The following is a 72,089-nucleotide window of genomic DNA, read 5'->3' on the forward strand; positions in this document are numbered from 1 at the left end:
CGGACAATTCAAACTACAGTCGCAAGTGGTAAAATACGGACGCTTGGTCAGTGGCTCTCAGCGTCAGATACAACGCAAAAATCACCCTCCAGCGTATGCATGGAACGCACTGGGCGTTCTAGTATTAAGAGCGACAACGGTAGCGAGTAGTATGGCGTGGGTAAGGAGGTTGATGGATGGGTCCAACAACACAGCACTTTCACCCAGGAGGCTGGGGTTCGTGTCCCGTTCTTGTCCCACGTGTCACAGAAACATACATTTTATAACCCCAACCACGATCTTTTCCTAAACCTAACCTAAAGATCTTGTGCTGCATGTCAGTCAGTACATCCCGACCCAGAGCGTCAAAAGTGACGTCAAGAGTGCCGACGCTAAAGGAGACTTTTAGCGTGAATAACAAACGCTAAAGGCACATGACCAAGCGTCCGTATTTTACGCGATGGGAGAGTGAGTGTGTTGGACTGAGTGGGGGCGGTGCTGCGCGGAGAGTGAGAGGAGAACAAACACAGGCACGAAACATTACGCAACATTAACCCATATCGATATAAACGGTATTGTCTAATCTCATGTCTCGTCTAAAATTATCACCTATCGTTTAAGGTAAAACACCGATATATTGCCCAGCCCTAATCTGAAGTATGATAACTTTAAAACCCTGTTTCAGCTTCAACATGCTCCCTTCACAAATTCAAACATCTCCCTTCACAAATTCAAAAAACACATTCAAACCCTGAAACTCCCACAGAAGCTGTAAAAAGAAGGCACATTTCTATCCCACTTTTCACTCTACACAGCCTGCAGCATTTTCGGTAATGATTAAAAATTCTCATTTGTAATTCAGGATTCAGATATTTTAGGGTTATAAAATACAAGCTTTTGATTTAGATAATTAACTGCTGCTGTGATAAAACAAGCAGGGGAGCAGACTCAGGAGTGAGTGTAATAGAGTGATTTGATATATAATTTTGAAATTGTTGAGTCAAAGATCAAAGAGATCATAATTTAATTCATGAGTAAAGTAAATTCATAAAAGTAAATGTACACATCTATTAAAAGCTTGTTAAACTGTCCTTTCAAGAAGGTAAAAAAACGTTTCTAAAATGTTTAACAGTAAATACTGTTTGAGAACATTTGTATATGTAGGCTATAGCTACCTGTTAAAGACTTCGGATCTGTGATCTGTTAGTTTAACCTTTTTGAGAAAACTGATCCATGATTGATTAGTTATGTCTGCACGGTCAAAAGCAGGAGCTCTCAGCGCGATGCTTCATTCTCGGTGGAGCTACCGTGGAGAGAAAACATCGTTGTATTGTCTTGTATTTCCAGGTATGAAAATGAATGTTATGTGCTTAAACTGTAAGAAATATGCATTTTGGTTTTGTTTTAAATGTGTTAGAAGCTGTATATTCATATTAAGTGCTTAGTGAAATATTACCAGTCTAACGTGACTCCTAGCGGCCATTACAGATTGGTGCAGGTGGGACATGAAAGGTACACGTGGTGTATGTATGCACAGACTCTAAACTACTGGTGCACACAGAGCCTGAAAGTTTAAATGGATGTGTGTAGTAAAAATGACCGTATATTTTGTTGCTATTTTTGTAAACTGTTCATTGTAAGTAAGAAAGACTTTACAGAGAAATTAATGTTTAAATAATGTTTTGTTTATTTAAAGCATATTTAAGAGTGTATATGTAAGCTTTTGTTTTTACTATTTTTACTATTTCTGAAAGCGAGTAATTGTTGTAATTTTAAATACAACAATTCTCGGTGGAGCTACCGGAGAGAAAACATCGTTGTCTGAGTGATCATTTCTATCTCGCATTTCCAGGCTGTTACATGAGTAGTTGCATTTTGATGTGAAAGCCACTGGAGTTTCTCGTTGATAATGTGACATTCCGAGAGGCTTTATAACCATCCGCTCTGGGAGCTGACCATTTCTCTCCAGCCAGTCATCATGCTGTCCAATGTTTCCTCTCTCTCTCTCTCTCTCTCTCTCTCTCTCTCTCTCTCTCTCTCTCTCTCTCTCTCTCTCTCCACAGCTCACTGACTGTCTGTCTTTGCTTACGGCTTCTGAAGTATGGACTCCACTCGTGAAATCAAGCTAAGCACATTTAGAAGAGCAGGAAACTAGCTTCTAATTCTTCTGTCTGTCAAAAGAAAGGGGTGTAGTCCTTTCAGATTGTCCTTTGACATATCTCTAGAGACACAGTCCACGATCTGGTACAAAAATGGTAAAGTTGGATTTATAATGATCACTGCAATTCAAAGCAATATGACTAAATCTAGCTGTGGTTTTAGATTAAGTTCACATTCAGTATGATTGTATATACATTTCTAGCTTCTGTGTAGTGGTGAGGGTTTGCATTACATCAATTTCGTTATATGTTAATGTCCATAAAGGTCCGTGCAGACAGCTGTATGGACAAATGTGTGCTGCCCAGAATGTATGACCATGCATACTGTATATGTGTACAAGCAAGCTCAATGCACATGTGTATATAATGCCTTTACTGTTAAACACAAGTCTGACTTTTCTTGTGAAGGGTCTGATACAGGAGGTAGTGTCACGGAGTAGGGAGTACTGGAGAAATGATTTGTTGTTACGTCTAGGGGAATAAATTAGCTAATTAAGACAACTATACCCAACTTTACAGGCTACAACACACTGTATACTGAGAGCCATTGGTTGCAGATACCAAAGAAAGGATGTGGGCCTTACCTGAACTCTGGTGAGTTTGACTCGTCTCCCGCGGTGTCACTTACCTCCAGCTGAGTGATGGGAGCTGGGTCTGGCATCTTCTAGCCCATTACCAACTTTCCTGTTATGGCTCACAACTTGATGTTGGTTTCAGTTCATTCAGGTTAACATACAAACCAAAATACTTGATGGACAAGGGATATTTGTCATTGTCCATCTTAGCAAAAGAGTTACCCGCTCTTGTGCAGAATGCAAACTTTTTTATATTTGTGTTTTTTTTCTTCTCTCAGCACCTTTCTTACAGGCTCTTACGTAATCCCTGCCTTCTTGACATTTGGCAACCAGTCACAATGAAGTCTTGCTTTGCCAGACCTTCCTCCTCAGCGCTGCGGAGGAGGGTCTGTGTAGTCCACACAGCATTCCAGGATGGGTGAAAAACGTGTTCTGGTTTATTGGCATTTCTTTAAACCAATCACGATCGTCATGGGTGGCACTAAGCATAGCCACGGTGCCGCTACAAATTAGCCTCGGGAAGGAAATTGTTTTGGTGGAACATGCGTACGTTTAAAAGTTGTTTTAGTCGTGCAACAGAAAACTCAGATTAGACAGATAGTCTAGCTAGCTGTCTGGATTTACCCTGCAGAGATCTGAGGAGCAGTTAATCATAGTTCTTATAAATCGACCGGAGAAAAATTCTAACACAAAGAAAGTGGAAGGTGCTGGACATCCGGCTGAAAAGAGTGGATCTTCCGGGGCAATCCAGGATGTTGAAAGTCGTGGGTATAGACTACAATGAAAATGACAACCATGTGACCGTGACAGTAGTGACTGGGTAAGGTAATTGGCATTCAGACAAAAACAACAGTGATTTTAAGAACTGAAAAGGACTGCGTTTATAAAGCCAAAAGTCATGAGGTAAACAGTACACTTGCACAGTTCACGTCACAAAGGTATTTGTAGCTGCACCTATTTGATAAGCAAAGTGTGCTGGAGTATAAAGTTGCATTCCGTTGCGGCAAAAGTTCAAAGTTTTGCTGGATGGTGTTTTTTGCTTTCCCTTGTGTGTGGGCACTCCCAATGTTTCAATGGAGTCATCCATTGAAATAAATAAGCTGCCTTTTTTCACGCAGTGCTAATGTCTGTCTGAAGACAGCCTTAGCTAGTTAGCAACAGAGGGTAGTGACACAAATGGACACATTGTAAATCCCAGTTCAGACCTAAGATTCATGACGAGACAAGTTGAAACTTGCAACTACTTGCAATGTTCCTGTCTGCAACATTCTGAAACCTGCTAATTTATGCCAATGCGACGAAACGAGACGGTGTATCATCTCCATAGCAACAACTCTCTGTACTTCTGTTATAACTTCCGACTTTTCAGGCTTTTTTGTAGCTGAATATCATTTGTCGCGTCATAAAATATGAATGAGGATAGTGAAAGTGAGACACTTGCTAAAGTTGACTTGACCAGCTGACTACGCTATTGGCTGTTGAAACAGATGAAGTCTATTATGTTCTAAAATCAGCCACTGGCAACTGTGGAGAAGCTAGGTCACAGGCGACACCATAAACTGGCTTAAACGGTTTCATCTCGTCGCAAATCTTTTGGTCTGAACTGGGCTTAAAGGCAAACATGATCTTAAACACTTGCAGACCAAAGCTGGTTAAATGCTTTGGTCCGCTTAAACGTAATCATTGCAAAACATTTTTTTTTTTAAAGATAATTTTTTGGGCTTTTCCACTTTTTTTTAACTAACTTATTATCAGAACTTATCACGCTCACAGAAACGATGGACCCACAAATGCACAACTCTCAGGTAAGTAAAATCCAACAGGTTTATTGGAGCACAGAGAAACTCACAGGCAACGGTATCCAGATAAACAGGCGGTAAGGGAAAATCCCAAAACAGACAGAGGTCCAAAAACACAGGAAGACAGGATACACTGGGAATAATGCTCATCCGCTGTCAAAATGGAAGCAGACAATCTCGCAATGAGGTAGGGAACAGGTGGGTTTAAATACACAAAGACAGGGGAGACGAGACACAGGTGAAACAGGGGAAGGTAATCACACACGGCGGGAAGGCAGACAAAGACCAGGAGGTAAACGGACCTGAAACGAGACAAGACGGTATGTATCAAAATAAAACAGGAAGTGGAAAACCAAACATAAAAGGAAAAAAACATAAACTTGACACAGGAGCAGGACGTGAGAGAACTATAATATCTAGAATTTGCACCCTACTGTTTATTTTCTGGTTGAGCGGTAAGTCAGTAAATTTAAAATCTTCAACAGTAATTATAAAGCAGTTTGCCGTCTCTTTTTCATGAATCTGACACCTGATGTGCTGTGCTTCTTCTTCTTCTTCTTCTTCGACAGTCACCCAGCCTCCCTGGCTTCCCCGCTGCTTCCAGAGGACGGGAGCTAAATTAGGTAAGCTTGCACCGATTAACGTTATTAGTGGCAAAGATACAGCCGAGTTTCCCTATAAATAAGAAGCTCAGTCATTCGTGAGAAGCTGAGAGTAGAACTGCTCCTCCTTTGTCGAAAGGAGCCAGTTGAGGTGGTTTGGGCATGTGGTAAGGGTGCCCCCTGGGCGCCTCCCTAGGGAGGTTTTTCAGGTACATCCAGCTGGGAGAAGGCCTCAGGGAAAACCCAGGACTAGGTGGAGAGATTATATGTCCACCCTGGCCTGGGAACGCCTCTGTCAGAGTTGGCCAATGTGGCACGGGAAAGGGAAGTTTGGGGTCCCCTGCTAGAGCTGCTGCCCCTGCGACCCAACCCTGGATAAGCGGATGACGATGGATGGATGGATGGATGGAAATGTTCAATTATCACATTAGGAGGCAGAGAAATAGCTAAATATGACGCGCAGATCGACAGAGAGCCGGAGAGTGAGAGAAGCCACCGCTAACTGCTAAACTAAAGTAGCTAACAGAGCTAATAGTGTGTAAACAACTGTGAGATTAGCGATAAAGTCGCTAAAACGGGGAGCACCATGAGTGCTTGAGTGAACTAGTGTAACGTTAGGTTTGAATGTAAAGTGGATAATTAGCCGCTGTAATGAAGAATATGACAAGAATAACTGTCAAGCTACTGCCGAGCCGGTGTAGTTTCATTGATGAAAGTGAAAGCCGCTCCGCATATACATAATACAGTACGTTGTGTCCAATTATGTGATTAACCAGGATTGGATGATTTGAAAGTATTAAAGATCACCCAAGCCAATTTTGACGTGAACCATCACTCCTGTAGAGGAAATTGTCACTGCTGTATCCATCTGTTTAACCCAGGATCTCATATCTCATGGCAGAGTGTACTGGCAGTGTGTCCAGCCACAGTGTGCTATATTCTGCTCGCTAATGTGAGACCCACAGTGAGTCTTTAAACCATCTGCTCAGAGACCTGACCATCTAAACGCCAGGCCAATGCTGTTAAAATGTTGGCTGTAGGCTCCTTTCTTTCTCCGTGTCCATTTTCTTTCCTCTTCTCTCTCATTCTCCATCACATAGACTTACCCCCTTTCTCTTCCTCCCTTCCTCTGCTCCCTCTGTACTTGTGTCTCTGTCCATCCATCCTTCTCTTCCCCTGCTCGTCCTCTCCTGTCTAAGCCTCCCCATCTTCCCCCCTGTCTGTCTTGTCCTCTGCCCTCACCCACTTTATGTCTCTCTCTTCCCCTGAGGGGGAACTACCAATTATGATAAAATGAACCATGACAGCCTGGGCATCTGCTGAAAAGTGGACTTTATTGAGGAGATTCATTCTGTTGTCTGCTGAAATACAAGGAGAGCAGCAGAATGATGAACCGAACGGCAAAGGGCTGGGTCTGGAGGAATTCTCACAGTAGTCTAATGTGAAAGATGGACATGGAAATATCAACGATAATATGCTGCTGTCAAACTATTGAATGTACTGATAAACGAGGAACTTCCATATTACCTCTGCCACTGATGAGATGCACAATAAACTAGCTTCCATATAACCTCTGCAACTGATGAGATACTACAACTATGTTATCCTTGCCTCCTACAGTATGTATCAAAGTGATTCCCAATCTTAAAACTGAAGTTAGCTGTAGCCTGTCAAAACAAGGTTTGGGAAAGAAAGTTTTGGTCTACTACTGAAATAATTGACACACTAACGTTAAAGATATAATATGTAACGTTTCCTACTAGATCTGTTATATATTTTGTTGCGTTATGTACTTAAATCACTCTGACCATTCCGAGTGGCGTTATTTTGTCACTTATTGGGAGCAGTAGGCTAGATGGAGCCGGTTACCTCCAGCATCTTGCATTTTCTAGACCAGACAGATGTTTTTGTATTTGATTACATCTTCCAAGCTCAGCAGTTTATGGTTATTTAGGATAATACAATGATGTGAACTGTTTTTGCTTCTGGTCCAACATTTTGAGGGTTTTCTTGTAAGAAGTTGCTAATGGCTTTAGTGAGAGTTGCTAATGACTTTAGTGACGAGCTGTTAGTTTGTCCCCAGCTTGTCAGACAATATGTTAGATGTGACATAATCATGGCATCCATAAATCATTTGGCAGCATTAAAAGTTAGTGCATTTCTAATATATTTAAAATTGGCAAGACTAAACTTGACCCTATTGCACACTTTCTTAATATGTGCTTTGAAAGAAAGATTAGAACCAATAATAATGCCCAGGGACCTCTGTTACTATGTATGTCTGTGCTGACTGTTTACGATAAATAAAAAATAAGTAAAAAAAAAATAATAATAATAATGCCCAGGGGTCTCATTTATAAACGTGGCATACGCACAAAACGGGGCTGAAAATGTGCCACTTCCCACGCAAAGGTTGTGAACAGGGCTAAAAATGTGTGTACGCCACTTCCCACGCAAAGGTTGTGATTTATAAAAAACAAACTTGACAGGAGAATGTGCGGTCCTCCACGCAAACTCTGACCCATGTGTATGCACATTTTGGAGACAATGGGAATTGGCGATGCAGATGGTGAGGTGGTGAACTGAAGTCAGACTGCAGAAAGTAAATGTGGGAATAACGATTACCTGTAATATGTTCAAGTATCAAATGTCAAAGTCTGGAAATACAGCCGTTAAGCTCTCACGCAATCGTTAATGTCCTCGTTATCAGTCCAAACTTTAATAGTGTTCGTGACAAAAACCTGCATGAAGAAAAGTGTGTTTGCCTATTACACTTTGGTCTTCAAATTGTATCTCGGGGTTGGGGATACCACTAGTTGATGCTGTGATTTTGGCAAGGTGTTAACAATCACAATATGTTGTAAACATTTAAATACTGCGGTGACCCCCGTGCGTAATGCTGCATGATGGCAGTGCTGGCAGTGCTGGCCCTGCAGGAGTACTACGCCAATGGAAGAATCAGGAGAGAAAGAGACTTCAGGGACCATGACAATGACTGGCTAATATGCCGATTTAAATTCCCTAAAGCTGTGCTCTTGGATCTATGTACTGAATTGGGTCCAGTAGAGAGGGCAACGTGCCGGAACCGTGCCATCCCGGTCCAAATACAGGTCCTCGCCACTCTGGGGGAAACCAGCTCTTTCCAGAGGGAAATGTCAGACAGCTAAGTGTTTTATATAACTATTATATATAATCTTCAACTTTATCGCTAAGGCTTGTTTGGATAGCCTATAATATATAGTTATGTTAAATCTTATCATATAGGTCTGGTATATCGAAGCTGTCCAGAGTGCTGCAAAGCCTACTGTTTTAGAAGGTATTATTAATATAGGTAGTCTATAGATCAGGTTTCCCTACACTGTGCGAGAACAGGCCGAATTTATAATTCAATTTGCAGCAAATCCCCAGCGTCGGAGAAGTGTTTTGCTTTTCCCCTGCCAGTCGTCATGATTCGGCATGATTCGACGTAATGAAAGAACAACTGCCAGGGTCATTAACATACAGATCAGCATTCATGAGGTGCTTTGAATTGACTATTTATGGTTAAAAATGGGCGTGTACAGGGCGGGATAAGAGGCTGATTCACATTTGTGGGTAATCTGTGATTTATAAAGGGAACGTTGCCTGTAGAAGTATGTAGGCACGGTTTACGCGACGACGTACGCCATTTTTGGCTATTGGACGTACGTACACTTTTAGTAAGGATCCTACGCACAGTTTTATAAATGAGACCCCAGATACTTAAATTGTGGCACAACACTAATGTTTTGATCTGAAATGGTTATATTCAACACAATGTTACATTGTCTTTTTGCGAAAAACATTCCTACAGTTTTATTTACAATAATTGAAAAGGCAGGAACAATTTAGCCAATTGGTGATTTGATCCATAGCGAGTTTGGCAGCAGCCAGATGTTTTGTCTTTGCATGGACATATACTACAGTGTCGTCCGCATACATTAATGTTTTGATATCAGGGCAAACTGTTGGCAGATCATTAATAAATAAACTAAACAAAAGACCAAGTATCGATCCTTGTGGTACCCCTGTGCTTAAGTTAAGAGCTGATGAATGATGATTGTTCACAGAAAGTATTGACTTTTACCAGTTGAATATGATTTGATTGCTAACAGGGAAAAGTTAAAAGTAGACAGTTTGGCAATAAGGACTTGATGGTTTACTGAGTTGAAACCTTTATGAAGGTCTAAAAACACAGTGCCAACAACACCTCCCTTGTCGACCATTGCTCAGACCGTCTCTTAAAAGAAACAGTTAGCTATTTCTGCAGAGTGATGGGCCCTGAAGCCAAACTGCATCGGATGAAGAGTAAATGGACCATTATTTAAGAAAGAAACAAGCTGCTCTGATACACACTTCTCAGCAACCTTGGAGATCACAGGTAGAATACTGATTGGGCGGTAGTTACATATGTTGATAGGGTCATTTGACTTAAATATGGGAGTCACAGTCTTCCAGGTAGTTGGGAATTTCCCCTGTAGTACTACTACTGGGGAGGAACCACTCTACCAGTGACGTGTTGTTATCGGAGTAAATAGGGCGCACACCTGAGATGCACGGCAACATGTCCTGGTTGGTGTGAAGAAGAGGACGACAGCCTCGCCCCTCTATGAAAAATGGTCAAAACTTTAGGAAAAAGGATATGGTAATATATAAAAAGATGCAGACAACATACAATAATATCAAAAAATAAAATAAAATATACATTTACACATACGGAGGAAACATACACGTTAATATAAATTTTGATTCTGATCACATTATTAACATGTAGTGTGGCAGAGAAGCAGTTATAGTCACGCTGTGTCATACATATTTTAAAATGCCAAAGAACCAATAGCTACACTAAATGTCAAAGAAAATATTTTCCTACAAAATTAAAATGTCGACCAAAACTTTCCAGTCAGACTTAAGTAATCCCCCAGATATCAGGCAAAGGGCCAATGAAGGTGTGTCCCAAAGCCATATGCATGAATGTAAAGCAGTGTTAATAGATCACACAGGGAGCAGGGTGGCTCACATTCATCAAAAACCTTTTCTCATTAAGTATTAAAGGCAGGCCGATAGAGGCTGAGGGACGCATCGATCCACTAAGCCAAGGATCTTTAACCCAGATTGTTAGCTGCTGGCTCGACTGGGGAGAAGGAGTGTAAACACACACACACACACACACACACACACATACACAAAATAATAGAGGAATGTACACACACATACACACATGCAAGGAATAAATATAAACAAACAGCAGCGGAGGACGATGCACACATGCTTTCACAGACGAGGAAGAGTTTTAACACGTCTATTCACAAGAGACACACAACCACGCACACACATCCACAGGTACAGTATGGAGAGAGGTCATTATTAGCGTGACCAGGGGAAAACATTTACACACACACACACACACACACACACACACACACACACACACACACACACACACAAACACATACACACACACACACACAAAAAAAGTTGGAGATGGAAGATAACATGTTTTTGAGTCAGTGTTTGAAAAAATTACTGTATTTGTATTACTCTTTTGGTCAACAATTTGGTTCTGTTTGGTTTTTTGGATGGTTCGGACTTTCTGACCAAATACAGGATATTCTAGCAGGCTATCATTGTGTTATAAGACTGGGGAAGTTACTTTAAGGAATAACTCAGTGCTTAGCGTGTACATGAGAGAGAGTGACGGTGGATGCGCTCAGAGCAGACAGATGTTGGCTATAGGAGCAGAGACTAAATTAGCAGTTTACTTTTTAAGTGGTAGTAAATGTGTCACACCAGAATGTGAATTTCTTAATGATACCAGCGATTATGTTCTCCACTGACAGGAAAAAGGACCACGACAACTTCTAAAATTTATACAATTTATTAATAACAAATTATGCAATACGATAAAATAGATGGCAGAATTAAAAGAAATAAAAAACGGCAGATCTTAGTCCAATCTCAAAATGCTATTTAAGGTCCATTGGCTTCAGTCTGTTAGTCGAGCAGGCCACGGGAGGGAATGCTGATTCAGATGGGGCAGTCTGGCCTTTTCGTCCCTTCGCGCCACTCCGTGATCCGATACAAACAGCGGCAGCACAGAGGAGCAAGATTAACCCTTAGTCTCACACAAAACACTGGCTCAGTTCTCTCACACACCCACGAGTTGATAGGCAGGATAACTCTCCTTTACTTAGCTCAAATCAGGCGTTGAATCCACCACATGAATATCCGCGTCCCTCTGCTGCTCCGCTGTACAGGAGGCCACAAGATCACAACACACCCAGGCGTGGATCACACGCATACAAACACCAGAAAGCTGAGCACTTTCTTTCACTTATCTCCGTTAAGGTGTTGTACTCAGATCTGCGCCCACTACTCGTCTGGCTGTGCTTGCTTCGATCCGTCACAGCGATCGGTGTTCTGGCCCGTATGTTCGGCTCACAGTGTCCTCTGCCCTCTTGCACACCTTCCTTGCTGCTTCCCCCTGTTGCTGCTCTGTGCTTTCTCCTTGATTGTCTGGGCAGCGCTGCCAATCCCGCCAATATCAGAGAGGGAGGGGGTGGGGTCTGTCAATGCATAGCTGTTCGTAAAGATTTAGACCCACACTTAAGCAACCAGTGACACAGCAATCAGTGATTAAAAACACACATGCAATCAGTGATCAAAAAAACACAGCAAGGATAAATACTAGTAAAATCTCATAAGTCACAAACCAAATAGTAAATTACATAGGTGAAATAACTGGCACACAGGGGATTCAATACTATAGGCAGACAGATGTTCCACATTTGACAAATATACAGTGTATCTTTCAGTTTGTCTCTGAATAAATGCTGTAGTTCCTCAAACCCCAAGTAACGTTCCAGTGTCATTGCCAAAACAGAAAGATCCATCATCCATACATCGCGGTAGCACAGGGAGAGCAAGAGTCAGCTGGAAAAAACTCAGACACCAGAACCGGGGTGAAGTTAGTTTAACATTTAGGACAGAAATGGGAAGCCCGTCTACAAACCAATCAATTAAGTCTTGGGTGCGCTTGCATAACTGCAATGTGAAACCAAAACTAGCCGGATTAAATGTATACAATATAACAAAAACATGAACCTTGGTTCGGACTTTCAGGTGTGAAAAGGCTGGGCGGGGCCAGCTAGAGAAACAATACTGCACATATTCAGTGGGCCACATATCACGGAAGTCAACCCAAAAACCTTTTGGCGGATGCACCACTGAGCAAATCTCATAGGAATGAACAGGGCTCCACTGTTTTATAATACATACATGGGGTTAGTGGTTCTTTTTGGAGCCAGTGGAGTCGCCCCCTGCTGTAAATCAGATAGAATGCAGGTTTAAGGCACTTCCGCTTTGGCTTTACTTTTCAAGCCCAGAAGTTGCAGCTTAGTATAAACCCATCAAAACACACATGACTCCATCACCTATACTACTACCATACCAATACACATACAGGAGGCGGACTGATGGAAGTGATTTGGTGTCTGACATTTTTTCTTCTCCTCGCTTTCTATAACTTCTCCACCACTTTTTCTGTAGTTTTCTACCAGCTACTGTTTTGTTTTTTAATATATTTGTATTCTGCTTCATCTCTCCTTTGATTTTGTGAGTTTTGTTATATACACATATTTCATTGAAGTGTTGCGGAATTTGTTTCTTTTATACTCTATGCTTTCTTCCTATTGCCCTGCCCTTCCCCACTACTATTTGTTTATTTCTTCTCCAATTTTCTCCTCAATTGTTAGAAACCTGCTCTTGAAGATATATTTCTAGTTATTTGTATTCGTGGGTTGTATTTTCCTATAGCTGCCTCCATGGGAATTGATTGTGTTCAGAATTTAATTACTTACTATACTGTAGAGCTTTATAGCTTTAGTTGACTTGAAGTGCTGCTGTTCAATACACAAACACACAGCCAAGTACAAAAAAACAGCCTTTCAATTTCTCATCTGACTGTGTGTCAGAAGTGTGTCTATGGTGGTCCTAGATATGGAATTTTAACTAGTTTGAGTTACATCACCCCAGAACTCTTCAGGCTGTGTTCAGTGCATATTTGATAGAAAACACAATGTCTACTGGGAAAGAAAAACTTTTTACATAAGCCTCCTAGTGATATCTACTTGACAAATATACATTATGCAGGCTTGCAGTATATTCCTTTTCATAATTTCCACCTGGCTCTAACCAGGGACGGACTGACAATCTGTGCGTTCGGGAAAAGTCCAGAACGGCCGTCCAACCGACAGCTGTCGGCACAAAAAAAAGTCTAATAAAGCGAACAGCCAACAGTAGGGGGCGCTAATACGATCACTTATATGCTACTTGTAAAAAAAAAACTGAGGAAGAAGAGTAGGCCTACATCATTAGACGTGACTGTCACTAGTAGAAAACGTAAGGATAAAGATGGATGGGAAAACTTCAAAGAAAAGAGGGCCAAGTCTCTCGAGACTAATGCCGCAAAATGCAAAAAGCTCACAGAGCTCACTGAGCGTGAGCATCCACAGCCTGGTCATGATGAGGGACAGACAGCAGAGTTAATTTCACATCAGCAAGAGGTACTGGTAAATGCCAGGAGCAGGACACATTATAATAGGCTGCCTTTATCCCTATCTTAGCGAATTGCATAGTCAGGGTGTGCATCATGATTATGAAAATTATCATGCCATTTAATGCTGTCAAACTTAACGTGTTTAATAATTTCTGTTAGGTTAATTTGAAACATTAAACGCATTACAAATTAATCGCGGGTTGACCGCGATTTCACTTCGTTGTATATGAGAGGTTGTAGTGAGCTCACTTTTGCTGCTAGGATGAAGACTATGGTATTGAATTAAACGAGAAAACATCAGGCATGCATTGGTACCACTAAACGTGCTAACGAACAGGGGAAGGGGGCTAAATAATTCACCAAATTTAACCAAAAGTTTAACCAAAAAATCCTAGCTTGCACTTTCTGTCTTCCATCAGAGTGCAGTTTTTCCTTGTCTTTCATATTTGTGTTTACTATTGTTGAACTGGCAAAGACCTGGTGGTTGTTTGTGAAAGCTTCACAGACAAAATTGATAGGGCCTAGTCATTTTCATCATTTCACAGCCTTAATATGAATCAAAAGTGTAATATGACATTGACAAAATATTAAATAGGTTATTCAATACTAATTATTTAACACAAAGCAAAACATATTATATCATCAATATTAGCTAATAACCTGTCTTTAAAATCATTTGTTTATTTAAGTTGAAGATAGTTGCAGCACAAAAGATGACAGGGAGAGTGCAGGGAAGTGCTAGGATGTCCTAGGATGCTCTACATCACAATATTTGTCGGCCCAAGTCAGATAGTCACAGCCTGGAACAATTTTTTGCTTACCACCTCAGCAAAATACTAAAAACCAGTTTTTAGAGTAGATGTTTTATAATTACAAGTTTGTGTAATTTGAGGTTTCTGTAGCCAGTGACACTTTTCAGTGCAAATGTAATAGCATTGTACATTTTGTTTTTATGTGAAGGCTGAGGTGTTATTAATAAACACAACCCCAATTATCATCATTGGTTTTGAGATGTTACTTGCTGTAAATACCTTGTTTGATAGGCTACAGTATTGTGGCATAGTATCAGGACATCCTGGCTAGTGTCTGTCGCGCGTGGTTAGGGCCGAATGGCCGGATGATGGGCCTATTTGGGAGAAAGTCCAGGGCTTTTTTTTAGCCCCAGTCTGTCCCTGGGTCTAAACCTAACCTCATATCCACACACATGCCTCCATCTTTCACCAATAGAGCCATTTGTATTCATGCATTCCCCCTTGCTGGGGCAGTCAAACCCTCTTCATTGCTAATGAGCACAATGAGTCAGGCCAGCACACAGCAGTGAAATGGCTGAGGACATAAATATAAAACAAGTTTGTTTTATATCTATTCCAGCGGATCACTAGCCTAGAAATCTAGATGCACCCTAGCAGCAGCAAATGTAATTTGCAGCCAGGGTCAGTCTAGCAACTCTCCGTTGGCTTGCGAGCTGGAAAAAACTAATTCTGGTCAGGCCAATCACATCGTGTATAGAGTCGGTGGGCGAGCTTACCATAAGGACGGCAGAGTTGCGACGGTTCCCTGCTACTTGAAAACAAAGAAGATGGCTGCTGCTGGCTGCTGCTGCTGGCGAACAGTGGTCTTTCGAATCGGCCTTGGCTGTGACTCTGGAAGACTTGGAGTTAAGCACTGAATTCATTCTTAAAAAAGGAAGATGTGTTCGGAGTTTTGCCGACCGGCAGTGGTGGAGGAAGTACTGAATCTCAGTACTTAAGTAAAAGTACAAATAACCAGAGATATATTTACTTTAGTAAAAGTAAAAGTACAACAATGAAAACCCTACTTAAGTAAAAGTAAAAAGTACCTGATTTTAAATGTACTTTAAGTATTAAAAGTAAAAGTACTTGCATAATGATTTATTCTCTTAATGTCTATATTCTAATAATAACAAAAAAAACTGTATGGGCTGTAGCATTTTAATTAAGTTAGTTTTAGGTTAATGTAATTGTGCTTACCGTCTGTGGCCCAGTTTACATTCTGACTTAAAATTCTGGTTATCTATCAGGGTGATCTGCATGAAGCTCGACTTTGCATTATTTCCCATGGGACAGTGAATGCTGCACACATTTATTTAGCGAGAACACACAGGCTTGGATAACAAGTACGTGGCTTCACAGCTGAGGAGGACCGGGAGTGTTTTTAAGATAGATATACGGGTTGTATTAACCCTATGTGAACGGATGCTTCACATATGACCAAGCAGAGTATCGGGAGCAGCAGCAGTAACAGGAGCAGCGGTAGTACTGGGAGCGGTACGTGCCTGGCCAATAAATGCTATTGAAGGGCGGGTCTTGGCGTGGCCATAGTGGGATTCGTAATATCGTGAGCGACACCGGGAGCTGGACGGCTGCTGCTGAAGTCTTCCCTGCGGACTGCAAACGTGTGATGGTCAGGAAGACGTTTTGTCAGGGGGAAAAATTGATCTGAAATGTAACAAAAATGTAACGGAACGTTGTAGAAATGTAGTGGAGTAGAAAGTATAGATAATTGCTGCAAAATGTAACAAAGTAAAAGTCAAAAGTATGCACTATTGATTGTACTTAAATCAAGTACAGATACATGAAAAATGTACTTAAGTACAGTAACGAAGTATTTGTATTTTGTTCCATTCCACCACTGCCGACCAGATACGGCAAAAGTTTAATCTATCAACTAGCGTTGCTCTGGTTGGCTATGAGTGCAGAGGGAATTTGAAAGACAACCGTTTATCCCGCCCCTCGGATTGTGCCCTGCCAATGGTGAGTTCCCAGACCCAACATCTTGATGTGGGTCTGGCTTGTCTGGCTAACTTAGTGACTACCTTACCTATAGGCCAGCAAGCCTATCATCAGTGGGGATTTATATTTGCTAATAATATGTTGGATTCATGTTAAGACATTTTAATTTTTTTTGAACTTTCAAAAATTAACAATAATTTGGAGGCCCCCCTGCAGTGACTCGGAGGACCCCCTGTTGAAGATCTCAGGTTTAAGGTATTGTACTGAGACAATTGGCTACTACATCTGAATTTGAGCATTAAAGTGCATTATTGACCTCAGAAATAGTAGTTCAACCCAAAAAAAGAATATATATATATATATATATATATATATATATATATATATATATATATATATATATAATATGTATCATTGCAGTGAAACAGATACTATGTTAATGTGTTTACATTACTTTTTCTGCCCCTAATACTTTAGTCCTGGTTGATGTAGAATTTCTATTTGAGCGAAAACAATGAAATTGTGCTGAGAGTTTAGCAGTATGGAGCATAGAAATTAAATGAATATGTCTGGGAGACTTGTGTTTATACATGAGCGTCAAGTTTTCAGAATTGTGTGCGTAGTTCAATTTTGTGTCTGTATACAATGTAGAAAAACTTATTTTTCCGGGAGATGACACGCCAGATGCCCAGTTACTGCAAATATAAAAATATTGCAATACTTTCCTCAGTGGGCCATAGGCTCAATCACCATTGTGTCACCTCCTTCTGCAATAGATTTGACTTAACAGACATTTATTTATAATGAAAATGTTTTACATTACAGCTTAATGCCTGAATAATTCAACAGACATAATTACAGTAAGGCCCATGTGGAGAATAATAAGAATCATACTTTAACAGCTTTATAATTACAACTGGAGCATACCCAAGTTAGTGTAGTGATCCAAAATCTATGGAAACAAGAACATTATGTAATGTCTAACAGTAATGCCAGCAGCAATGTTTGCAAACTTTCTCTAGACTTTTTGTTCACTGTGAAAACCTGTCACTGCTGGACTCCATTGTAAAAGCCATAATCCAAGCTAACTACACCTACTTTTCTCTGTGAAGGAGCAAACAAAGCTTTTACAGCCACCTTTCAAGTCTGCAGGGGGTGATGTTTTGATACTGAAAAGACAGATCCCTTTATTCTACCGTAGGCATGCGTCAGTGAGATGCAACAGTGAGTTTTAGTCATTGGTAATGTTTATCACAACAATACTAGACCATCAGTGTGTACCATTTGTGGTCCAAAATCTTAAAAGGCTGCCAAATGTAGCTGCATATTAATTTCCTGTTGATACAGTGCTATCAGTCTGCCATATCTCAATATACACTACATGCTATTGTTAACATAGAGAACTAGAGACATGATTTACTGGTCGCACATGCTTGATCTTGGTATTGACCAAAGTGACAAGCTCCCGCTGACGTGATTGAACATTTGAAATGTTTTGTTTAACCCTTGAAAGCAACAAGTCAATAGAAAGTTTCCAGTAACATCAAGGATGAGAGAGGATTTGCCAGGGGCTGATGAAAACTTGACAATGGCAGCCAAGGAGGGACACACAACCTCATTATTGCCTGTCTGATTCTTGATGTCTCTGGTGACTGTGTAGATATGCCTGTGGGGCATTGGGAGCTGAGGTAAGTCAATTCCAATTCAAAGTTATTAAGGGTAGACAAAGTCACTGAGAGACTGAAAAGGTACCTTAAACTCAACAACTTTGGCTACTGCTTCTGCATATTCCGCATCCAAATATCACTGAATAAAAGTTCATTTGGACAGGCAAAGATGCTGCCATCCTCAGGCAGTATCTTTGCTACTTGTGTTCAGACACATTGTGTTGCATTCACGTAATGTCTGTAGAATGGGAAGACCCAACCCGACATGGTCGTTAAATACAGACACTTTGTCACGCCCCTCAGCCTCTGATACCAACTCACAAGGCACCCTTTACTGTCTGTTTGACACACAACAGGCTTTCAACTAACTCCCATGTAAACCCATCCCTGGCAATATTAAGCCCAGTTCAGACCAAAGATTAGTAACAAGAAGAGTTGAAACTTAAAAGTACCTGCAATGCGCCGGTCTGCAATGTTCTAAAACCAGCCGAAGTGGTGTATTATCTCCATAGCAACGACTATCTGTACTTCTGTTCTAACTTCCAACTTTTTTAGGCTTTTTTGTAGCTGAATACAATTTGTATTTTCTAAAAATATGAATGATGATAGTGAGATATTTGCTTATACTGTGCTCACGGGCACTCACTGAGTACTTTACATGCACACCAATATTCCACTATTATTCCTTTTCCGAATATAGCATTTTCCAATTAAGACGTGGAATATTCCGGTATTATTCAGGTTTTAGAGGCATTATTTGGACATGTATACAGCGCATTCGGAATCTGCGTGTCAGTCTGGGTTTTTACCGCAGTTTAAGCCCAGTTTACGGCCTCTTGCCTGTTTACAGCTTATGGTCAGCTCTGTGCGTTGCTATGGTTGTTGTACACAAACCAACCAGCCAACAGTTTGCAAGACCCGATAAGAAGGAGAAACAGCTACTTTTAAACATTATCAAAGACTTGGATATCAACAGGTTTTTGAGTATTTGCACACATCGATACGCCGACCTTTTCAAGAAGCTGGTTGAAGGAATGAAAGAGTGACGCTGTGTTCGCACGGTCCAACAAGTCCGCTACCGCTGGTAAACATTGAAAAAAACGTATTTTGCACAACTACATGTAAACGGGAATTTTAGTGGAATATTCACTTTCATTCACCATGCAAACAGCTTAGTCGGAATATGTCTTTTTTCGGAATAAGGGCAAAAACCGGAATATTATGTGCATGTAAATGTAGTCACTGACCCTCTGTCCAAAACTCTTCCATTTCGATAAGTTGACAGTTTGTAACGGACTTGACTACCTTCTCTTTTCTAGAGTGAAATAAGAAGATCAGTATCAGTCCCATGGCTGTCTAATGAACTGGAGTTAGGAAATGGTCAGGTGGTACATTTTCATGGAAGCTGTTTATGATGAAAAGTCAATTGTTTAACTTTGTTAAAATCATCATTTAGCAATGTATGTCAATTTGTCTCAGAATATGTTAAATCTCAAGAACACGTTTAGTTTATGAGAGATCAATGAAAGAAATGGTGAGTGAGATTTCATTGAGTTACAGAAGCTAGTGGAACAGAGGCTAGCCTGGACATCTCTGCTTAGATACACGTTAAAGGTGACCTATTATGCTTTTCCGTATTTTCAAATATTGAGGTAAACTTATTTTAAGAAATCCCCGGAGCTAAAACGCTCCGGTTTCAACAGTTTTTTGTACTCTCAGCTAAGTGTTATGCAACTCCAAGCCGGCCTTCTATGATTGGTCATCTGCTCCAGCCAGGCAAGACTGGAGTGTTTTGTATTTTTTTTGCGATGGTGTTAACGTTGTCGCATGTAGCTACATGCTAACGGCAGTAAAAGATGTCATCTTGGCTGCCAATGTTGGTAAGTTCTCTTTAAGTGTTTTTTGAACATTAAAGCATGTAAACATGTCCTAGTACAAACACAAAATACAAGTATGAACCTGAAAATTATATATAATAGTTCCCTTTTAATGTTAATTAAGTGAACTTTCAATGATTGAATTTTTCCTGAAAAAGGAATGCTTCTGCTTTCTCTAGTTAAAGCTGGCTCTTGAAGGTCACAGAGCTGTTGTGATCAACATGCTTAAAAATGTACAGAATAATGATTTTGATGGGAGCACAGGGCATGGCCAGGACACAGATGGTCATTTTTATAGATAGACAAAGCATTTTCATGCAGTCTCATCCCCTCTTACTCCAGGTTGTTTGGATCAGTGTTGTGATTTGACATTTTGAAGCCAAAATGGATACACTGCACAGTGTTTACATGCGTTTCAGTTTATTCCATTTTATTTTGTAGGCTTCTCTTGCTCAAAGTCTTTTCTTAAAAGCCACCAGATTTATTACAACACTGACTTCTTAAGGATATGACATTTTCCCTGTCGTGGGCAAAAAAACTGTTGTTTTGTACAGTTTACAAGAGAGCAAATCACTTGTCTCCATTTCAAAGAAAAATGCTCCAGCAGTGTGGCCTTTGGAGGAAGACAGACGCTATATAATCTGAACACACACACACACACACACACACACACACACACACAGAAAATGAAGACACAAAGAAGATGGTGAATAAAATGAAGATGTAAAACGCAACTACAGAATAAAATGAAGATGTAAAACGCAACTACAGACGCACACAATAACGTACAGTGTATAAATCAGACACATAGACTCAAACAATACCATGATTGTGACACACAGGCACACACACACACACACACACACACACATACACACACAGGCAAACATGAAGTAGAGTATATAAATGAGAATTCTTTTTTTGAGAAGCCGGTTTCCGGAGTTATGGCTCCACCTGGACTCACTACCAAACAGTAACTGTCTACACTATGGCTGCACACACACACACACACACACACACACACACATAAGCTTGCATGCAAGCTATCGTGCAGCCAGGCGCATTAAAGGCACACATCTGAGTGCTGTATCGGTCCATCTGGTTGTGAACACAGCCGGCAAATGAAACCAACCTTGAAACACAGAGAGTCGCCTATCTTCTGCTCTCTGTCTGTCTCTGTCTCTTTCTCTACGCACCCTAACCCCCCTTTTCTTGGTTTCAGTTTCAGAACATTGTGATATAACTTATGGAGAATTTGCTGTGAGCACATTTTCCAGCTCAAAGCTGTTTTCACTACAATGAAATAAAACTCCATTTAGTCAATTTCATGTGAAATCAGATGTGGGACTTAATTCTGTGGTTCTTTAGGAGACAGTTGCCTGTATGAGCAAATAGCAATCAATGACCCACTTTACAGTAGAGCACCTTAGGTTGAAAAACTGTTATTCTTTTACAGCTTTGGTTGCATTCAGGTTTTTTTTCTTCTTTTTTTAAGTTGCGTTTAATAACGTTTGACCACTATACAACTGGTTATTAATTTTCAATGGGCAGTAAGCAATATGTTTAAACCAATGGAGTAATATTTCTGGCCACCTGGCATAAAGAAGTCCAATATTTAAATATATTATACTATCTAGTGTCCTGAGAATCCTGAGAATCTGAGAGTCTTTGGCTTGTGAAGAAAGTCGAGCATGAAGACAATATATATTTACTTTGGCTCTCCGTTTCATGAGTGGTGTGCTGGGAGTTGCTGCCCACTGTTGTATATCAGGGGATTGTTTACACCATTCTGACTCACCCTTCTGACTCAACCATACTGACTGGCACACTAATGAGCTGATATGGCAGAAATCTCCAAATAGCTGTGGACTGGAGTGTTAATTCTTAGTGGGCTTGACACTAGGACCAAATCTTTCATATTACAGTGCTGTGATTCAATGTTGAAGCTGAAATTGCATGTTGAAACCCTTTTTTGGGCCATATTATCAGCAGCATCAGGACACACTTGGCTACAAGTTACTTCCTGCTTCTTACAGTGCAGACGCTTTGCTGCTTGCTCCTGCCTCTGCTTGCATATTTCTGCTGATAATCTTGCTTTTCCTCTGAAAGAAACTATGAGCAGCGGCTCGTGGATACTTATAAATCACTGGACTATACAATTTTTGTAGACATAGTAGGCTATTACCATATTTCAACATTTTTCTGCGTGAGCATGGCCTACCAATAGCTCAAGCCTGTCCTACAGTGACTGTAGCTAAAGCTAATTAGCAGCAAGATGCCTCCCTTCTCCGTTGATGACTACTACAAACTCCTTCAGAAGATTGCAGTTCTGGAAAGCAAAATTCACCAGTTAGAAGTAAACGTGGAAGTGAACGGATCATGTGGAAATGACACCACTTTACCACGGACCCAAAACAATGGACAAAAGCATGCTAACACACGGCTAATTAGCACCAGCAAGACTACAAAGAAACAGGAGTGCTGTGGAATGGGTAATAAATCAACAAGTGGTAGTCCTCCCTGGAACTCTTTTGGTGCAAAGCCTAAGAGTAAATCATTTTCCTGGGAAATGGGAGGACGACTAACGGGCAGGGCACAGCTCCCTGAGATTTGTGATACAACCGGCTGGCCTGCATTATCATCCAGACAGAGCGCCTCTTCAACCCCTGTACTTAGTAGGACACAGCAGTGGACAGCTGCAAAAGGGAAAATTAGCAACAAAATGCTTCACCAACAACTGAGTGTTCAGGTGGAGAACAGATTTGCTCCTCTGCTGCAGGACCCTGGACATCTATCTGATGACCTGGATTGCGTCTCATCGTCACACAGCACGGTAAGGACTGAGTGCAATTCAAAAAGTAAAAAGCTACAAGGAAAGCTAACGACTGGGCTCAAACTCTGATTGTGGGTGACTCTGCTGTAAAAGATATAAAAAGCAGTAAAAACACCAAAATACTCTGTTTTCACAAAGACATCTGTCTAACTTGGCCCAAAGAATCCCGGATATCATGGCAGCACACCCAACTGTGAAGAACATTATACAGCATATAGGGTCACATGATGTTGTAAAGCAACAGTCTGAAGTGCTGAATCGTGACTTTATGGATCTGCTGAACACAGTCAGCTCCCTAAATGCGAAGGTGTTTATCAGTGGCCCTATACCGCCAGTCAGAAGAGGAGCTGAGAGATTTAGCAGACTGTTGGCACTGAACAAATGGCTTTCAACTGCATGTACCGTCCATTATCTGCAGTTCATTGACAATTTTAACATTTTCTGCACTGCATCTTTTTAAAGCAGATGGACTTTTCCAAGCCAGGAGTAAAGCTGTTCACCTCTAACCTACTTTACTTTCTGCGCTACACATCTGCTCCCTCGGCCAGGGACACGAGACGAGGAATCTAAACAAGAGGAAGACATAACAAAGCATGGCAGTGATTCACCACAGCCCCCACCTGAGCAAAGATTTGACCATGGGAGACCACAGAGCAGAGAAGAGAAATCTCAACCCCCCTTTTCACCCGTCCAACACCCCTCAAACCCCATTACCAACCCCGACGCCTTTGAGGATCCGTCGCTCTCCCCTCTTTCCCCCATCCCCATGTTGGAGTTCGCTGACCAGATGAAACAGCTGGTGTATGCTGGAACCAAGTATGCCCCCCTTCCTTCTCCCATAGTTCGCCCCCAGCCAAAAGCAAAACACCAGACACCTCTGCCAGGATGGCAGCTAACTCCTTCTCCCCAAACTGATAAGGATGCTTGTGTACAAAATGCAGCAAGCATTAACTGATATGGGCCGGGTCCAGGCTGCATGCCTAGTAGCACTCATGACTCTTTCCAAGATAAGCCCGGGCCCTGTGTATTAAATTCTTCCTCAATTTATGTTGTGATAGGTAATAGAAAAATAATGGTGAATAAGCACCTAACTGCAAACTTAGCAAATTTAGCATCCATTTCTCGTCAACCACAGCCTGTCCCAAAAAATGAAAACACACTAACACTAGCCCTACTAAACGTCAGGTCTTTGGCTGGAAAATCATTTTTAATCAATGATTTTATTATTAAGCACAATCTTGATTTTATGTTTTTAACTGAAACCTGGTTGGACCATAATAACAGTGCTGCTGTTCTCATTGAGTCAGCTCCCCCTAACTTCAGTTTTATGAGTGAGAATAGAGTGAATAAGAAAGGAGGTCGCCATTTTGTTTAATGACTCATTCCAATGTACGCAAATAGCTTATGGAAATTTTGCTTCTTTTGAATATGTGGCTCTTCAGCTAAGGCCTCCCCTCAAGCTATACTTCTAAATATCTACAGGCCACCTAAATACTGTGCAACCTTCTTTGATGACTTCACTGAACTGCTGTCTACTTTGACTGTGTAATTATTGCTGGTGATTTTAACATTCATGTTGACAACCCCCAGGACAGAGGGACCAAAGAACTGTGTTGTGTTTTTGAGAACTATGGACTGACTCAGCATGTGACAGAGCCCACACAACAAGGGGCACACTCTGGACTTGATTATCTCCAAGGATCTAAACATTTCCAAGGTTGTGACGACTGATGTTGCATTCTCTGATCATTCCTGTGTTTTCTTTAACGGCACTATCTCGGTGCCCAAAAGTGTTCAAACTAAGTTAATCAGAAAACAGTATATTACTGAAAACATCAGTGAAACATTCATTCAGCTTTTCTCCTCCACACCCGCCCTCACTGGAGTCTCAGTCACTGAGCTTGTAGATAATTTCAACTGTAAAATTACAAATGTTATTGATGCTATTGCTCCCACTAAGATCAAAGCTGTCTCTGGTAAGAAAAGATCTCCATGGAGAAATGTTATAGTGGTGAGAACAGAAAAAAGAGAGTGTCGAAAAGCTGAACGCAGGTGGCGAAAAACTAATCTCCAGGTCCATTATAACACCTATAAAGAGAGACTTTGCATTTATAATTTGGAACTAAGGAATGCAAGAAGGTCCTTCTTCTCTGACATTATCGCCAGAAACAATAATAATTCACGTGCTTTGTTTGCTACTGTCAATAGGTTAACAAACCCTCCAGTACAAGTAGCATCTGAACTGTTGTCTACCAAGGCCTGCAATGACTTTGCCTCCTTCTTCAAAGACAAAATTCAGAAAATTTGACTAACAGTCAGTGCCTCTGTATCAAGTACAGGATATGTGCTGTCACAGTGTTCACGCAAAACAAATTCCAATATGACACAATTTCATACGATCAACCATAAAAACCTGGAGGACATTATACAACATCTGAAAACCTCCTCCTGTTGTCTTGATATTCTACCAACAGGTGTTTTCAAAAATGTTTCGAATTGTTTGGCTTCTGATCTTCTACAGATTGTAAACACGTCTCTTCTCTCAGGTATCTTCCCACAGGCCCTGAAAACTGCAGTCATCAAGCCACTCCTAAAAAAGAACAATCTAGACACGTCACTAATGAGCAACTATAGGCCGATATCAAACCTTCCATTTTTAAGTAAAATCATTGGAAAAGCGGTTTTTCAACAACTCAGCCTTTTCTTGTCACTAAACAACAGTTTTGATGCCTTTCAGTCGGGTTTTCGACCACACCACAGCACTGAGACAGCTCTTGTTAAAGTCTTTAATGACATCCACTTAAACACAGGCAGTGGCAAAACTACAGTCTTAGTATTACTTGATCTCTGTGCTGCATTTGATACGGTTGACCATGACATATTACTAGACTAGACGATTTGAAAACTGGGTTGGCCTTTCTGGTTCAGTACTAAAGTGGTTTGAATCCTATTTAAAGAATAGGGACTACTTTGTGTCTATAGGTAATTATACATCTGTATGTTTTATTTTTTTTTATCTGTTTTCATGTAAAGCACTTTGAATTGCCCTGTTGCTGAAATGTGCTATACAAATAAAGCTGCCTTGCTTTGCCTTACATACACTTATACATCTAGGGCCCTATCTTGCACCCGGCACGGCACAGCACAGCGCAAAGCCCGATGCAAGTGTCTTTGCTAGTTTAAGACCAACGCAGTTGTCAATTTCCGGCGCGGCACCCACGTTGTTTAAATAGTAAATGCATCTGTGCCCATCTGTGCGCCCATGGTCTTACAGGGAGGTGTGTTCAGGTGCATTCTTGGCGTATTTCTACCTTGAGGCAGTGGGAAGTGATTGTGCCATTGACCAACAAAAACTTTGTTTAAAGTCAATAATGCAGCATTTCATTGTTATTTTAACAGCGCATTAGTAAAATGTGCCTAGGCTCGTGCACAGCGCGCACACATTATGCTTGTTACACACACAGGGAAGCGCACCAGCACACAAACATGCAAAAGATTAAAAATAAAAATATTATGTGACGCCCAGCAATGTGTGGTCACATTATGTGGTTTAATAATGTATAGTTTGAATAGTTGGCATATGTATATTGCTTCATAAGGGTCTTATTTCTTTCATTTGGTGTAAATTCATTGTGTAAGCTGTATTCCAAATTTCCACCACAAGGGGGCCTCGCCTCCCAGCAAGACGGCATATTGTGGCTGTAGCCGACTCTCGTCTTTAGTCTGGCAGAAGCGAGAGAAGGAAACGCAATACCTGTTGCCGGTCTCATCATTTTCCTGTTCTTTTCAGGTTAGTCGCTAGCAAAAAACACACATATGTGGTCAAAATAATGTCAGTACCCAGTATGAATGCTTTTCCGTGTTTTATACTGGATGAAGATTGTAGTTAGAAGGTATTTAGATGAACAGAGTAACGTGGTTGGAATGCTACAGCTAAAGCCGAGCAAGCTAGCTTCACTTACAGAACGTGTGTGTCACGTCAGGTATATTGTCCTATTTTGAGGCCCTTATGTGATTTTATTTCGCAAAGCCCTGTCATGTTAAATGCTGTTTAAGCAAGTGTGTGTTTGAAATACTGTTAAGATGTATAGAGTTAACTTTTGCTTGTGTAATGTCTCACGCCAGCTGGACTATTTTGTTAATAGAATTAACAGTATTCTGCTAATATGTTAGCATTCAGCCTGTGCGTCTGGAATCTTATTGGTAAGGAGTAATGTTGCAGTTATTAGTCATTAGTACAGTTATGAAAGCTGTAAGCAGCAGACCAAAGAAGTTTGGTAAAAAGTGTATTTTACTTTCATTTGGATATGAAGACAAACAGCACCCATGGATTCTGAAAATGATGTTTATTTGGGAAACTGAATTCAAGTTACGTAGTGATGATGGTAATTTGATGATGTTCTTATGAGAAGGAATGTGAAATTGAGAACATATTTAAAGTACATGTTTATGTGTAAAATAAAGTCTGGCAGAAGCGAGAGAAGGAAACGCAATACCTGTTGCCGGTCTCATCATTTTCCTGTTCTTTTCAGAACGACATTTTAATCTGACCACAGGCCTCACGCCTGGGGCCTGTTACAATTACAATGTGAAATAGTATTATGATATGATCTGCTCGCACACTTTCACTTCACTTTTCTTCTCCTGAAAATCTCTCCTTCCTTCTTAGCAAATCCGCCATCATAATAGCAATGCGCCAAGGTACAGATGCGCCTGGCTTTTAAAGGTAATGGGAGATGACACTCTGATTTGTTTATTGCATGTTACGCCCAAAACACACCTATGATTAATTAAGACACTAAGTACAACCCTTTTGAACCATGTGCCTGGCGCACGGACCCTTTTTGCCACGTTAAACTAGCAAAATGTGGATTCGTACATGCCCTAGGCGCCAGGCGCCGTGTGCTTAGATCGTTAAAATAGGGCCCCTAATATTTGAGCCATTAAGAAAATCTGCGGCGACCTGTTTAGATACATTACTACTATCTAAACAGCTAGCCATCGTGTTTGTATTTCCTTTGGATAACATTAGTGTTTATTGGGTAAACTAGGAACTGTACTGACATATTTTGCACATTGTGTGAAAATGTTAACGTGAATTGCATTAGCTGGGTGAGCAATGACATTTTAACTGCAACATGACATTAAATCACAAGCATAAGCGCTTGTCAGGGGCTTGGTGAGCTTGGTGTCATGGCCGGGAGGTTACTGAAAGTTTGTCAAAGCAGGTCCGTCACAAGTACATGTACAAGGATTTTGACTTGTTGCTTTAGGCTTACTGGCTTTTAAAAATTACCCATTGGGACTTCTGCATAGAAATTAAAATGGATAGAAAGACCATTTATTCAAATCAACGTGGCAGAATGGTCAAATTTTATGTGTACAATTGCCATGTCAACGTATAAGCTTCCGTATAAACTGACTTGCGGAAAGTCACGGAGGTGAGGTTTTGCAGTAATGGAAAAACGAGCAGTGGAGTAGTAATGTCACGAGGCAGAGAGCCAGTCGCCAAATGAGTCAAATTTAACAACTTAATGCTTCATTCACACAAAGCCCATTTGCTGTCGCCAGATGAATGACAATGTTGTTGGCTTGTTTTCTGTGACAGGTGTGGCGTGGGGGCATGGCAGAGTTAGCAAGCTAACATTATCCAACTAACAAGTTGTCCGCTGGCTGGCTGATTCTGCCGTGCTTTCATGCTGCATTGGATACAGACTGGGTCTAAAGCATGATTTATACTTCAGTGTAAAATCTACGCCGTTTGTAAAAACAAACTGACCTTATGTCCACAAGCTTCTTAAAAGATTGAAACAAACAATTCATTTATATTAATAATAAATAATAATTGTGTATTTTAATCTTAGCCCCCTGCCCCTCAAATACTTAGCTATGTCTCTGCATCAAACGTGCAGAGCTGGCTTGCACACAGCGAGTCTGCTGCGGTGGACTGGAGCGACTGAGCTGCCACCGAGCCTCTGAAGGTGAAGTCTGTTTCCCCAGGTGAAGTTTAAACACACGTTTAAAGTTAAATTTGTAATAAATGTAATGTATGCTAAAGGCGAGTCAGCATCAACAACAGTGCGTCTATTACGTTAGCCAAAAGTAAAATTGCTCCCTCGTGATTTGTAAGAGCATTCTGCCCTTTGATTAGTTTTGATTTTAGTAAAGACAAGAACAGCATAATACATGTTTCGGTGGCATTACGTTACTGAGACCGATCATTTGTATGTGATTAGTTAAGGAGTACTATAAAATCCACTTCCTCTCACATATCACGGCAATAAGGTTGCACAAATTAAACCAGGAGACATCCTTTACTGTCAAACTGGTAAACAACAAATACAATGGGATTAAGAAGGCTAATCTAAACATAACTGTTGTGTGCATTTCATAAATCTCTTCTGAGTTTTGTTAGGCTTCTTAGTAGCTACAGGGCCCTACAGTGTAATGTAGGATAACCAGAGCTTTTCACATCTTGACATTTGCAGGCCAGAGTAGCTGGAGATATTAGGAGAGACCAGGTAGGTCAGAGCAGGAGAAGACCACAGAAGGAGATGCAGAAATATGTGAAAGAGAAGAGGGAAAGGAAGAATTGACTGTGAGAGATGAAGAGGAGACTGCAGATTCAGAGAGAGGGACAGAGGCAGAGAGTGATCAGGAGGAGGCAAATGAAGCTGACAGGGAGGAAGAGGCCTACAGTTACCCCTGGACCTTATGGTTTGTTTATAGTCTCCTTCCATATAAATTGCAGTACAGTAGCATAACATGTCATGTCACTCAGTGACAATTTCTGGCTTATCCATGCATTTTTCATACTATATGGTGCTATGTGCTCCCTTCTTTCCCAGCATGCAATACCTCACCTTTTCCCCTCTTTTCATTGTCCTAACATGCCGAACAAATTAGCCCTCTACTCCTCTGCTGAGTCACCTTAGCTGCCTAAAAGTGCCATTTTATCCTCCAGTAGCTCCATCCATCTTCTCCGTCACACCAACATGCCAATTTTCCCTTCCCACAAATTTGATTCTCTTCTTCTCCACTGCTCCTTTGTATCCTGCGTTCAGCCCTCTCCTTACGCTCTCTTCTTTCTCCTCTTCTCACTCAAAGGCTGGCTATCCACTGGGAACTAGGCTGTATATTCAGTGCTGTCTTTCTTTGCACATTATCTTCAATACAAAGGACATGGTCTGGCATGTTTTTCTGCGGAGCTGGGAAGTTTGCATTATTTTGGCATTCAGAACGTTCCCCACTGGAAGATAAATATGTGTTAACTTCAAGAAAGAAAGGCCTGGGGGGTTCCCCACTTTGTAATATAATGATGGTACAGCAGCCCACCTCAGCTTTCAGGAGGTTACATATTGATGGAAAGTGTGTACTAATATGAAAGGTAAACTGCTTTTACAGCTACACTTGGTGCCAACTAGGGGTGGACGGTAAAAAGCTGATCTGGAAGCCCTGGGCGTTTCTCAATCTGTGTTCTTCTATGGACTTGTGTTCTTGTGTCCCTGTGAAACGTCATTTTCTGTGGCCAAAGTACTGTCCCAATACACAAGTTTTTCGCCAAGAACAGTTAAAATTCCCAGGAAATGTTCTTGACACGCCCATTTTACCGAGGATGCATTGGTTGGTAAATTGTATGAACTTGGCAGCAACCATATCCCAACATTCATTTCGGCATTCAATGAGGGTCGGGTTTCCGGTACATAGACAGACCAACAACAAGACAATTTTTACAATTTTCATCACTAAATTCACTTCTGAGAACGTTTTAGGTGAGAAATGAGCTGTGTTGATTTCAAATATAGGCAGTCTTATGAAAATCGATGGCAAATTGACAATTTGCTCCAAAGTTTTTGGAGTTGAGAAGCTCCATAAAGTGACGCGACAGCCAGCTAGCGCCTGCCGGGGCCGCTAGCTTGTTGCTCGGACAGTCACGCTCGAAGACCCCGCTGTAAGCTGCAGGTCTCTCATACCGGTCTCGTAAATAAGAGGCTTTTATTTCACCGTTGACGGATCGTTTGTTTAAATATTACAACACATGTCCATCATAAGATTAACGGGAACCTGTGCTTAACTGTCTTTTTGGAGTTAAACTCCACAAGTGCCTGCAGGCTTCACAACCTCGCTGGCCGGCAGTCTCACACACACACACACACACACACACACACACGGCCACAGCGCAGCAGGTAGAGGCAGGGGAGAGAGCGATACAGTACCTGTTTCTCTTCGGGAGACTTGTTTAAATTATGACATGTAGGCTATATACATTAGATTTAGTATTTAGTTCATACTTTTTAGGTGTATTTGTTTTCTGAATTTTTCTTATTAGAAGTTGAGTTTCAGTCTGTATGATAAATAACATTTAAAGTGGTAACATGCTATGGCATGTTATGTAGCCTAAAGGCGAGACACCAACGTTTATAATTGTTATTGCTAATTTCCATCTGTTGTCCCTGGGCATATACAGTGCACTACCATAATATAGAAATGATAATTCCACATAACACTAATAGGGACACCTAAGACAGCCAGTGCATACCCATTCAGAGAGGCATGATTCTTTTTTTAATTAAACTGACTCAAACTAATATACTAATAACAGTAGGGATCACATTCCACTCTTTTGAATAAGTAAGGGGTGTTTGAGCTAAGTTCATTCTTCCAAGAACAACCAGCAAGAACGTTCTCCCCAAGAACACAAGTCTGTTCTTTGCATTTTTGAGATTGAGAAACACCTAATCACGGAGGCGGGAAAACACAAGGCAGGAAGTTAAACAAGACAAGACACAGGAAAAACAGACACTTCAAAGTAAAACAGGAAACTGAAGCACAGAACAGGGTAAAACACAACAGAGAATACAGGAACACAGGAGACAGTAAACAAACGAGGAAACGGGGAATAAATACCAAAATAAACAGAAAACCACAACCATGACACAGCTTACATGTAATAATTTGACATGTTTTGTATTATGTTAGTTGAAGCCGTTAAAACTACAGGAAAGAGGGAAGGCAGAAGTGGTCAGGGGGCCAGCAAGAAAAAAAAGTGGCTCATATGGACGCAATGTCCTTCTTGCAAAGTTCCTTGGCAAGGAGAAAGTAATGTTAGCCTATCAAGAAATGCACCACAGAAAGATGCAACTCAGATGGTCTACTGTCAACAGGTCAGATGGTAATATCCAGGAGGAGGAGAATGGAGTAGGGGAAGGTGAGAGAATGCAGACAAATAAGGAGAGCGGCAGTGCAGTGGTAGAGACAGAGTGAAGGCAGCGCAACAACTTCAGGTAGCTGCAGTGCCAAGTGCAAAAGGACGTAAGCAGAGAGTGACAGCCTAGTGAGGGATGAGATGAGGGAGAAGGAGAGAGAGGCAGAGCGACAGCAGCGTCAGGCCTCACAGGACCGGCAAATTCATGAGGTGTCCAGCTTTCTCTCCAGCTTGGCCCCTGCATGAGGACTTTTACTTTTTAAGCACTTTCAAACTTAGTACTTATTACTAATTTTTAATGGTATGTGTATTTTTTAACCTCAAGGGCAAGTAATTCACTGTTTTTAGTCCCCCTTTTTTATGTGGAGATAGATTGGGATAGAATTTTTTTTGTATTGCGATGCCGAGGCACTTTCATAACTCTATACATATAATTTTTATTTATTTTGTAATGTCTCCAGGAGAGAGGCCAGGGCAGGTGTGGAGATGACCTTTTATTTAAAGTTTTATTCTCCCGCTGTCCGTCCAGTCTAGTGGTTCTTTTAACCTGCTTTTAATATCTGGCCTTCTTTTAAACAGCTTTTATATAACCAAACTCGGTTTTCAAGTGTTTTAATCACACCAGTAGTCCCCTTGTGCCTGTGCCCCTCGCAGCGCCCATCCCGGGAGTTGTGTTTTAACCCTAATCATAGCCTAATCCTAGTGCCTTCCAGGCAGTGCTGCCTGGAAGGAGACGTTGGGGGCTTAAAACACCAATAAACGATGGGGAGAGACCAGCCCCTGCTGACTGACGTAAAAAGCGCCACTAACTGTGCACACGCATTTGAATTTAGGGCGGGAAAGCCACCACAGACACTCAGATCATTATACTTGACAAAACAGTAAATACAAGCACTTTTATCAATGGGTCTTATGCTCATCACCATTGTTTTAACTCACTCTTTGATAGATAGGTACTTAACAGACAATTAACTTGATTGAAAATCTTATGGACAATAACTTTAATATTCCTACAGATTCTGTCACACTCCTCACCATGCAGTGTAATACTCAGATTCCTTTCCCATGTCTTTTTTTAGAGCTGTCCAGGCTCCATCTCCCAGGTTCTGCATAAGCATAGAATAATACCCAGAAGCCTCATGATCAGTTGCGGTTTTTGGCACGGGCGAAACGGGCAGCCGCGTCATTTTTTCATTGACACATGGGTTGTATGAGCGGCACGAGCACTTAAAAAAACAGTTCACCTCTGGGTCAAATGGGTTGCTGGGCATAGGTGCCAATACCGTTGGTGCTTTATTATCGAGTTGATAGGCGTGTGTTTTCGTGTCGGCCATCTGAAATACAAACATTTTTTGACTACTTTTTTTTTTAAAGGGTGTGCGCCCGTGAGCACCCACGGAGGAAAACATAAATCGGCGCCTATGTTGCTTGGTCTCCCAAATGGAATGGTCCGGACAAGGGGGGGAACGGGGGACCATGAGCCTCCTTGCTTATCACTTTTATGTATAATAAGGATCTATTGGAGATCTACCCCAACTTTTGGACTGCTCTCAGGATTGCACTTACTCTGCCAGTCACTGTGGCTCAAGCAGAGAGGAGCTTTTCAAAACTAAAGTTGATCAAGTCATACCTGAGGTCAACCATGTCCCAGGAACGGCTCACTGGTCTTTCCGTCAGTATCAATCATTCAATAGGGGAGCAGATTTCATATAATGACATCATTGATGATTTTGCATCAAGGAAGGCCAGCAAAGGTCAGGTTTTAGTTTTAGTTTGTGTTTTCTGTTCTTAGTGCTATAGTGTAATAATTAGATTCTCTTTAGTGTGTTTTCACATTTGTGTGATGAAGGATTTGTGCTATTTAGAATATTTAGTCTATATTTTATTTGCATATTATTCTTAATATTTTATATTAGTGTTGCTCTCTGCTCTTGTTACATTTTTTATATATCTGCTTGTATATATTTTTGGCACATTTATATATATATTTTATTATAACATAAGTGAAAGAGAAAATTATATTTCTCAGTTGCACAAATCCTTCATTAGAACATTTGAAAAACACACTTAAGAGAATCCAGTTATTTAACTATTGCAATTACAACAGGAAACACACTTTTTAAGTTGCACAACCTCTTGCTCGAAGGGGGTCTCGCCCTGGGTGTAATTCAATGTAGAACTGCCACTACTCATGATTACTTTATTTCTTTAATTTAGTGAGATGGAACCATGATAGCTAACTATGTTTAAAATAACTGTGGAGTGGAAAAGTGCAGCTTTGGATAGCATAAGTGTAACTGATGGTTTTTAATATGGCAAAATATAATATTTTGAATTACTATGATGTCATCACATTAAGTTAAAAAATCCCACAAGTGTGTTGTGTTACAGTACGCAATGCCCTCTTTTCACTCTCATCTCTTTTCCAATGTTTTATATTGTGTCTTGCCTCATTCTCATTCTCTTTATCTCTCCTTCTCTTCCACTCGCTCTCAGTTCCCACTTCCAGACTCCTGTTGTGTAGCAGTCAGTGATTAGCATAATTCCCCTTCATGTAACAGATGGTGTTTTTACGTCAGAGACCGTGCTCCTCATAGTGGGGCATGCTACCACCATAGATCTCCAACACACAAACAGGGCTGCGGGTGCACTCACAAATAAAACTATGCAACTTAAATTGTACACTAGTAGAAATTTTACCTTTTAGAAAACATTACAATACATTTGTAATATCATATAAGTAAAATTGCAGTTTTATACCTCCATGGAGAACAGGAGTGTAGCCTCTACTCTCATTACACCGACCTGTCGCCATTATTGAGGTCCAACACTAAGCTCCATTTTTAGTATGAAATCTGCACATCAATGTCCCCAGTTTGGCAAGTTATTTACTGTCAGCTGTCATCCAAATGAAGTCTGCCACAACTCAGCTGCTGCTCGCCAATTACAATACCAGAAGTCCTATTTAAGTCTGGCTGCTCTCAGTGAATGCCATGCCCTAATGAGAACGCATGATTTCAATTTGAGAGAAAATGTACATTTAAAATGTGTGAGCACATGTTGCAGTATGTCTGTGGGATTAAAGCCTTTAGTTGTGGTGCTGAATGAACAGTGACAATATGTGTCACAACAACCACTTCCACAATTGTTCTGTTCATCTCATTTAACCCTCTGGAGGACTTGGATATTAGGCCCATGTTTGGGATAATACAAAGTACGACATGCAACCTGGACATTCATATAGTACATACAGATATTTGACAAATTAAAGAATGAACAAAGTATGTTAGTAAGGTTTTGTTCCACCTGTTTTGATGGTGTTGGAGGAGCGCTGTCTAGCACATCACTCTACAAGCTGTTCAGTTGGGTTGAGATCTGGTGACTGTGAAGCCTATAGAATATGACAAATTATTTTTTCCACTCATTTATTTCAGGGTGTCCGCAGGGTTTTAAAAAGTATTAAAAGGTAGTAAATCAAATTAGTAAAAATTAAGGCCATTAAAAGGTATTAAAAGGTATTCATTTTTTTAATAATTTTTTTGCAAACTATGAGTTGTCCATTTGTTTTATTATGTCTATTTAAGTTGATCTTGTAAAGTTCATGTGATATTATATCCTATTCCGCATCGGGTGATAGCCTATCTTAGCCTGACAAGCCAGACCCACCTCAAGATGTTGGGTCTGGGAACACACCATTGGCAGGGCTCAATCCGAGGGGCGGGATAAACGGTTGTCTTTCAAATTCCCTCTGCACGCTACAACCAAGCAGAGCAACGAAGAAGATAGCGGAGCTAGTTGATAGATTAAACTTTTGCCGTATCCAGTCGGCAAAACTCCGAACACATCTTCCTTTTTTAAGAATGATTTCAGTGCCGTTCTTTGTTCTTTTCTCAAAGAAAAGCTTAACTCCAAGTCTTCCAGAGTCGCAGCCAAAGCCGATTCCAAAGACCGCTGTTAGCCAGCAGCAGCTCTTCTTTGTTTTCAAGTTGTTTGTATCCCACAAAGATGAACAGAGATCCTGAGTGGTGCATCACACAGATGAAGAGTATAGTGCAAACATTCCTCCAGGGCAAGCAGTTGGCAGGTGGCATCTCAGCTGGTAAAAAAAATATTGTATAGGGACAGTAGAAGTGGATAGGTTATTCAGATTGATTAAGGACATGTTTTAGCGGTCTCAGTGTGCAAGGTGGTTTTGTGCATTCTCTTAACAGTGTGGAAGTGTCATTGCTTTTACCTAAATAATTTATTTGAACAAGTTCTGAAAAAATATTTTATGTACTCCTAGCTCTCTATGTAGATGCTGTGATGGTTGACAGTGTTTCCTCTAGAATTGTTTTCAGCAGCGGGGGTGGGGGTGTTGAACGTCAAAAAGTAACGTTACCTGAAAACAGCGTGTAGATTCTTTTTAGCATCTCACATCACACTTTCAGTTACTATGACCACTACTACTACGGTCAGAAACATAGATTGTGCCAAAATATGAACAATAATGTCGCCGTCAATGGGCTTATCTGCTAATGTTAGCTACCGACCGTTACCTTAAAACCATCCAGCAAAATAGTAATAAGTTACCTGAAATCGTGATTTAATGTTACCGCTCATTTTACACAGTTTAACAACAAAACAAAACGCTGAGTGAACATTACTAGCTACGTTTTTCATTTTGGTTTTGAGCGGTATGCACCCCTCATTTTGGGGCCCAAGGCAAACACAGACATGGGGCCCTCTACATCTCATGTTTCCCCCCTTTTGTCAATCCTTATTTTTCTAAGAAAGTCCTACTTGTAACTTCTCTTCAGCAGTCTTCACACAGCAATGATGTCTAGACTTCGGGGGTCAGTTTCAGGTAGAAGGTTTAACAAACTCTGAGTCTAACCCTGATGTCTGAGTTGATTTACCCTGAGATGGGAAGAGTTTTCGGTTCCAGAACAGCTGATATGAGTTGGTTCAATCAACTCAGAGTAGGTTCACGCGCGTGCACCACCACAATAAAAAGGCAGCATGAATGGAGCCATGATTCTACGATTCACCATGGTAACAACCACAAACAAACGGGTCGGCGGAAATACTCATGCGCACAAACAGCGAGTTTGAACATGTATTTAGTTAAAAAAGTAAGACGGCGGCTGCTGCTGCAAAAGAGAGATAATTGGTGTGGGAGAAAATTGCTGCCCGAGTCAATGCGTAAGCATTAAAAGTGTATTAATTTCATATTTAATCACAGTTAACTTATAATATTAGCCTACTAGTGAAAACTGGAATTGTATTACACCTATAATTTCATTTGGGTGCAATCCTACTGGCGAAAAAGTAAGCTACTAGGCCTACTATATCCCATTCTGAGGCTGCAGCACCATGATCATTAACAGAACTATAATTTATAATCATTTATTTCTTTTTTATGTCTCTCACTGGTTTGTGTCCAGGGAACAATACAAAAAACTTTTAAAAAACGTTTCAGAGCGGGTCACACTTTTCTGACGAGTGGCTTTACTATTAGCCTACAGTATGATCTGCATCACCAATAAAGAAAACTGCCGTTTGCAAAAAACGTAATGCGACACAAAGAATCTGCTGGGATGTTAAAGCATGTCCACGATGGTGGATGTTAGTGATATGAGGACGGATAAGGTATCTACATATCTGATGGACTGTGAAAAAAATACCTCTCAAATCGGTTATGTGGCAATGAAAATACATTTAGTCGGGACTCAATATCATCTCCCGACGTAAACTCTCTGTGAAGTAAGCTTTTTCATCAACGGGATCGTCGACAAAAGGACATGACATGTTTGAGAAAAAAACGTTTTATAATCTGCCTAACAATAAGTTTTATGTATTAAGTTTTTATTCATGCAGATAACAAACTGCATTAAAATGCGCCTGATACAGACTGAATGAATGAATGAGGAAATGAGAGAGAAGAAACCTCGAGTTTCTCTCAGTCTCCTCCCTCTGACACAGTGTCAGAGGGAGGAGACTGTGTGTGTGTGTGTGTGTGTGTGTGTGAGTGTCTGTGTGTGAGTGAGTGAGTGTCTGTGTGTGAGTGAGTGTGTCTGTGAGTGAGTGAGTGTCTGTGTGTGAGTGAGTGTATCTGTGTGAGTGTCTGTGTGTGAGTGAGTGTATCTGTGTGAGTGAGTGCCTGTGTGTGAGTGTGTGTGTGAGTGAGTGAGTGTATCTGTGTGAGAGTGTCTGTGTGTGAGTGTCTGTGTGAGTGTCTGTATTGTCATGTCTAAAGCGCTATAATCTGACCTTGCGAGCTTTGGCCTCAGCAAATCTTGCTATCACTGATTCCGTATCCATAACGTTAGCAGCAATATCACTTGAGCAGCCTGGGCTGGCACTGTCGGCAGCAACAGGTAGCTCCTCCTCGCTAGCAGCAGTGCTAACACCAGTGATGGTGTTTGTAGCATGGGTTGTAGCGTTGTTGTCATTGTCAGCGGCAGGCATCACAAAAAACTTTGTTAACTTCGGCAATTTTTTTAAAAACGTTTTGCTTTCCTCCCGCTTCCTCCTTTTTTCAGCACCACTTGGGTAGTTTGGCTTCATTATAGCTCTACTCTGTACACTGTCTGTCACTCTACATACGCACCCTGTCTGTCTGTCACTTTTTTTCTCCGTATTTTGGCGCATTACAGCCTTGTCACTTTCGCAGATGCGCAGTAAGTGAGATAATGGAATAGTCCAATCATGTAGTGAGGTGGGGGGGCCCCCTCCGGTCTGCGAAACTAATGATTTGATGCCATTTTTCGCAAATGGAGTTTTAGAAATATATAATTTGCGAAAAGTAAAAAAAAAAAAAAAACCTTAAGCATAAGTTAATGGGGCATTTTGGGGGCCCCTAGGTAGCTCGGGGCCCAAGGCAATTGCCGACCTTTGCCTAATGGTAAAGTCCGCCTCTGACCCCTTGTGGGGAAGAAAAACCAATTCAATTGAAGCACTTACCATGAGATCACAGGTTCACTTAATTTCAAATGGTTATAATGGCATCACAAGTTCAAACAGTGAATGCTTGTTTGCTTGTCTGTATGTATGTCTGTTTTCTTGTATTTCACTTGCCTCATGGAATATTTTCTGTGTACTCATTTGGGTGTCTGTACGTACAGAAGAAGGTTCACTTAGTTTTAAGTGGTTATAATGGCATCAGTGAATGTTTGTTTCTTTGAACTGCTTTAATTTATCATTTTATTTCATCTATTAACTTTATTCTAAAGGTGAAATAAATGCAAGATGGGTTAGGGTTGCAAGATGTTTCCAAAGTCAGTGAGTCTCAATCTATTCTGTTGACTTTCCCTATCTGCATTGTTCTATTGGCCTAGAGGGTGTAGTTTTATAAATCTCAAACTCTGTTTAATGGTTAGAAAACGTGTTGCCGTAAAAACCTGCAACTCAATGGCGTGTTGGTTTTAAAAAATATTGAGAAGGTATTAAAAATGGTATTAAAAGGTATTGAATTTACCTCCAGGATTTCTGTATATACCCTGTATTTAGGTTTTTCATTAATTTGTTACCCATCTGTACAATGTATACATATCTAAAATCTAAAATACATATATCTCTATCTTAGATAGGGGCACAGTTATGTATTGCCTTGATCTTTGTATGTAAGTCTTTATATAAGCATATGCTATATCTGCCACTGCAGCATCATGTTAATCACACCAACCCGTTCTCACTCCTAACTCGTAAAATACAGACGCTTGGGCAGTTGCTCTCAGCATCAGATACGACGCAAAAAGCACCCTTCAGTGTATGTATGGAACGCCAACACATTCTCATACCCATTGCGTAAAATACGGACGCTTGATCAGGTGCCCTTGGCAATGTTATTGACGCTGAAAGTCTCTTTTAGCGTCATACACTCACCTAAAGGATTATTAGGAACACCTGTTGAATTTCTCGTTAATGCAATTATCTAATCAACCAATCACATGGCAGCTGCTTCAATGCATTTAGGCTTGTGGTCCAGGTCTAGACAATCTCCTGAACTCCAAACTTAATGTCAGAATGGGAAAAAAAACTTTGAGCATGGCATGGTTGTTGGTGCCAGACGGGCTGGTCTGAGTATTTCACAGTCTGCTCAGTTACTGGGATTTTCACACACAACCATTTCTAGGGTTTACAAAGAATGGTCTGAAAAAGGAAAAACATCCAGTATGTGGCAGTCCTGTGGGCGAAAATGCCTTGTTGATGCTAGAAGTCAGAGGAGAATGGGCCGAGTGATTCCAGCTGAAAGAAGATCAACTTTGACTCAAATAACCACTCGTTACAACCGAGGTATGCAGCAAAGCATTTGTGAAGCCACCAGGCACAACCTTGAGGCAGATGGGCTACACCAGCAGAAGACCCCACCGGGTACCACTCATCTTCACTAAAAATAGGAAAATGAGGCTACAGTTTGCACGAGCTCACCAAAATTGGACAGTTGAAGTCTGGAAAAATGTTGCCTGGTCTGATGAGTCTCGATTTCTGTTGAGACATTCAGATGGTAGAGTCAGTATTTGGCGTAAACAGATTGAGAACATGGATCCATCATGCGTTGTTCCCACTGTGCAGGCTGCTGGTGGTGGTGTAATGGTGTGGGGGATGTTTTCTTGGCACACTTTAGGCCCCTTAGTACCAATTGGGCATCGTTTAAATGCCACAGCCTACCTGAGCATTGTTTCTGACCATGTCCATCCCTTTATGACCACCATGTACCCATCCTCTGATGGCTACTTCCAGCAGGATAATGCACCATGTCACAAAGCTCGTATCATTTCAAATTGGTTTCTTGAACATGACAATGAGTTCACTGTACTAAAATGGCCCCCAGAGTCACCAGATCTCAACCCAATAGAACATCTTTGGGATGTGGTGGAACGGGAGCTTCGTGCCCTGGATGTGCAGCCCACAAATCTCCATCAACTGCAAGATGCTATCCTATCAATATGGCCCAACATTTCTAAAGAATGCTTCCAGCACCTTGTTGAATCAATGTCACGAAAAGGCAGTTCTGAAGGCAAAAGGGGATCAAACACGGTATTAGTATGATGTTCCTAATAATCCTTTAGGTAAGTGTATGTAAACGCTTATCTAAACGCACTTGGTCGGGACTATTGGCGACTATTCACGCAGTTAGGTTAAGGAAAAGATCGTGGGTGGGCTTATAAAAGGTAAGTTTCCGTGACACGTGGGACAAGAACGGGACAGTTGGGTTTAGGTAAGGACGGGACTAGAACAGGACAATCACACTGTGTATAGAGTTGGTGGGCAGGCTTAACATAATGATGGCAGAGTTACGACGGTTCCGCGTGAATTCCCTGCTACTTGAAAACAAAGACGATGGCTGCTGGTGCTGGCGAACAGCGGTCTTTCGAATCGGCTTTGGCCATGACTTGGAGTCTTGGAGTTAAGCTTTTCTTTGAGAAAAGAACAAAGAACGGCACTGAAGTCATTCTTAAAAAAGGAAGATGTGTTCGGAGTTTTGCAGACAGGATACGGCAAAAGTTTAATCTATCAACTAGCTCCGCTACCTTCTTCGTTGCTCTGGTTGGTTGTAGCACTATCCTATTGCGTGCAGAGGGAATTCCCAGACCCAGCATCTTGATGTGGGTCTGGCTTGTCAGGCTACCCTAAAGCACTACAATCCTGATAATGATTCCCAACACAGCAGCATCTGAAATCAATCCGTTCCCAGTATTGCCATTGTGCTCCAGTGCAACCAGGTGGACGTTTATATTCTACAAGATTAAATTATTTGAATTACTGGTGTAATTGGTTGGGTGTTGGTAAGATTTAGACAATAAAAGTACATTTTTTAAGATACTACCTGCTTCATTGATCCATTTATTCATTCACATATTCATTCATTTATTCATCCATGTTAAGCCTGTTAGACCTCTATTGGTTGTTGGAATGACTACAGATGATGCCTTTATCTATACTGCCTGTGGCTATCTGTAATGATGTAAAAGGTACTGAAAAGGTTAACATCAGTGGCACAAATATTGAGCTGGATAAGAATCAGAAACTCTTTGATCAATTTGCGGGGACATGAAGAAAAATAATTACTTGTATTTAAACTGATATTCAACAAAAAGCATGCTGGTTTCATTGCACATTTTCAAACCACATTCAACAGAGCTGATCCTGTGCATAAATACTGTGTATGCAAAGTCCAACGTCAACTGTCTTACGACCTACTGTTCCACCTACGGGTCGCTAGTGTACATTTCACGGAAGGCTAGTACCATGAATACAAACAATATATATGTATCGTCAGATTAGTCTCTTGTCTGCCATTCTAGTCATTTTTCAAAAACAAAGCCCTGTCGTAAAAATAATCCATACAATGCACCGCATACAACTGCTACCTTTTAAATATGGCGTCTTCCCTCCTTTAAAGCAGTTTACAAAGTAATACATCCTTAAAGTTTTATAGTCAAATTCATTGCAAGGTTCTAAAGATTGCCCAAAGAGGAGCATGTTAAATAATGATTTTTCTCCTGTGACATAAAATAGATGGTCAACAAGGACAAGTCGCCTTAAAGTGCTCATATTACTTTGTATACCTATTACGTGCACAAAAAATATATATAACACTATAAAGGAAAAGGGAAAAGCCAAACAGCATAATATGAGCACTCTAAGTTAATTTTTAAAGGTCCTAGTTGAAAGGCACTAATTGAACAGCAGAAAGAAAGCTGTGGTGACGTAGAGCTTTTATGACCCAGAGCTCAATTTTCTTCAACTCGAGGTATTTGGAACAGGGGCACCCTCATTTTTAGTCACCTCTCAACCATTGCTATCAAATAAAGCATGGAATCGAGGGGGGGAAAGCTACTCCAAATAGTGTTCCTCCAAAAATGCGATACACAGCAGGTGGATAAAACATGACATCCAGAGCACATAAGTGTTTCAAATCTTTTGAAAACATTTAAAGTCCCCTTACACTCCCCAAGATTTCTGCTTAAAGTTGTACCATAAAGATTTTCATTAAATCCCACTATCCCATTAAAACCCACTCTTGGCCTTTTTTCAGCAATAGCCATTCAATGTATTTACAACCAGTAATTATCTCTACATAGAAGTTTTTATTTGTAGTGGCGGAGTCTGCCATTCCTGTGCTGGATTCAAATTGCCTTCACTTGAATGAGGGATTTACATGTACCAATGCTGTGTATGTAATTCAGCATAAAACGGTCTGGCTACACCACAGATACATTCTAGGATAGGAGAAAAAAAAGGCTCTGAGTTGTTTGCATTTCTTTAAACCAATCACAATTGTCCTGGGCGGCGCAAAATTCCGGACGCAGTGACGGTGGCTCTGCAAAATAGTCTTGGGAAGGAATTTGTTTTGGTGGAACATTTGCACCCCGCAAAAGAAAACACCATATACGATATTAAATGCAGTTAACTGTTCACACAATACAGGTAACATGAGCTATTTAAAAAAGATGGATACATGGTCAAACGTAATTTGCTCTTACCAGTGTATCGCGGTGTGTACTTCGTCCATAGCAATCCCACCAATAGGTCCCAAAACATCCCAGTTAGTTTTTGGATGCCATTTAACTATCTGTAGATATTTCTATTTTTATGACCTCCTAGAACAATTTATTACATTTCCTCATAATACATGACATTGTGTCTGGGCAACATTTTACAGACACACAGACATATTACAACCAATAGGCGATGACTAGTGTGGATTGTGTTTTAAACGCTTCAAGAGAACAGTCAAGGGAGTCATCAGGCAAGGCTCTAAAATAATAAAAGGTTTAGATTGGTGCTCGGGCGGCCACTTTATAAATGCACCTGATGTTCAATCGTCTGCCCTGAGGTGTTAACTTAAGTCAAAGGCAGGTTTTGATTAAGAAATTACATCAAACTGTGACACTGTCAAACATGCATATGGTCCACGGATGCCGTTGGGTTTGACTTAACGTTGAGTGTGTCTTAACATTCACAGTGTAAACCCCAGCTGTCTCTGTCTGCTCCTGCTTTTCAAGAGCTGCTTTATGTTATTATTAGAGTGCATATGAGACAGACAGAGGCTATGAGACAGACAGAGACACACAGATGCCACCTGAGGCATGATGAAAGATTCCAGAGATGTATTATTATGCAAAATTATTCACATATGTAGATAAGTTGCATCTTGGCTGTAATTGCGGGCGACTGCTAACACAGGTACTCCATAGCTAATTACAGACAGACTGTGTGTGCTGATCCATGTATGTCTGCATACATAGGCTACCATAATTAGTCTGCAACTGTCTGTATGAGCATGTGTTGCATGTGTGAATGTGTTTTCACGCAGGGGTGGAATTAGCAAGTTCTGGGGTGCAGTGAATTCAACCCTTCTGCTTTTTAAACCCAACATATTTCCATCTGTGAAAAAAAGTGTGAAAATATTGTAAACATAGATCTTCTGTAGTTGTACTTTCCAAATTTGTATGATATCAAGTCACCTGGAGTCTGGTCCAAGAGGCCTGTTTACTGAGTAACACAAATAACTTTTCATGGCACACTTGTACATTACTTAGCAAAGTCCCAGATAATTCAGATAACTCCTGAAATCCTCTGCCTCTTGAAACAAGCTTGATGATGAAAAGCAGAGGTGACACAGACACAACAGTGCCTCATAACAACTTCCATTCTTTTTTCTGCCACTGAAAGTCATTGTTGACCCTGGAAGTGACATTATCTCATTTCCCTAATGTGCCCTTTCAATTACCACCCATACACAATACATACAAAATGCTGCCAGTTATTGCTCTAAAATTAGGTTAGGATATCATCATCATCATCCACCATGTGTGGATATTGCAGACTGTGTGTGTTCCGTTTGAGTGTGTATTATCATTGCCATATTAGAAATATATTTTTTTTTATTAATTTAATAATTACTACTAATTACTGTTCCCAATTTGTTACTTGTCTGCAGGGGATTTTTTCAATATCCATCCAATGTCCATCCACATGCCTAAAAAAGCTGTTTTAATTAATAGTCATAGTGTTTTTGCAGGTTTGCTCACATTTCTCACAAATGACCTAATTTACTTTAGTGTAATGAACCAGAGTCGATGGCTAGCATAATCAAAGCTCCTTAAGCAGAAATGGAAGCCCTTCCAGATTGTTCTCGCCAGTTACCAACAGCGTAGTCGAGTCTCAAATAATTTGAGCATTAAAATCTTGCCAGGACATCTCGCTAACACAAATCTCACTTCCAGGTGGACAATTGGCAGTTGATATGAATTGTGGAGCTATATGAAATAAGCTAATTATTTATTTCTGTTGTCATTTTCAAAATTACACCGACCGCCACTCAATAAGTAAACTTAATGCTTCATTAACACACTCTTAGGGATGAGCGAGTACAGCATTATCTGTATCTGTATCTGTATCTGTTAACCATATGAATTATCTGTATCTGTATCTGTACTCGGACTGGGTGGGGCCTAACCCGGAAGTGGGCGGGGCTTTAACCGGTATGTTATTTTAAGCATGCAATTGATATGGGTTGATCAGACATTGTTCTACGGATCAAATAGTCCGACGCTGTTTTTCAGATCTGTTTAGAGCCAGCTGACGGTTTAAAAAAGAAAAAAAATCTCCGACAGGCAGAGACGCAACGCGAGTCGCATTCTACCAAGCACCACGTCTGAACAAACCCCACGTTTACCAGAACTCTACTGGTTAATAAGTAAGTACTACAAACCGAAGTAAAAAACAAACCTGAAGCTGAAAAAAACCTAAACGTTAACGGAAAAGACCCGCGAACCTGAGTGACTGAGGGAGAGACAGAGAGAGAGAGAGAGCTGTTCTGTGTGACTGAGCAGAGCGGGACACCTACAGCAACACAATACATCTGTATGTGTGTAGGGGAGGGGCGCTGTGACAACTAGCCTATCACAGAACGCAGACACAGCCAGCTCCCAATGAGGATTTTTATTCAATCCGAGCACAGATATTGACTCGTATTACTCGTATAATACTCGTACTCGGCAAAAGTGCTTTATCCGTACCGGATACTCGTTTCAGCCGAGGATCCGGCTCAACTCTACACACTCTTGTCACAGCGTAGGAAAGCACAGTGCTCGCGCCAGATGACTGACAACTGTTCGGCTCATTATATCTAACCAGTGTCGGGTCATAGACACTATATAAGAATGGACCAATAGATCCCGTTGCTCTGGACGGAGACCAGTGAAGGATATCAGAAGCACTTTTCCGGTGATGGCTGAGCGTTACTGCGCAGCCCCCAAATGAGAGAGACGAAATGTGACATCAGCAACCTGTCTGAAAGTTGTAAGTCTTCTGGTAGCTGTGCCAAGAGAAATCTCAATCTTGCAGAGACGGAGAGCATAGGTATATGTAAGGAGATAACATGGACACAGGCTAATTATTGCTAACTAAAATGCTAGTTAACATTAGTAATTAAACTTAAACAGCTAATGTGAGTCGAAACTGCCTGCGAGCTTCTCCTGTACTGTACGGTAATTTCTCTACTGTGCGACAGCAAGTCGCGTGGTTATGACACAATCGTTATTTTTACAAAAACGCCTGCTACAGAGCCATAACGTGAGGTACAAGGTAATGGAGCCTTTTATACATTGTCGTGTTTCTTTAGAAATAAACAATGGACAAATAGAGTCTTTAAACGCTTCAGATGTGAAGTTATTCACTGTCAAAGTGGTGCCAAAATGAATGGCAGTCAATGGAATGCTAATGGGAGGTGATGGCTTGGTAGCATCAAAATGGCGCCATAGGAGCTACGCGGGTCCAAGGGGAAGCTTACCCCCTTGTGTCGGGTGGAATTAACAAGCTAACTTTGTTAGCGTTAGCTAACTAACGTTAGCCAGCGGGGGCTGTTCGGTCCCTCCACTCTTTTGCCGAGACACAACGTTGACTGCCCCGGAGATGGACAATCTGTTTAGCCATCTCCTGGTTTTCGCTGCTGCCTCAGCGGGGAGTAAAGCAGTTCGGCAAACGCTGTTTTGTTGTATGGTATCATAGCAACGACTATGACTCATAGCGCTGACGGGTTATTTTCGGTTAAAAAAACACTCCAGCAGAGGGCCAGATGGAGCAGGCGCATACGCTTAAACCGATCATACTCTGTTTAAGGTGTACACATGCAGGAATACCCCGGTTACTGAAGGAGTTCTTTGGATCTGTTAACCGGGTTATGAGAAGAGCACTGACTGACTCTGTGGCAACATGATACTTCCTGTTTACAGCCAAGGAAGGAGAAAGGGTCATTCCTCATCATTATGTCATTAGTATTTTGCATTGGTGCCAGACTTTGGTGCCTGTTTTATTGATGTTAATGGGGCTAAATGTGCACATTTTTTTTCCCCGTTATTGTTTTCAATCAGATCATGGCTCTGTAAAGCTGCATTTAGCTCAACTGAAACCCTTGTTTGGTCCATGATAGCTGCTACATCATCATACATGACCAAACGGGGCAGGTTGGACATATAAATCATGACAGCGTAAAATGGCCTGTTGTGATTGGTCCGGTAACTTAATAAATGTTGTCTTTTACTTTTTTAGAAATGGAGACTCAATAATAAAATAAAAGTTAAGAAAATGTATGTTCTCCCAGTCATTTAGGATGGGCCAGTTGTACAAGTGTGTGGGGCCCAGGCCCGTTAGGCCTACCCACAATGCCGTGCCTAATGTACAGTATGTCATCTTTCATAAACCTTGACAGGCAGATGGCAAAGCAAAGCTATTTTCATTTCGGCACCCATGTATCTGTCTGGCCACACTGGCTGCGATCAGACGCGGAGTGGTCTCACCAGCCCGCATGTTGCCGCAATCATTTTGGCGTCTCCTCTATTTCTTCTGCAAGGTGCGAGTGAATGTGTCAAGCCATGCAGGTAATCACATACAGGAAGGCCACGGTACAGCTGGATACTTTACAAAATAAAACAAATTTCAAAAGAAAACACTCAGGTTTATGGTGATTTTGGCAGTCTTGATTTCTCAGCTGTTTCTACAGCAGGACACGCGAACAGGCACATGGAGAGAGACCGACGGACAGACCTACAGAGTGACACACACACACACACACACACCCACACACACATACTTACACAAACACTCGGAAAGAGAGAGAGAGACGTTCTGTAGAGTGGAGAGGAGTAGGGTCAACCGGCACGGAAAAATGCGCAGCTGGTATGAACAGCCAGGCGCGTGATCGGGCACGGATCTACGCTTCACGGTGCTTCGCTGGCAATGTATTCTCTGTGTTGCATGTATTTTCAAAGTGTATTACTTTTATACTGTTAGGCAATCACAGAAGGTTTTATCAGAATACATTTTTAGATAGTTCAGTTTGAATAGGTTATTCTCTGCATTGGAAAGGTGTAATGTTCAGAATGAATGAGGAAAATAATATATGAATGAATTAATGATGTTTATTGTTTTTATACTCAGATAAAATGACATTTTGCAAGGCTTTTCTTTTGTAGTTAAAATAAAACTATACTATAATAATACATATAAGCACTAAAAGCAGCATGTTACAAGAGGTTTGTGCAAGTGCAACTTTAAAAATAAAATGCAATACTTAAATTAAATTCACAGAGGTGAATTAAATATTAATAAATAGATATTAAATCTTTGTTTATAATTTGAGTCTACCAATGATTAATATGGCAGATGAGTATCAGCTAGCTAATTAACTCACGAGATATAAATATTGTTCTACACTTTGTTTAATTTGTGTGGTTCAAAAGTTCATCCAACCACTTACACTCTTAATGTAGGTTACTGGCATGGTTTATGGGATATTGGCATTTTGTAGGTGTATCTGTCTGGGATGATTTAATAATTCCATTCACGGATCATTAGGAGCCCTAAATGAAATTTTCCTCTGCAGTGGAACTCTCACTATAAATTATTATCTTAACTCATCTCATCACAGTCCCTTTTAGGTGGAAGAAGAGGAAAAAAACACATGTGAAGCTCATTTGCATCTGATTATTTCCCTCTGGTTGAAGTTAACATATTACCATGGCAACCCCCATGCATTCTTAATGTGGTCTAAATCTGTGTCTCTTATTGGATCTTTAATCAAATTTTAATTAACAATCTACTCAATGAACTACCTAATTAACACTCAAAAATAGTGTTCCTCGTCTTTAACAGTGTTTTTTAGGTCAATCTAATTTGACTGAACTGTAATCTAATTACACTGTCTAAACAGAGAAACTGTTGCATCACGCTATTATTCATACTCTCTCTATCAAGAATTAGGAATTATACAAGTAGATCCAACCAGGCAATCTGATTTTTCAAATACACATTTAGAATGTGCTCAAATCAGCATGACAGCACACCACGTTCATCACTACAAATATTACTATGCCATGTCCATGGCAACATTGTACTTCCAGAGTTGAATCCAAAACTGTTTTTGAAACATTTTTATTCATGAAAATAAAAAAAGAAACAGTGGAACACAGAGGAACTTGAATTCGTGGAAGCAGACTGCATTTACAAGCCTGAATTGGACCAAAAAAGGTGCCTGTACCCTAATTTAGCAGTTGCATACACGATTATCGCATGTGTCTTGGATATATTTATATTTATATTTATATGCATATCTTGGTAAAATATCACTTCAAATGTATTGTATGTATTGTACCACTGTGACTAGTGGTAATAGTAGTAACCAAGCAGCATTTTCACTAGCCACTATTTTGTGGGGAAATTACATTTTATTTGATTAAAGTTGACTGTGGTGTGTGAAGCAGAGCATACAGAGCAAAAGTTGTTGCAAACACTCTACTTTTTTTACAAACCTTCAAACCATCAAAATGTTTTTCTGCCATTGCCTCGGCTGCATCCGCCATATATATTATGCACCACGGCTTGCTGGTCTGGTGTGCAGGATTTGGTCATCGCCGGGGCAACTGGGCCACCATGCTGGATATTGGATCACAGTTTCTCTCCTATGTCAGGCAAGGGACACAGTAGCCTACTTCAGCAACCAGTGACAATAATATGTTTATCAGTCCCCAATTCCAATGAAGTTGGGACGTTGTGTAAAACGTAAATAAAAACAGAATACAATGATTTGCAAATCTTTGATATTCAATTGAGTACACTACAAAGACAATATATTTAATGTTCAAACTGATACACTTTGTTTTTTTGCAAATATTCACCCATTTTGAATTTCATGGCTGCAACACCCTCCAAAACAGCTGGGACAGAGGCAACGGAAGACTGGGACAGTTTAGGAATGCTCAAAAAACACCTGTTTGCAACATTCCACAGGTGAACTGGTTAATTGGACAAGTGAGTGTCGTGATTGGGTATAAAAGGAGCATCCCCAAAAGACTTGTTCACAAGCAAGGATGGGGAGCTGTGTAAGCACATAGTCCAACAGTTTAAGAACAACGGTTTTCAATGTACAATTGTAAGGAATTTAGAGATTTCATCATCTACAGTCCATAATATCATCAAAAGATTCAGTGAATCTGGAGAAATCTCTGCATGTAAGTGTCAAGGCCAAAAACCAACATTGAATGCCTGTGACCTTCGATCCCTCAGGCGGCACTGCATTAAAAACCAACATCATTATGTAAACTTAGGAAAACCATTGTCAGTTAACACAGTTCGTCGCTACATCTACAAGTGAAAGTTAAAACTACCATGCAAAACGAAAGCCATATATCAACAACACCCAGAAACGTTGCCAGCTTCTCTGGGTCTGAGCTCAACTGAGATGGACTGACGCATAGTAGAAAAATGTGTTGTGGTCTGACGAGTTCACATTTCAAAACGGAAATCATGGACGTGATGTCCTCCGGGCCAAAGAGGAAAAGGACCATCCAGATTGTTATCAGCGCAAAGTTCAAAAGCCAGCATCATTGATGGTATGTGGGTGTGTTAGTGCCCATGGCATGGGTAACTTGCACATCTGTGAAGGCACCGTTAATGCTGTATAACGATACTTAAAGGTTTTGGAGCAACATACGCTGCTATCCAAGCAACGTCTTTTTCAGGGACGCCCCTGCTAATTTTAGTAAGACAATGCCAAGTCACATTCTGCATGTGTTACAACAGCGTGGCTTCATAGTAAAAGAGTGTGAGTGTCTCCCATAGAAAATGTGTGGCCAGTATGAAGCAAAATACCACAACGGAGACCCCGGACTGTTGAACAACTTAAGTCATACATCAAGCATGAATGGGAAAGAATTCCACCTACAAAGCTTCAACAATAAGAGTCCTCAGTTTACAAACGCTTTTTGAGTGTTGTTAAAAGGAAACTCACTAGCTCTACCACACACTCCCCACACGTAAACACATGTCGGCTCTGCTCTTCTCTTAGAGAGATATGTTAGAATGACACAGACACCAACGAGTATAAATCAAGTATAAAACCTCCGGCCACTTACGTAAGCTACAGTGTAGCCTCTATGTAAATCATACATACAACCATAAACGTGTGGGTAAATTGTTTGGTCTCTGTAAATTAATAATAAATAATAATTGCAATTTGCAACTATTTAATGAAAACAACCACTGTGGTTGATGGGAAAGCACATGTACACACATACAGTACTAATGAGGACCATCACTGACACCTTCATACTCCTGTTAGCTTGGAGAGCGCTCATAACAACATATAACATCAACCACATAGTTGATTTCTACCTCTGCAGTACATCAGGTATGCCTGTACCCTTAAACACACTGTGACACATGTTATAGAGTGATGATAATTGCTTCAGTCCAACAATGACAAAGACTTAATTTATTTCCCTCCTCATTTCTTCACGCTGCCTTACTTTTTTACCCCAGTTAACATAATTGGCAGGGCCATAATTACCCATCCACACAGTGAAAAGTCCTTGCAGCTGACTGTGAAAAAGTCACATGGTGGATGTGAAGGCAGCTCTCTGCCGAAATGTCACCCTGTCAGAGTGCTGTCACAGAGGATCTGTGTGTTAGACCACTGCTTGACAGTTTGTGTGCCTTTAAATGGAGATTAAACACTGTGGACCAGTGACTTAACATTTGACCATGTCCACAAACCTCTGCATGGACATTTCAGTTAGAGCTTGCCTTAAGTCCTATTTTCACAGTTGTATGGGGGACCTCAGAGAATATATCCCCTTGCCTCTGGGTTTTGTGACACGCATTACCTGTCTACAGTATAAGTCAATTTGTACCTAATCAAAAATACAAAAAGAAGACATCCACAAAAAAGCCCAAATCACTGACTTTGATTAAAATTGGATAAAATTTTCTCTCAAATTTTTACTTTACAATGTCCTTTTCACATGGAACTAACATTTTCAAGACAATTTAGAACGTGCTCTGGTTCAATGGCATTTCTTTAAACCAATCAGAATAGTCATGGGCGGCGCTAAGCTTCGTACAGAGCCGCTGCAAAATAGTTGTGCGAGAGAAAACTCAGATTGGACAGATAATCTAGCTAGCTGTCTCAATTTACCATTCAGAGATCTGAGGAGCAGTCAACAATAGTCCTCATTAAACCACTGAATTTAAAATTCCAACACAAAGAAAGCGGAAGGAAACGGAAAATACATGCATCCAATTTCCTGCGGCACTGGAGCAATCCCGCAATTAGAATGTCAATGATATAGACTAGGTAGAAAAGGGCAACACTGAGAGGAGTGTGTGATCAAACTGATCTAACTTACTGACTCAAATTTAATTTCAAATATTGATCGGCTCTTTTGTATGTCAAGTGATTATTGTGACCCTTCAACAAGTTTTAGCAGTTTAAAGCAACACTATGTAACTTTTAGCTGCAGCTGTAGTTCCAATGAGACAACCTGTAGGGGGACCAACGCGGTGGGTAGCGCAAGCTGTCAGTCCAAAAGCATGTTAGCTGAGAGAAGTTAGCCATAGTTCAACGTTTCATGATCATCATCCGGTTACACAATCAGATTTCCATGCTTCTTTGTGTCCCTGCTATTGTGACTGGGATTACAATAGTCTACTTGGCAAATGTAAAAAGGACATTAAGGTGCTTAGAGCCAGGCAAAGCCTCCCAATTCTTCACACATTTTTTTTAAACATGCAGGAATACAACTTTCAAAAACTGTGTTTAGGGAATGCAGGGATGTATAAGAGTTGACACTAAGAAAAAAATGGATAGGAATATTCAAATGAGAAAAATCATTGAACCTAAAGGTTGACCTTATATATCTACCAAAAAAGACATACTTGCACTGAAAGCTCCATAATTCTGTTTTTACAAATGTAACTGAAAGGTATTCTGATTTTGATTCGACCAAGAGAGAACAAAAGTCAATAAAAACTTATTTGCTGACATTTAGGCAAGAAGTGCCCTGTGACCCTGAATAGTCTAAAAAAGCCTGATTCGACTGCAAATTTTACAGTCGAATCATGAATGCCTGAATTGAACCAAAAAATGTGCCAGTACCCTAGTTCAAAACATGATCATCAATTGTGTCTTGGATATTTTTATATTATGAATATCTTGGTAAAATATGACTTTAAGTGTTTTTTTTTGTGCATTTCTTCACATACATTCAGGGCTTGACAATATTTTTTTTGCTCACCAGCCACTATTTTGTGGGACTTTTTTTTTTTTGACTAAAGTTGACCGTGGTGTTGTCTATATCCACGATGTTCCACTTCTGTTGCCGCCAGAAATTCACCGGATGTCTCTTTACGGCCGGATGTGTGTTACCTTTCTCTTTCTTTGTGTTGGCATTCCAAACTCTGATCGATTTATGATGACTATGGTTAGCTGCTCCTCAGAGGGTAAATCCAGACAGCTAGCTAGACTATCTGTAGAGTTTTCTGTTGCACGACTAAAACAGCTTTTGAACGTACACATGTTCCACCAAAACAAGTTCCTTCCCGAGGCTATTTTGCAGCTGCACTGTGGCTCCGTCTGGCACTAAGCAAGACGATTGTGATTTGTTTAAAGAAATGCCAATAAACCAGAGCATGTTTTTCTCCCATCCCGGAATGCTGTGTGGAATAGCCAGACCCTCCTCCGCAGCGCTGTAGAATTTTTTTTGAAAAATAAACCATTAAATGGCACTTTCTGGAGAGTTTTGTGCAAAGAAATGGAGAAATCGAGTCTTACATGATATTTTTTGCATTGTTGTATTATCAACAGGTATTAGAGCATTTAGCATTTACATTACTTTTAATCACTCATCACTTGATTACACATTGTATTACCTTTGTTATGATATAAGAAGTGACCCATACAATGTGCCAAATATAATGTGCTCCATAAAGAGTCAGTGCAGCATATGACAGTAGCAACAGCTGAAAAGATTTGGGTCTGTGGTGACCAGGTCCACCTCACACAAACTTCCTTCTCCCATTCTCTCTCTTTACTACTACAACACACACACACACACACACACACACACACACGCACACACACATACGGCGCCGCTGGAGGAGATGCGACGGCGAGGACCGGTTCAACGGCTTGGTCAGCGACATGAACTCGTAGCGGCCGTTGGTGCTTCCGAGCACCGGGCTTCCACCGCTGCGAACAGGGTTTTTAGCTTTAGGAGAAGGCATTTTATCTGTTAATCCTACCGACGTAGACACTTAGGCGTTATGCACTGCAGTGGTGAATTGTCTGCAGTGCTGCGCGGGTTGTTGCCCTGTTCCGATTGTTCTCATCTCAGTTTCGCAGAGACAAAATAGACACTCCATTTCAAAAATCTTTCATTTATTGTCAGAAATATTATGTTTTAAAAAGCATCACTTTCATCAAATTTTATGTGACATATTTCCATTAGGCAACTGACTGCAAGCAGGCACATCCGGACACAAACGAGCAGGCTTATGTGCCGGGGCTGAGCACCGGAGAGCCCTGGCCCAATTTAATCACTGGTTACAATAATATGTTAAACCAAATACAAGTAGCAGTAACAAGGACTGTCAGTACTGTTTTCTTAGCGTTTAGCTAGCTATGCGTGGTGGTGTAAACAAATCCTTGCAATCCAATGACATGCAAAACATCCAATTTCTCAGATATACGGTATTCCTCAACTGGTCTGTGAATCGAAACTTTAAACCGACAGTGGTGTTATAATTGAACAGCCATTTTACGGCACACATTTTACTTTTGTTGTCTTACTTTTAAAGGCCAATATCCTGTTTATGGCTGTAGAAAGTACAACATCTGGTAAGAAGCTGAGTTTGGTTGTATTTCTTCAGCTGTATGGGTACACTAGCTTCAGAGTTAATAGCCCTCTTTCAAACACGCTCCGGGAAGTCGTTCCTCAAACGGTTTCCCATAAACAGCATTTTGCATACATTACAGAACCGGGGCTGGGGCAATGTAATCAAGAATGTTAAAGATGCCGAAACATATTTTTTTTTTATACAAACATTAAAGCTCCCTCCAAAGTACAGAGTGTGGTTCTAGAGATGTAAACAAACCCCCAGCCTCTAAACAAATTGAAAGTAAATAGTTTTGGCGGAGGAAATAGTTGTAAATCATGTTGTTGCTGTTCGCTGGGGTTGTTATTTCCTCAATATCTGTGCTTAGGATGCTTAGTGTGGAGATATTTCAATATTTCAACTCTCTGCTATATTAATCAGCACAAAGTTCTGGTGAGGATACAATATAAACTCATGCAGTGTTATGCAATATATAGGGATACGTGGTGGAAATATGGAGGAATGACAGAGATACGTTCTATTATGACATTGTAGAATGTGTATTATCATTTAATGCAGCAAATGACAATGAAATATAATAATTCCATCTGACCTTTGTAATTACAATTACAATTAATAACGGTAATAATGTGACCAGCCACTTCCCAAGAGCCCTTCCCGTAATGGTGCACTGTGAACTGTAATTATTTAATACTTGGGCATCCAATTCCCATGCTATCTTTGAGTGGGCAGTCTGCTGATGACCTTATGATTTTGTAATTAGTATGTGCATTATCTAGCGGGCTGAGAGTGTGTGTGTGAGATACAAGTGTAATCCACTATGCAGAAGACAAGGTTTACACTTAGGGTGTGTGTGTGTGTGTGTGTGTGTGTATTTACAAGATATTTGAAGTGTTACATGCTCTATCTGGTGGCCCACAGATGGGAAACTTCCCACTGCGTCTGTGTGTGTTAGAGAGTGTGTGAAACAAGTGTTAAGTACTGCTCATATAATGTTCTGCCCACTGTGTGTGTGATGATAATTTTTTACAGCTCATGTTAAGATACTTGCCATGGATTCATTATATTCTAAAATGGATGGTATCACACTGTGCAGGGAGGTCATAGCAATTAATCAAGTGTAACATAAGCATATACAGTATGTAACAATAGAATTACATGTAATGAGCTCTCCACAGCAGACACTTTATCACAGAGATTTTTGGTTATGAAGCATTCATCATGTCCGTGTTCAAAATCTAATAACGTACTAAAGGAATACTCGGACATTTGGGGAAACATTTTTGTTTTCGGTTTGCTAACCCACAGTCAGATGAGAAGATCAATGTATCTATTTCCCCTCTGTGTGTTTGGTACAAAGATAGGCCATCAAGTCTCTTTACTAAAAATTTCAGTGTGCCCTTAATTTGCCCAGTACTAACATAAATCTTTTCTTTCCCTGCAGACGAATGGTTTGGTCATATTACCATTTCATCATGATTAGTTTTCAAATCTCAAGTAGAGAGCCAAAGTTAAAAAAAACACTTAAAGCAACACACTTTGTTCCAAGAGTTTTGCAAGTATCTAATTATAGACCAAAGTATTGGATGAATTGGAAATTTGACCTGATGGTGCAAATTGTTATAATATGTACCATATTTCATGGCAATCCAGAACGGCTGGCTATCGTTTAAAAAATGACAATACCAGTACCCTTACATTGATACCGATACCAATAGAGTACTTTATTTGATACCTTTTTTTACTCCATTGGATTCCCATCATGTGAATAGAAGCATTCAGTTGCATAAATGCCACCACCACTCCTTCCCACCCAAATGATTTTTACATGAATACATTACACGCTGAACTGCCAACTCTGTCAAATTAACCATGCTCATCTTCATCATACCACAGACTTTATGGGTTGTAGCTGCTGTGGTAGTGAGCAAATCAAACATCACATTAAATCAAAGAACCTTGCTGTGATTGTCTGCAAGCAAAACCATCCAAATAATCTTTTTTTCTAGATCTGGGCACAAAAAGGATGGAATGCAGTTATTGCTTGACTTGAGTAGCTGCCAGTAGCTCCTCACCGGCTGCTGATTGGTTCGGTCCGCTGCTCTTCGGACACAAATGCATTACTTGAAACCTAGTTCCTCCGCAACGCTGCGGAGAAGGGTCTGGCTAGTCCACACAGCATTCTGGGATGGGAGAAAAACGTGCTCTGGTTTATTGGCATTTCTTTAAACCAATCACAATCGTCTTGCTTAGTGCCAGACGGAGCCACAGTGCAGCTGCAAAATAGCCTCGGGAAGGAACTTGTTTTGGTGGAACATGTTGTTTTAGTTGTGAAACAGAAAGCTCAGATTGGACAGATAGTCTAGCTAGCTGTCTGGAGTTAAAATTACAACACAAAGAAAGCGGAAGGTACAGCAGCATCGGCGCAATCCCGTAAGTGGAACGTTGTGGATATAGACTACTTGAGACCTGATACGATGGATTTTGGTGTGACGTGTGACCCTGTGATTCCCGCGTGATCTTGTGGTATCGCAACAATCCAGCTGCCGTGCAAGGTAAGGCTACCGGTAAGGTATTGTGCCACCACTTTAAAATGAGCTTTTAATGCCCCCAAAAGATTGAGGTCCTTTGCTAGTTTGTCATTTCCTTTGGCAAAAAAATTGGTGAGGTGGTATTTGCTGAGAAGTAAAAGAGTAGCCAGTGAGAGAGACAGATAGTCATGAAGTCAGTTTAACTTACAAAAATACATGAAATTATTTGAGTATAACATATTTTCTCCATCAACTCCTGAGAAAAATATCTGGCTCTTTAGCTGCTAATTGATCCAGGATGTTCGCCTAGGATAACCACTAACTATCTGGTAACACCAGATGAAGCGACTAGATGTCCAGATGAAGCGACACCTTTCACATTACACAGTCACTTGATCCATTGTTTATATAAAAGTATTAATTAGGAAAGCTAAACCAGCTAATGTAACATTGCTATGTTGTAAAAATGAAAATGAACTTTGCTTGTGCTGCACTGGCAAGAAAGGTTTTTCATACATTGTGAAAGCAAAGAGTTGTAACAGCAACATTGCAGGTGTTTTATAAACATGCTGTTTTTGGGCAACACTTTAAAACAACAACAACTTTAAAATGTTTTTTAAAAAGCCTTGCAAAACCATAGAAAAATGACTAACGACCTAATGAAGTTGAATAACTTAAAATACATCTAGACTGTAGCTACTTGTCATGATGTAATAGAGCAGGTCTCGCTGAAAGCATCCATTTTCAAATAAAGACTCCAATTACATTTCATAATACAGGCTATTTTATGCTCTGCATGTGAAAACCTCACATTTCCTTGTTAATAGCTGGGCATGAATACTCCATCAGGCCTATTTGTATTACAACAATGTTGCCAAAATGACAGCATCAATTCCCACCTCTTTAAAATGCTCTACATGTTCACACAAACAATCAAAACCCAATCAGTTGAATATCCAGTGCAGCGAATTAAACGTGGATGGGAAATTATACCATTGTCATGCAGAATATGCTAATAATCACTTAAATTGGGCAGGGAAACAGAAATTAGCAACACTTCAGACTGTCTGTGTGGTTGATAGGGTGTGAGAGTATGTGCCTCCGTTCATCAGTGGAACATTAACTAATGAATAACTGAGCTCTCCTCTTGTATTGTAATAATTAGTTTTTATGTACATGTTGAAAAAGAAACTAGAAGGCTATACATAGCCTCCATCGTTTACATTTTTCCACAAATTATTTTGTTCTCTTTTCTTCTTCTCCCATCTAGCCATCGAAATCATGAGGTGTATATAAGCATTCTTCTTGTTTTAATAGCTACCGTCCATGTTCCAAGGTGGTACTAGCTCAGCCTGGGAGTTGAGCGCACTTGCAGTAAAGAGAAGGAAGTACCCCAATTATAACCCAATGATGAAAGAGGCAGAAAGTAGGGAGAAGTAAAGAAAAAGAGTACATCAGATTCAGATAGCAAGAGTTAAAAGGGAGCAAGAAACAAGTCAGGGACCAGCCAGAAAAATTAGACCGAGGACAAGAGGAGATGAAGAAATTCAGTACAACGAGAAGGAGAACAGGAAATGAGGCTTCTGTTTTTGTCGGCTGCTGGGTCAGGCCAACCTCGAGTCCCCAAAACACTGCAGACAACAGCAGCATTCAAACATTCATTATTACTGGGGAGACAAAGTCACATCGTGATACTGGAAGAGAACAGAAGGTCCCCATAAAACAGCATCCAGATGTCGCTTTCATATTTTATCTTTTTTTTTTCACTTTATATTTTATCAGTTCAATTATTCAGTCAACCTCATTAATAGATATGACTACATCATGTGTAATCTTAGTGCCAGACATTTGATCTGTTCCGGCTCTGGGCGTCGGGGGGGCTTTAGCGGGTATTGTTTTTCCTCTTTCATGATGGCCAGCGCTTTAGATCAGCCACTGCCGACCTCATTATTTTATCACAGAGGGGGATATGAGGCGAGCTTGTGTTGCCTGTTTTTCACTTTATTACCGCACTTTTCTGTAGCAGAGGCTGACTTATTCAAAAGTTGCAGTAGTTTGGTGGGCTCCACATGCCAAGAAAAGCTGACTTGTGGTTATGTAAGACCTTTTTTAAAATGTCACTGTTGCATGTGTCACACCAGGAGCAGCATTAATAAAGAAGGCTTTACAACATAAAAGGCCTTTAATGTTGTAAGTCATTATGTTATCTCTTTGCTTTTGTTTATTTATTTATTATCATACAATATTACAGCTCCACAGTTTCTACTGTCGATACTTACGTAATTGCTGCAATACACCACGGCTATAAAAAGTTTTAAATACATCAGTATTGCACAAATTGTACTTGTGCTGCAGGTCCACCTAGTATTCAATGTTACACCACTCGCATAAAGTCAAATCAGCTGTTATGAGTTTGCAACAATGAAATAATCCTAATAAAACAACTTCCGCAATCTCATTTAATTCAAATAAATGATCACTTCATCAAATCTCTGTCTCACACACACACACACACACACACACACACACACACAAACACAAACACATAAATTTGCTTTCAAATTACAAATCAAATAGCCTACTAATTTGTGTACAAAAAATAAAACCTGTCAAACACTATGCGCTACACTCACAATCTAATTTGCATATCCATGACATCTTACCAGAACTATACACATACATACACATTCTTTGTGATTAATTCAAGCTAACTTAACAGACCCTACCTAGCTGTATCATTAGATATTAATATTTTTCACGCTGCTCTCATCTCATCGATATTTAAATCTACAAACGTTTCAGGTTCCATTTTACGTGATTACCACCGTAGTATTGCTGTAGTGCCGTGGCAGCAGTTAGAGGGTGAAATAATTTATCCAGTAGCAGCTGCAGTGCGCACCAACAACCACCAGGAGGTACATGTGAGCAGTCTAAACGCAGTTTCTCTGTCGGTAGACTGGGCAACAGAGAAACGCCATGAAAGTATTTGGAAATAATTCACTCTGTTATGTTGTGGTAAAAGTGCCCATATTATGAAAAAATCACTTTTTCTGGGATTTGGGGTGTTATTTTGTGTCTCTGATGCTTCCACACACATACAAACTTTGAAAAAAATCCATTCATGCTGTTTAGAGTCAGATATGGTTTCTGAATGTGTCCTGCCTTCAGTCTCTGGGTGAGCTGTTCTAAATCGGCACGGCTTGTGATGTCACAAGCTGAAACGAGCAGGCTAACCGCAACCATTAGCTCGTAGCGTTAGCATGCTAACGCTAGCATGCTACCTTATTCTCAATAGCAAAGCACTGCTACAACACACACAAGTTCACCATAATCTACAAAAGAACTACTTACATGTGCGCCCTCATTTAGAAGTCACCCAGCTAATCCTGCCTTGTAACTGACTGAAGTTGTAGAAACAGCCTTTCTTTTACTGTCTATGGAGCTAGCTAGCTGACATGATCTACATCTGAGCTACTGCACATGTGCAAGTGCAATCAAAGATAGTACAGAAGAACAAGAAGAAAAGAGGTCTCACTCTGTAGCTAAGACAGAGACCAGCTGAAAAGAGGAGCTGCAGCAGTGAGAGAGAGCGGTGCAGTACAACAAAAATATGGTGTTTTTTGAAAATTAAACCATGTAAACCTATTCTGGTACAACCTTAAAATACAATTATGAACCTGAAAATGAGCATAATATGGCTGCTTTAAATAAACAAAGCTACAAAGAGACATATGAAAGTGCAGGTTAAGAATTTTTTTTATTTTTTTATTTATTTATTTTTTTTTATCCGAGGTGTAGTCGGAAGAGATGTGTACCTCAGTAAACATTGTCCTAATGAGTTTATGGTCTTAATCTTAATCTTCAAGTCTTCCTCAATACAGCATGATGTTGATTTTGTAAATTATTGTCCCATTTAGTCGTAAAATAGAAGATAAAGCAGGGTATGCTTTAGGGCCTGGCTACCTTGTGATTAACAAGTTGCCATAGTAGCGACAGGATAGAGGCTAAGCAATGCTAACCATGGCAACTATGTACATTTAGATAGCAGTGATCTTGTTTTTGTTATTTGTAGTCTTGCATTTCCAGACCTTCCACCACAGCGCTGCGGAAGAAGGTCTGGCTAGTCCACACAGCATTCCAGGATGGGAGAAAAACATGCTCTGGTTTATTGGCATTTCTTTTAACCAATCACAATCGTCATGGGGGGGGGCGCTAAGCACTGGACGGAGCAACGGTGCCGCTGCAAAATAGCCTCAGGAAGGAACTTGTTTTGGTGGAACGTGTACATTCAAAAGTTGTTTTAGTCGTGCAACAGAAAACTCAGATTGGACAGATAGTCTAGCTAGCTGTCTGGATTTACCCTGCAGAGATCTGAGGAGCAGTTAACCATAGTCCTCTTAAATCAACCAGAGTTTAGAATGCCAACACAAAGAAAGCGGAAGGTGGCGGACATCTAAGTGAATTGTAACATTTTGGTCATCTAAAAATTTCTTTTTCAATGTTCGATTGCACTTTGCTAGCCAAGGTAGCTAATGAGCGCTAGCCAGAGGAGTCTGGTAAGAGCGCTAGGAAGTAGTCAAGTGATGTGAATGGTAACAAGTGTGACACAAGTATCACATCGCAATATTACTACTGCATGAAATGCTCCTTAACTCCCACCAGTGGGAAGGATTAATAGATCAAATATCCGACCGACAGCTGAGCTTCCTGCACAGCAACATTCATCCTGCATAATTAGCCATTTGCTTTTGTGTACTTAGAAAAAACGGGAGATCCCATGTGGGCAATAAATTCAATGAAACGAATATCCTTCAGAGTAGATTTATTTAATTATGGTCTTGATATAACCAGGGGTTAAAGTGGGATTTGGCAGGTGGGGGAACCCTAAGATCAGGAAAGCTGGATCGCCTGTTCCTCCCATCCTTCCAAAGTTGTGAAAAACGGCAGGAGTTAATAATAATAATAATAATAATAATAATAAATCAATACATTTATATAGACACTCAAAGTGCTTCAGGGGGAAGACTACTCTCTACCACCACCAATGTGTAGCACCCACTTGGGTGACGCACGGCAGCCTTAAGACGCCAGCCGCTCACCACACATCAGCTTGGTAGAGGGGGAGATGTTTGGGCAGACAGTGGGGGAAACTGGAGCACCCGGAGAAAACCCACACAGACACAGGGAGAACATGCAAACTCCACACAGAAAGGCCAGGACAACCAGGATTTGAACCCGGTACCTTCGTGCTGTGAGGCAACAGTGCTAACTATTGGGACACCGTGCGGCGTGGAGGAGTTGGGTTTAAAACAAAATTGTGACCGTATTAAATGAATGCCCAATTATTCAGTCGGGCACAGTGCTCACTACACATAAAACGCTACATTACATCACTACCAGCAAACCTCACAGAAAACAATGAGGGCAAACAGCATCACTGATCTGTTTTAACCAAAAATGTTCTGGTCTAGCTCAGCTGAAAAACAACACCGTATCCGTCAGCACATTAGCGTGTCGTTCCTTGCTGAGCCTGCTTGTAACTGGTAGGCTACCGACAAGTTATCATCACTTCACTCAACTCAACTTTAGCAGTTTAGAAAACAGAAGCTTGACTGTCCTGCTGTTATTACAGACATGTGAACTAACCACTGACACTGGCTGCTGCAGAATGAAACACTGTATGTATGAAACTGCAAATCAGATTAAATTACTTATTATTCAGAGGTGCCAGAACACATATCTGGATTGTTCTGGCCCACTTCTCTTTAACCCCTGGTTATAAAGTGAAAAACATCTTGTTATAACAGCAAACTTGTCAGAGATAAGCAAGGTTTGAGGTGCGCGCACCATAACATGACGGCACCATGGCTGTCGTTTCCAGTGCAATTTCAATTTGGATATAAACGACAGTCACGTTAATGATTAGAGTAGATAATTGTAATGTTTTGCAGGACGTCAGTGTTTATCAATGATCTGTTTACTACTGTTGCAAGGCAGCCTGCTTTGCTTTACTGCCACTCTCTTCTTCTCTACTACTTCTTGCTTATTCACAGATTATTTTGTTTGTACGCCCTCTGGTACTGCAATGCACAATATATAAAGCATAAACGTCTCCGTGCATGCTCGTAGTGCGCGCGCAAATTACAGAGGCCTGTGTCCGGTGTCACGTGCGAGTATATCTGAGGCTTTATGCATGTATGTATGTCATAGTAGAAGTGTAAGCTTGTCCTTTGTCGAAGATGGCAGCACTTGACATCTCCCTCTTGTGACTGTGGAGCTACAGGATTTGGCCAGGGAGTCAAACCATATGTCTCTGCCAGCATGAGGCCTCCATCCTGGCCACATGAGAGCTGCTTCACTCACTGCCAAATGAACAGTTCACAAACTGTGAACATGCTCAGTGCCATGAGTGCAGTGATTGATTAGTAAGACAGAGTGAAATGACCTAAAAAGCTAAAAATGCCTTGAATTTTTGCATGAAAAGTTGACCCACTTTTCGTTAAGGAAAAATAGTTTAATGTCTAATGAACATTTATATGTATATAAATATATGTAACATATAAGAGTGTCTCGATTTTACATCGAAATTGATTGAAATTAAGCCACAATCTTGAATATCGAATAAAAAAATGGAATCGTCGATACTGCCACGCCCCCATGTCATGTCCGGTCGGCTTGTCAAGCGGAAAAAAACACACGTGTTGAAGTGCTGCGAGTCAGCCTCCTCTAACTTAGCTACAGCCAGTCAAAAGATAGCATGGCAACTGCAGATGCAGCAGACCTATGAACAGAACTTGTACCCCCCTCCTCTTTCACTGAAGTCACCGGTGTGGAAGTATTTTGGATTTCCAGTGAGTTATGTTGACAACGTTCGCGTTGTCGACAAAAAAGACACAGTTTGGAAGCTCTGCTATGTGCGTGTACCATTGTGTTTACCATCGCACATTAGCCTAACAGCTAGCAGAGATTACTTCTGTTTATAGCTTAATCCCAACAAAATTGCACGGTTGAATTTCAGCCTGCATGAGCGTTTTTGTAGCCTAAACAGAGCAGCTTACAGTATATTGGTTATATTAGAGAGAGCAACAAGTTAGGGGACTGCCGAGTCTTCCTCTCTGCTCTCTTGCTCAGCCGCTGTGTGCTGCGAAGCGTCTGCCCCCTCGGCATTATCGGCAAACTTTTTTTTTATAACTTTATTTATAAATTGTTTCCAATTGACTGAAGATATGTTATTGTTACATTATGTTGTAAATGTTTCAAATTTGACAATGTAGTGTGGCACATTGCAAACAAAGGTCAGATATTATATTATTGCATAAAAGTCTAGTCTAAAAATAAATAATGTAAAAATTGAGAATTGATTCGAATCATGACCTTAAAATCGAAAATGTAATCGAATTGAGGATTTGGAGAATCGTGACACCCCTGATAACATATATATATATATATATATATATATATATATATGTTATCAGGGGTGTCACGATTTTGATGACAGGAATTTTATTGATAGGAATTTTATTTTAAAATGACACCAGGAAAAAGGTCACATCTGGCAGGTCCTGAGTACTTGATAAAAGCACTATGATTTATTTCAATTACATTTTTTACTAAGGCCTTTGCTGAAAACATCTAAAAAGTCTGAGCTGTCAGATTTTGACTACTGTCTCATTTCGAAGATGGAATATCATCTTGTAGATCAGGGGTCGTCAACGTTTTTTAAGCCAAGGACCCCTAACCTGAAAGAGAGATGAGCAGGGACCCCCTACTACATATATTGTATAAAATTAAGTTGCATATTAAACTGGGCCTACAATAATGTGTAAGGTGGCCTAAAGCCTTTACACATAGGCCTACCTTTTTTTATGGTGCCCTACAATACTAAGCTACTAATTACATATTCATATATCATGTTTTAATGTCAAACATACATGTGGCAGGCACCTGTATGTTGACTTTGTTGTTGTTGTTTTCTACAAATAGGCCGATTTATCTTTGCTAATAATATGATGCATTCATGTTAATGTATATTTTCAGACGTATTAAAAAATAAATAATTAAATAAATAAAAAGCATTTAACAATAATTTGCCGGCCCCCCTTGCAGTGACTCTGAGGACCCCCCTAGGGGTTGCGGACCCCCTGTTAAAGATCTCTGCTGTAGATATTAGTCTCAGCTAATGCAAATCTACATTTCCATATTGATTAATCCAACTTTATGATGTCTGCTCAGTCTCTCCTGTGAATAGCTGCTCAAAGTGCTCCCTGTTGCCTTGTATTGCTGGTTAACCTTACATTACTTAATTCCTATTGATAAAGAGAATCAATCACTCTTTGATATGCTATACACAAACAAACAGAGATATAGAAATGATTGTAATAATAGGGTGCTTTGTTTATGAAGCAGGGTTTGAAACCAGACGTTTCACCTCTAATAGATGTTAACTCTGTTCTGAACTTTCCAAAACAAATGTTTAAGTGTTTAGAACATTTTACTTACTTTTATGTTTCATTGTTTGTTTTAATCTAGCTTCGTGAATCTTTCGTATCAACTTTAACTGGGTAAATTTGCACTGTTGACCAATACCAAACCCTATTGACAATGCTGACCTTTGAGAGAACGGACAGCTAGAGTCCTGTGTAGTGGTTTAAATAGCTCCTTATAAGAAGCATGGTTTGTAGACAGTTGTTAGACAGCAGTGGACTTTAGTAATACTAGGGCTGTCAAAGTTAATGTGTTATTATCATGTTAACGCAAATTTGTTTTAACGCCACTAATTTTTTGACACATTAACGCAGGTTCTGTTATGATGATGATCTGATCTGATATATGAAGTGTATAAACTACACTGCAGACTGGAGTCTTTGAACGGGTCCAACGGCGGTTGAATGTGCTTCGGCAGGTCTGCGAATATATCCCTGGAATATGGAATGGAATCTGCCTCTGCAGAATTTTTTTCCTCCCCGGTGGGGACAAAATGTATCCCCCTCTCGAAGTGATCAATGCTACTTCACCAATAGACCATATATTATATACCTAAAATAGAAGTATTTTAGACGTGAACAGTCTATAGTGTGATAGAACGATAAAATCCGAGCGACAGCCACAGAGCTCCGTTGTATCAGCGGCAGTTGGTAGATGTGTTTAGCCGCCGATAGGTGACTGTGAGCTGGCTACAGGCACCGCCAGATGACGGTCCTTTCAAGGGCCATGGTAGTTGAGTTTATCCAAAAAAAAGTGAGCGTCATGGGGAGACAACATTAAGGTTTAGGCCAGTGCTTGAAGTGGAAAAAAAAAGGTGCCGGTACTCTCTTGCATTGGCAAATCATTATGACATTTGAGATTTCTACAGTGAAAAACTAAACTTGGAGATATTGCTGCTACAACAATTTATTTATTAACAACAATTTGTTATTTATTAACAACATAAATGTATGTATTTATTTAAACAAGTCGTGTGTGTGTGTGTGTGTGTGTGCGTGCGTGTGTGTCATTCTTTTGACAGCTGTTGTAAAATGGTGCTGCGGCTCCTTTAAGAGAGCTCCGTGCATGTGAGTGTGTGTGTGTGTGTGTGTGTAGGAAGGGGGCAGAGGAGAAATAGAGAGAGGAAGCAGACGTGTAGACTTGTACACAGTGTGTGCGGTGTCCGAAACAAACTCGACACAATTCTTTTTAGTTTCTAGGTTTTCAGCAGTGAAAAATCTGTTACGGTCAGGCTGCAAGCATCAGACAGCTTTTCCGAACTAGCGTCCATTGCCGTGTCCGTAGCAAACTTCTGATAGAGTGGGCCTTTACGTGATTTGTCAAGATCCAAGGTAAATCACATAGTGCCCTCTGGGTAGTGTAGTTTATGTAACGTTAGGGTCAATCTCTCTGACACTGACGCTTTCTCTGTCAAAGGGTAGAGTACCGGCTACATGCGAGAAGTAGTGGTACGCAAGAAAAAGTGCAGGTACGCATAATAGAGGAGACACACCAGCCCGATAATCGGCCGTCGGACCGTCTGGCGAGGTCGGTGACTCGAGTCTGTTCGGTGTGTCCCGTGCCGTCGGCTGTCCGAGGAGCCGTCAGCCTTCATTTGGGCCGACCCGACATGTTCAGTCTGGAGACAGGGCAGTTGGGACTCGCCCAGAAATGGGGAGCGGATGAGCCGCTCAAAATCTGACGAAAATCTTTTAAACTGACCTTTGTCAATCTGAAATGAAGACAGATTCAGAAACTGCACGGCCTATTTCTCGCTTAAAATGTTTTCAGAAACACGTTTTGGTGAACTATTTTAGTACAATATGAGATCGTATTCTGAACAAGCCGCCATGACAACAACCTAGAGCTCAATGCTCTAAAGACAGTGGAGATGGTTGTGGACTTCAGGAAGAATCCAGCCCCACCTGCCCCCATCACCCTCTGTGGCTCCACAATCGACACTGTGGAGTCTTTCCGCTTCCTGGGAACTACCATCTCCCAGGACCTCAAGACTGAATCATCAGCTCCCTCGTCAAGAAAGCACAACAGAGGATGTACTTCCTGCGGCAGCTGAAGAAATTCAACCTGCCTAAGACAATGATGGTGCACTTCTACACAGCCATCATTGAGTCCATCCTCACATCCTCCATCATCATCTGGTACGCTGCTGCCACTGCCAAGGACAAGGGCAGGCTGCAGCGTGTCATTCGGTCAGCTGAGAAGGTGATTGGCTGCAATCTGCCGCCGCTCCAGGACCTATACGCCACCAGGACTCTGAAGCGTGCTGGAAAGATTGTGGCTGACCCCTCCCACCCCGGACACAAGCTCTTTGAGTCACTCCCCTCTGGCAGGAGGCTGAGGTCCATCAGGACCAAAACCTCACGCCACATAAACAGTTCTTTCCCCTCCGCCATGGAAGGCCCGGAATCCACCCTGACTCTCTCCACACCCCACCTCTGGCTCCTCATGCCACTGTACCTACTCTGCTGTAGCGTCCCTTTTCACTACTGTTTAACTTATTTTACTATTTATTTTAATTTATTTTATCGTTATTAATACGTACTGTGTGTATATGTTTATACTTATATTGTTTATATCTTTTTATCCTTCTAATATTTGTATGTGTGACATGCTCCAACAACACCATGACAAATTCCTCGTACGTGCAACGTACTTGGCAATAAAGCCCTTTCTGATTCTGATTCTGATTCTGACAGTCTGGCTGTGAATTTCCGGAGAAAAAAGAACCACATGACGCGTTCGTCCAATGAGCTGCCGGTTTTCATTTTCTGGGAAATAATCAGACTGTTAATGGAAACAATACAGAGCAGCGCCGCCTGCTGCTATGGAGACGTATTACGTTTCGCACACGCGCAGAGCGTACGCTCAAGTCGGCGTCGCCTCAGTGTGTTCTGAGGCATTTTTTGGACCTCGGGGACCCGACTGATCAGTCCAACTGCCTTTTCTGCCGACGGTCGGCCCGTCTGGTTGGTGTGTCAGGGCCTTAAGACTAAAATGTACTGCGTACCGGTGAGTACCGGCCCACTTCGAGCACTGGTTTAGGCACCAAAACAACGTTAATTTTAGGAAAAAGATTGTGGTTTGGATTAAAACATTCCCGAGTAACGAACATGCGTTTCCTGGGTGAAAGTATTTTGTTTGTGTGAACTCCGCTTCCCTGCTTGAAAGCGCTGTATTTTGTTGACACCACATTGTGCTATTTCATTTTGATATTATTTTCCATTGAATATTGATGTTCATATATAAGTGTTTTGGCATGGATCACCGAGTGGCACTATCTGTATTGGAGGGGGGTGGCTGTGGCTCAGGTGGTAAGAGCTGTCTCCTACAAATCAGAAGGTTGGTGGTTCAATCCCTGGCAGTTCCATGCCAAAGTGTCCTTGGGGCAAGACACTGAATCTAAACCCCAAAATGAACCCCGAATTGCTCCCAATGCTCCATCAGTAGGTAATGTGTGTGAATGTGTATCTGATGAGCAGGTGGCACCTTTTACGGCAGCCTCAGTCACAGTGTATGAATGTGTGTGAAAGGTGAATGGTTCCTGTACTATGTAAAAGCACTTTGAGTAGTCGTTAAGACTAGAAGGCGCTATATAAATACAGTCCATTTACTACATCACACGTCTGGCACGGTCCCACCTGTGGAAACAGAAGTATTAGTGGATTTAAAATTGTTGGAAACTACTGAGATGCACCATAACTTACATTTCCTCCACTGTGTATGCTGCCACAAGCCTATTTCTCTCTGCTTTGTTTACATGCTGTTGAAAATCAAGTCTTGGTTGCTTGGCTTGGTTTCTCTTTCAGTTAAGGGGTCCTTGCCTTAAAAAACGTTAAAGACCCCTGGTATAACAGATGTCTGATTTCCTATCAGGTTACAACATCATCTCATCTAATATATTTCTATTTTATTTTTTGTAATTTAGGGTGCAGTTAAAAATATTGCAGTGCTAAACAGCAACAGAGCTGGAGCATGTGCTCGGTTCACTCATTCATGGGCCTATATGAAGGTGCTTTGTAATTTTGGGGAGGTTTCCACAAATTGTGGCTTTTGTCTCAGAGCTAGAATGTGGAAAATAAACTTCAGGTTTAGAAGTCCTGTGCGCACAGGCAGTCTAGTTAATGATACAGCTGCTGTGTATTTTTTTTAATTAAGGGGTGGCTTTGTTTGGATGCAAGAGAGCGAGGGACAAAGCTCAAAAGTAGTTGTCTAACAAAAACAATAGGCTGTTAAATTAAGAGCCAGAATAAGTAATTCAAGAACACTTATTAAATTGAGAGCACAACATTGTTTCTTTGAATAACTCTTACTTGTGTTTTGCTATGTGTCTTTATATGACACACTTTCATACTAATAAAACATAAAACACTTAAAATTCCTGCTGTGACCAAAACATGAAAATAGACACAACGTTAAGAGAGAGTTAAGGAATTTCTAACTATTCCTTTTACATGACCCCATGCCCATACCAGGTTTGACATACCATGTCAAACTAAACAAAGTTTACATCAATACAGGCTGGTTTCAGTACAACTCATGGAGATGGCCCTATAGGTTAACGTGTCTCTTATTCAGTGTAGTTGCAGGGATAATGAAACTCTAAATGTTTTCTAGACAGTATTTATCACACCAGAATGTGAGGTTCTTAATTATACCAGCAATTAGTTTCTCCACTGACAGGAAAAGGACCACGACAACTTCTAATATTTAAACAATGTATTAATAAATTATACACAACGATAAAATAGCTAGCAGGATTAAAAGAATGAAAAACGAATTTTATTCCAATCTCAAACCGCCATTTAAGGTCCATTGGCTTCAGTCTGTTAGTCGAGCAGGGTATGCTGGTTCAGATGGGGCAGTCTGGCCTTTTCACGCCACTCCGTGATCCGATACAAACAGTGGCAGCACTGAGGAGGAGCAAGATTAACCCTTAGTCTCACACAAAACACTGGCTCAGTTCTCTCACACACCGACGAGTTGATAGGCAGGATAACGTTCCTTTATTTAGCTCAAATCAGGCGTTGAATCCACCACATGAATATCCGCGTCCCTCTGCTGCTCCGCTGTAGAAGAGGACACAAAACTCTCAGATCACAACACACCCAGGCGTGGATCACACGCATAAACAACAGTTAAGCTGAGCACTTTCCTTTACTTATCTCCGTTAATGCATCATACTCAGATCTGCGCCCACTACTCATCTGGCTGTGCTTGCTTTGATCCGTCGCAGTGATCGGTGTGTTGTGGCCCGTGTGTTCGGCTCACAGTGTCCTCTGCCCTCATGCACTCCTTCCTTCCTTCTGTTCTCTGTCGTTGCTCCGTGCTTTCTGCTTGATTGCTCCTCGCTTGTCTCTTTTCACCAACAAAGTCACGTTCCACCTACACCTGTCCTTAATCAATCCATTAGTCTGGGCAGCGCTGCCAATGCCGCCAATATCAGAGAGAGAGTGGGTGGGGTCTGTCAATGCATAGCTGTTCGTAAATATTTAGACCCACCATTATGCAACCAGTGATCAAAAACACATAAGGCACAGCAATCCGTGATCAAAAACATACAAGGCACAGCAATCCGTGATCAAAAATACACATGCAGAATCACTACACAGCAAGGATAAAATAAATAGATAATTGGCACACAGGGGGTTCACTATCATTGGCCAGATGTTCCACATTTGACATATTCAGACTAAATAAATGCTGGACTGAGATAATGTGCAGATTCAGGCTGCTCTCCTTCACTGTTCGTACTTATATCTGCGAAAAGTAATCCACTATAATTCGTATATAACCTAAGTATATAACCCTGTGGGACAGGCTGTCTTGGTGTAACCACAGATAAACTTGCACTGATGAAGTTAACAGGCCATCAAAGGAAAACTGGGTT

The 72,089-nt window shown here is 40.8% G+C and overlaps 1 long non-coding RNA gene across 1 annotated transcript; it reads left to right on the plus strand.

The window, feature by feature from the left end:
• Positions 1 to 38,933: 38,933 nt before the first annotated feature.
• LOC118495204 lies at positions 38,934 to 59,264 on the plus strand. Its single transcript, XR_004897525.1, has 3 exons — positions 38,934 to 39,507; positions 48,551 to 48,554; positions 59,253 to 59,264. It is a non-coding gene; the product is annotated as an uncharacterized LOC118495204 (long non-coding RNA).
• The last annotated feature ends 12,825 nt before the right edge of the window (positions 59,265 to 72,089 follow it).

Source organism: Sander lucioperca, chromosome 1 (genome assembly GCF_008315115.2).
Source record: "Sander lucioperca isolate FBNREF2018 chromosome 1, SLUC_FBN_1.2, whole genome shotgun sequence".
Lineage (NCBI taxonomy): Eukaryota > Metazoa > Chordata > Actinopteri > Perciformes > Percidae > Sander > Sander lucioperca.